This window comes from Schistocerca piceifrons, chromosome 8 (genome assembly GCF_021461385.2).
Source record: "Schistocerca piceifrons isolate TAMUIC-IGC-003096 chromosome 8, iqSchPice1.1, whole genome shotgun sequence".
NCBI classification, from domain to species: Eukaryota; Metazoa; Arthropoda; class Insecta; order Orthoptera; family Acrididae; genus Schistocerca; species Schistocerca piceifrons.
In genome coordinates, this window is record NC_060145.1 from 400,643,381 (window position 1) to 400,715,469 (window position 72,089).

Genomic DNA, 72,089 nt, shown 5'->3' on the forward strand with positions numbered 1-72,089 from the left:
CGTCGACATTAACAAACGCTATGTCACTGTGTCTTCTCAAGAGTTGTCGAATGCAGTAAAAAAAAAGTATGTGACTCCACTTAAAAAAATGTACTTCCTTCAATATCTCAGAAGCGCTAAAATATCAACAAAACAAAAAATATATGCCCCCCAACGCTCTAACATTTGCCGTGTTTCGATTTGTGTAACAGCTCATGAAATAAAAGTGGTGTTACATCTTTCGTGACTCAAGTTGTCTGTATTTTGATCCTGCAGCCTTTACCAAACAAGACACAAATTAATGACGACATGTAGAAGCTAGCGGGCATTGATTAACATTAATCGAAGACGAAGAGGTTGGCAACGTTAAATTCAGTTGGGAAGGACATACCACGGAATTGCTGAAGAGCCTAAAAAAGGTCTATATTTGAAGTGTGAATAATGTCAGGTGTAGGAGACATTAGGACAGAAATTACTTGCGTTCTCTGCTGATTTTCATTCTATAATGTCATATGGGATCATATTTTGGGGTAACTCTGCAAACCGAGCAAAAGTTTTTAGAATGCAAAGGCTTGTAATAAGACTCATTTGTGATGTAAGATTATCATGTAGAAACCTGTTCAAGGAACTCTGTATTCTAACCATTGCTTCTCTGTACATTAATTCCTTAATGAAATTTGTTGCAAGTAATATATCTCTATTTACAGCCGATAGCTCAACGTATAGTATCAATATTAGAAATAAGAACAATGTAGTTAATGGCCTGAAATCACTTACAAAAAGGGGTCCAATGTTCGGGAACACACATTTCCAATAAACTGCCAGCAACCATTAAAAACGGTTTCAGATAAAACACAGTTTAAACAGAGGCTGAAAGACTTTTTGACAGGCAGCTCATTTGGACTGTTGGATAAGCTTAAATAAAAATATCTGTTGGATTTCAGTTTTGGCAGCACTTGGTCACAACATTCAACATTATGATAAACTTATTGGAAGTGCATAACCATGTTTAATTCTGACAGTGTATTAATTCTGTAAATATTATAAGTTCCAATTTACTGTAATTGATTCGCATATTTTGACAAATGATAAGAAAGTGGATATCATATTTAAATGTCTTGTGTTTTTTATGTTATACTTTGTGACATGTTCCACGCCCATAAGAATCATTTCATTTTTGGATCTATGGGACGAAAACTGAATCTAATAGAATCTAATTCAATGGGGAAAGCCGAAAATTTGTGCTGGATCGGTATTCGCACCCGAGTCTCTTGCTTACTAGGCAGATGCTCTGACCACTGTACCATTCAGAGGCAGTAGCCATCGCAACTGCATTGAGTACTCAAGCGCGCCTCCCGTCAGACACAAGTTCTCAACCTATCTGCGCACTACTGACGTATTGCCCTTGACCATTATCCTCATTACTCGCGGCGTTTCTCCGAATCCTGTTGCAAAACTCTGGAAGTCTTTTAAGAAAATTTGAAATCATTCGCCCTTTCTCGATTTCAGAATATTCGAGAATTTTGCTCAGAAGTTTACAAAATATTTGGTGCAGGAGATTATAAGAACCACACGCACATACTCTCACGCGGGCACACACACACACACACACACACACACACACACACACACACACACACACACACCTGGAAAAAGAGAGAGAGAGAGAGAGAGAGAGAGAGAGAGAGAGAGGAGGGAGGGTGGGAGGGAGGGAGGGAGAGAGAGATGATTGGTAGTGGTTGGGAGCAACGAAATTCCTCTTATTTAGTAAGGGATACACAAGTAACCTGTAGGGGGAGAAGGAATCTGGAAAAGATATCATTCCCTAACAGTAAGATGAGTTAGGCAAGTGATACGCGATTGTTGAAACGCTCAAGTACCGGTATGTTTGTGGAAGAATGCGTCTACAACCGCTAGGAGAAATTATATGACAATGAAACGCCCCATCCTTAGAAAAAAATTATGAATTACTCTGCTGGTAAACCTCTTACGTTATTTTATTTACAAAAAGCTGAACAAAACTGAACGTACTCAGACAGTTCTCTCTTTACTTATTCTGATCATCACTAAACTGACACACACTATTTTTTTAGCGCAACGCAATCTGACTTTCAATAATCCCCACAAAAGAATGGCCCTGACTAACAATAACCTATACCTTTCATGAATCACTTACCTCACAAAAGTCTTCGTTACTCGAACTACTGCAATACAGCGAGTGCCAATACTGCCAGTAAAATAAAATATTCCAACTACCGAAGGCAGTAACTACTGATAAGCATAGTTAGCAAATGAAAGATTTTGATAGAGAACAAACAATGTATTTACCTTAATAATGTTCAAAAGTCATCATATATATATATGACATCCATCTTTAGAAATTTCCTTTTTCTGGCGGACACACGTCCAGATCGTCCGTTTATAGTGACCTCTCAAAACTCTGGCATCTCTCTTTCTACATCCATTACTGCTGGCGGGTCACCTCCAACTGCCCAACGCTACGCGCTGTTCACACCCAACTGCCCAACACTACATACGCGAATATTCCAACAATGAGCCCAACCAGCCATAGACTGCACAGAGCACAGTCAGCGATTTTCATACAGAGAGCTACGTGGCGTTACCAACATAAAAACCTAAACAGCCTACTTACAACAGAATCTGATTTATCTACTTACACACTGAATATTCCGCCTACAAGGCCTCAGGATAAAACTGCCATCGATTCGTTGCTTTTTCAGTACGCCTGAAACACAGAAATGTTTCCGTTAGCAATCAGCACAGCTAAACTGAAACACGTTTTGAAATATATTTGTGTACTTTGACAAGACACATAGAAAAATGTAATATTGTGTCAACTTTACAAAACGAAAGCTCTGCATGGAATCTGTAGACTCACTTGGGAGGCACACTAGTGCGACTTGTACGACAGAACTATGGTGTACAGAAGTGATATGTTGCACTGAACACACCGATTTCTTTAAGTCGACAGCATAAGACTGGCCCAGGAAGTGCTGTGTTAATGACTTCGATACCTCTGGTGCACATAGTATCTCCACTGCGTTTGTACACATCAACAACACTTTTATTTATTTCTTTACTGCAATATCCATAATTAAATAAATAAAATTAGTTTTTGGATTGGATTGTTTGGGGGAAGAGATCAAACAGCGAGGTCATCGGTCTCATTGGATTAGGGGAAGATGGGGAAGGAAATCGGCCGTATCCTTTCAAAGGAACCATCCCAGCATTTGCCTGGAGCAATTTACGGAAATCACCGAAAACCTAAATCAGGTTGGTTGGACACGGGATTGAACCGTCGTCCTCCCGAATGCGAGTCCAGTGTGCTACCACTGTAAAATTAGTTGTTGACTGCAATAACTGGACTCACTTTAGCGTTTATAATGAAGAAATGTGAATAAAATGCTTGAGATTTCCAAGCTGAGTCATGATATTAATCAGTTTCCCAAAGTGTGATTCCATAATGTAACGTTACATAATTGCTACTAGTGGTTTCACCAACCTTAACCACTTTCCACAGGTTATGGCGACACTAGTACGTTAATATCGACCAGCTTCGCCGTTTTCGACATGTCACGATATTAATCAGTTTCCCGAAGAGTGATTACACAGTGTAACGTTACGTAATTGCTACTAGTGGTTTCACCAACCTTAACCGCTTTCCACAGGTTATGACACTTGCACGTTAACAGTCGACCAGCTTCGCCGTTTTCGACGTTATAATTCTAGGAAATTGGTCGTAACAATCTTTTATATAAGAAAAGTAATGCCTGAGAATTATTGATCTGAAAAACCTTTGAAGATATTTAAGTAAGACAAATGTTATTATCACATTTCTTCTTTATTCTCCATATCTACATATTTATTTCTCAACATAGTCGCCCTGGCGATGAACGCATTTCTCCCATCAAGAGATCGGTTTGTCGATAGCATCACTGTAGAATATTTGACTTCTTTCTCGGAGCGTCAATCTCATCTCTGCTTGCACCACTTCATCACTAGCAAGGTGAAGTTCTCTAAGGCGTCCTTTAAGTTTTGGAAACAGATAAATTGAATTTGGCCCATTCGGGTCTGTATGGAGGATGATTGATGACGGTGAACGCAAGGATGGGACTGCTGCAGTTGTCACAGTGCACGTGTTGGACTGGCACTGTCGTGTTGAAGGATAGGGGGCGCCATGTGTGAACGAATTCTTAAAATAAACTCTATTGCAGCACCTTGTATTTCATGCACCGACATAGTTCCGTTACACACCACTACAATTCGGAGCACTCAAGAGGCACAGGGCTGCGAATATGTAGACGTGAAGAATTAAAGGACAGGTTAAATCTGTGTGCCGGACCAAGACTCGAACTCGGGAACTTTGTTGACTTTGTAACACGTCCGAAAGGTGTTCCACTGGATACAAGCAGAGACTCTGGGGAGGACGCAGTATTCCTGGAATGTTATGGTCTACAAACCATTGCCTCACTGAGGCATTGTCGTGCTGATACAATCAACCACCGTTCGCAAAGTGTTCGTCTAGTGGATGTAGTATTAATATTCCTCTGCATTTAGTATTTTCGTAAGCGCCATAAGAGGAAAACGCCGTAAACACGAAAATCCCTACCATATATTAGCACCACCTGATCCGTGCTTCGCTGTTGACGCTACAAATAAACGAAGGTAACTGTGATGATACAGTGTTAGGAGAACTGCACCATCGATTTGTTCCCGCCACGTGACACACAGAATGTAAGTAGCTGTAAGTTTGTTATACTGTTTAGATATGCTAAAATGAATTTTATATTTTTTTTGCCACAACTGTAATACTGGAAGAAATGTCTGTGTTTTTTTCTGTTTCATGATACGAGCGGGGGTGTGGCTGTGGCGGAAGGAAAGATTTTCCCGTCGTCACATAGTCAGAGTTACCGGCCATGAGAAGCGTGACGACGACGATAGAGTGCCAAAGCAGACGTCCCGAAGCAACTCGACCAACCTCTCCGTAATAATGGAAAAAAATAAGAAGGTTAAAAACTGAAAAAGATTTTGTATGGAATTGATACTGTAAAGATCGAGAGAGTTCATGTTCAGCTTTAGTCACGAATGGGTGCAAACTCACTCATCCACGTTGTTAATGTTTGGTAGGTGGCTATTTATAACTGTATGATTTCACTGTAATAAAGTGGATAAAAAGTGAAGTTAATTTTGAAGTGTTCAGTCGAAAAGTTTATATGAACATAATTGTTACGAATTGAGTCTGAGCGGAGTATATTGTGGATTAAGTGAAGTCGATTTTTTAGACTTTAAGATCAAATTAAACGTGATAATGCTATCTTTGGAATACTGGATAGACGTAAGTGATATTTTATGGGCTATACCTCATGGCGAAAAGGATGCTGAGATTTTCTTTAGTAGGCATACGGAAGATAAATCTAAATTCATAACATTGCAGAAACGAAGGCTTATCAAACTACGGGCGAAATAAGTTTTCAAGTGACTGTTATAAATCAACAGACAAAAATAACCTTTGTACTTGAAGCGCGGCTGTGGCGGATCACTATACTCAAGTCGCTAGGTATTGTAAGTTACGTTTAATGCGGATGCCCGATTAGCCGTGCGGTCTAACGCACTGCTTCCTCGGCGGGAAGGCGTGCCGGACTCCGGCACGAATCCGCCCCGCGGATTAGTGTCGAGGTCCGGTGTGGCGGCCTGTCTGTGGATGGTTTTTAAGGCGGTTTTCCATCTGCCTCTGCGAATGCGGGTTGGTTCCCCTTATTCCGTAAACACTATCTCCATGTACACGTACACCATAATTACTCTGCCACGCAAACATTGAGGTTACACTCGTCCGATGTGAGACGTTCCCGATGGGTTTCACTGGGGGCCGAACCGCACAATAACCCCGGGTCCGGTGTGGGGAGGCGGTGGGGTGAGTGGACTGCTGTAACCTGTTGTTGGGTTGTGGACCACTGAGGGCTAAGGCGAGGACGAAGCCTCTCCGTCATTTCTAGGTTGTATGGATACAATACAAAACAATACAGTAACAAAGCTGGCTGTAATGTAACATAGTAAGACACTTTCGGACACTGCATAAAATTATTCTAATTTAAATGTCCCTTTCCATATAGATCTTTCTAATGCTGTTCGCTTTGTCAGCTTTCTTCGTATACAGAATGAGATTTTCACTCTGCAGCGGAGTGTGCGCTGATATGAAACTTCCTGGCAGATTAAAACCGTGTGCCGGGCCGAGACTCAAACTCGGGACCCTTGCCTTTCGCGGGCAAGTGTTCTACCAACTGAGCTACCCAAGCACAACTCACGCCCCGTCCTCACAGCTTTACTTCTGCCAGTACCTCGTCTCCTACCTTCCAAACTTAACAGAAGCTCTCCTGCGAACCTTGCAAAACTAACACTCCTGAAAGGAAGGATATTGCGGAGGCATAGCTTAGCCACAACCTGGGGGATGTTTCCAGAATGAGATTTTCACTTTGCAGCGGAGTGTGCGCTGATATGGTAGAAGTAAAGCTGTGAGGACGGAGCGTGAGTCGAGCTTGGGTAGCTCAGTTGGTAGAGCACTTTCCCGCGAAAGACAAAGGCCCCGAGTTCGAGTCTCGGTCCGGCACACAGTTTTAATCTGCCAGGAAGTTTCATTTCAGCGCACACTCCGCTGCAGAGTGAAAATCTCATTCTGGAAACATCCCCCAGGCTGTGGCTAAGCCATATCTCCGCAGAATCCTTTCTTCCAGAAGTGCTAGTTCTGCTAGGTTCCCAGAGGAGCTTTTGTGAAGTTTGGAAGGTAGGAGACGAGGTACTGGCATAAGTAAAGCTGTGAGGACGGGGCGTGAGTCGTGCTTAGGTTACTCAGTTGGTAGAGCACTTGCCCACGAAAGGCAAAGGTCCCGAGTTCGAGTCTCTGTCTGGCAGACAGTTTTAATCTGGCAGGAAGTTTCTTCGTATAGTTCAAAATTTCGTACTTGGTAAGTAAAGCTGTGAGGACGGGGCGTGAGTCGTGCTTAGGTTACTCAGTTGGTAGAGCACTTGCCCACGAAAGGCAAAGGTCCCGAGTTCGAGTCTCGGTCCGGCAGACAGTTTTAATCTGGCAGGAAGTTTCTTCGTATAGTTCAAAATTTCGTACTTGGTTTGTTTTAGAAACGAACCTCTGCAAGAAGTGTATATAACCGATCCTCCCGACAGCCTCAGCCGGACATTAGTGGACCGTATTCGTAGAGTATTAGCACGGTCTAGCAGAGAGTACTACGAGGTTAGCCACATATTGCTTGTTTGGACATTGTCTATAGCGGAGAGCATATCTGTTTGCAAGACCCCACAATGGTCATCTAGCTATTATGGTATGGAGAGGCATAGTGATGACTGGGTGCACCGAACTCCATATGCTTGAACAATTCACACTCCCCAGTCAACGCTGTTGTGACAATGTACTTCTACCACATGCGTACCTTTACAGCGGTGCATTCGCCCCTGCCTTCATTTCCGTGTATGACGATGCGTAACCTCATCGAACAGAGCAGGTGGACAGTTCTTGGAATGGACTGGCAGCTCCGTTCCATCGGCTTAAATATCATCAACCACGTGCAGGGCGCATTGGGGAGACGCATTGCAGCATACACACGTGCAACAACCACCATCAAATAGCAGGCAACCATACTGGTGCATGGAATAGAACGCTTTTCTACAAGAACTCGTTACCAATACGGTATTTTGGTCAGCGTGGAAGCACGTAGCAAAGCAAGCATAGCTCTACGTACTGATCATCCTATTAAGAACCATGCCCCACCTTTTGTAATGACTAGAGGACCATCAGAAATCGCGGTGACTGCAGTGTAATTATTGTCTTTGAATAAAAGTGTCATTTCTGTTCGTCTCATTGCGTATTTCTTTCTTTTATCTTCTGTACTACACTCTACTGTACTGTACTGTACTGTATTGTACTACACCATAATCTACTGCACTGTTGTGGTTCTTTCTGTGTACAGGCGAAGGTCCTTCGAGGTATGCTACTTGGCGGTGGCTTCAGCCTGGAACCGCGCGACCGCTACGGTCGCAGGTTCGAATCCTGCCTCGGGCATGGATGTATGTGATGTCCTTAGGTTAGCTATGTTTAAGTAGTTCTAAGTTCTAGGGGACTGGTGACCTCAGATGTTAAGTCCTATAGCGCTGAAGCTATTTGAACCAATTGAACTTGGCGGTGATACATCAGGTGGAAGCTACTTTCATCTTTATTGCACACCACTACAAACATCTTTCAGCGCACAGTCATAAAAAGTAGTGACATTTTGGTATTGCAGACCACTTAAAACACTAACACAGCCATGAAAAGTAGTGACAGTTTGGATAAGCCGCGATTGTAAAGGTGCTGAAATACCACCCACTCGCCTCTTTCCACCGTAATTTTACGGATTATGTCATGCTGTGCTGTGTACAGGCTGGAACAAGGTGGCGAGACGCCCCCAACAAAGGCCGCTGTTCGCCTTTGCTTTGAGGCAGCCGCGACCGCCGTGTCGTGCTTACGTTATTAAAACATCAGAGGCCCTGTTAGCAGCGTCCCGCGAGCTCCTGTGAATGCCACGGACCCTCTCTGTTGTGCGTCCCGGCGCCAGCTCTCGGTTTACTCGGAAGTCCGCCTAAAACTGTTTACGGCGCAGAGCATTCCGGCAGCGTGGCGTGGCGTGGCCGCTGCCTCTTCCACGTGCTTTCTCTAATTCCTCGGAAAACTTGCTGTAGGCAGATTACGGCCGACAGATTCCGTCTGGTGCACTAGTCAGCATCTGCCGGTGTTGCCGCGGTGTGTGCATTAATGATTCAGAGGGGAGCTAAAGCTTCAGGGAGGTATCTGTGCCACTTCATTCGGGTGAAGCACCTTTGAAGGTGATTCTTAAAGAAACCGAGGAAAAAGGGGGCTGACAGTCTTGAATATTTTAGTCGGCTTCTTAACTTGCATGCAAAGGCAACCGTGTCGGAACGAGTAGCTTCAAATGGACTGAGCATATCACATTTCAGCCGAAGCTCAAATTCAAATGCGGTCGAGGTAATCTACGTTTGCGCAGCTTACCAAATGATACTTATTTACGTCATCACTGTCCTCTAGCATTTTCTATTTCGTGCTTATTTTCGCATCTCTACGATATTACACTCAACATAATCTATAGGTTTGTGTCTTCCAGAATTGGAAACTGTGACTTATCATAGAATATAGGTTGAAAAACTCAAACCTATGTTTATAGAATTTGTAAATCTAGATAAACGTTTCACACTGATGGCCCAACTTCTTTTTGAAAGTTTGAAGATAGCAGAGATGAAACACAAGGAGAGATGAAACACAAGGAGAGATGGGTTCAGATTGAACAGAATCCAGACTGAAATTTAAGGGTCAGAGATCATTTATTATTTATTTATTTATTGTATGGTGGCGACAGCAAATATTAAGAAACACATAATTTGCTATTTCACATCTAAGGATTTAGGCACAAGGTAAAACTCACTCGCACAAAAACTACATACCACGAAAGAATCATCCGAATAAGACGGAAATCGGTAGTTCTGATATACTTGTACAGGCAAACAAATGATTAAAGTTTCAGGAAAACTTATTCAAGAGAAACTGCATCACAAACTGAGTATGTCAGTTACTCGTTGGTCAGCCCCTGCCCCTTACGCAAGCAGTGTTGATAGTTTTGACTGATAGGTTTGATTGAAAGTGTTGTTGGATGTCCTCCTGAGGGATATTGTGCCACATTCTCTCCAATTGGTGCTTTAGATCGTCAAAATCCCGAGCTGGTTGGAGGCCCTGCCCATATTGCTCCAAATGTTCTCAGTTGCGGAAAGATATGGCTACCTTGCTGGCCAAGGCAGGGTTTGGCAAGCAACTCTCGCCGTGGAGGGCGGGTATAATCTTGCTGAAATTTAAGCCCAAGATGGCTTGCGATGATGGGAGAGAAAATGGGTCATGAAGTATCATCGGTGTACGGCTATGGTGGAAGGATGCCGCGTATGACAGCCAAAGGGTTCGTCCTATGAATGAAAATGGCAGCTCAGGCCATGACTCTTGGTTGAAGGACCGTATGGTGGGTGACAGTTAATCTGGTATCCCACTAGGGCGTTCCAGACTAGTATTCGGCCTGGAATCTCACTGACGTAAACATTGTTTTCACTGATGAGTCCCACTTCGAATGGGCCACTATGGCCATTCAAGACATGTCTGGAGGTGAGGTAGCAACTTAACTGTCTTCACCTCAAAGCCTGACATCCAGAGGTGACAGTCTGATTTCGTTTCGTAGCAATACCCCTTCGGTTCCCAGTTTTTTTGTCTTTCATGGTAAGCCACTCTGGGCTCACATTTCAGCAAGATAATGACCGTCTGCACACGGCGAGAGTTCCTGCTGCTTGTCTTCCTGCTTGCCAAACCCTACCTTGGCCAGCACGGTGGCCGGATCCCTCCCCAACTGAGAACATTTGGAGGAATATGGGCCAGGTCCTTAATTTTGAGATTTTACTATCTACACCGACAGTTGAACAAAATTTAGCACGATAACCCTCAGGAGGACAACCAATCAGTGCCAAGCAGTATAAGTGTTTGCACAAGGGCCAGTGGCAGACAAAGGCCTTACTGACTTGCTCAATTTGTGCTCTTTCTCTTGAACGAATCATTCAATTTTTATGAAATTGTAATGATTTGTTTTTCTGCACATGTACATATATAAAGTATTGGATAATTCCGTCATAGCGCGTCGTTCTCTCATCTTTTTCGTCTTTAAATACTGAAAATTAATGTGCTATACCAGATGCGTAATACCGAAAAGGAGACCATTTAAACTATAAAATTAGGATTGTTAATTAAAACAGATACGTTCAATCAGAGTTCATCATCTGGTGAATGAAGACAGCTGGTAGCAAAGGGAGCAGCATTAACGAACTCACTGAATGGTTTTGGATTCTTTCTTACAGGGTAGTCTCCGACACAATATACTGAACGGTTTGTTCTTGGGTCCCATAGCCGCAGGTTGCAGAATTTCGGAGTCTCCACCTCTACACTCCCTACCTTTACATCGTAGCACTGCCTCTCGTGTGGCCTGAAGCGATTTGGGGAAAATAATGGAAAACCCAGCTCAGGATTGCGGTCATGAGTTTGAACCGTCGTTCTCCAGAATGCGATTCCAGTGTGCTAACGGCTGAGCCACCTCACTCGACGATGCTGAAACTACTGTTTGAGATTTTTCTCTGTAGTCATGTTTTCCCGTAAAGACTTCACAGAGGAACGCGTCAGGTACAGAATCATAAATAAGGGCATAGATTAGAAGAGGAATATTTGAAAGTATGAGAAGCAACAGGAGATACAGAAATGCTACCACTTAGTGACTGTGTATGTACCTTTGATAAAGTCTCCTGCGACGTGTAAATATTTAACATTGCATAAAAGTCCTCATTCTATGAATGCTGTAGTAGTTGTTTTCTTATGCTCATGGATTATGAAATGTTGATGCATAATCGTAATATAATATTGGCTAAAAGATTATTAAAAAATAGGATTACATGAAAACCGAAATTACTTAGTGTAAACCTTAGTCAAACAAAGAGCAAACTGAAAGGGGGAAAAAGGTTTACCTTACGAAGGACGGTCGAAAATGAATTCTCCCTTCATCGTATGAAACCTGTTGGAAACTCGTGCAAACTTTTGACCGGACAAACTTAGTCATTTTATTGGATGATTGAAAGTTTGAAATAAACTGTACGCAGTGCCAATCGTAGCTCAGTTGTGCCCCGAGACTATGGGCTTTCGTTAAGGTCTCGGCAGACTCGCTCGCCAGTTTCTGCCCCTATGTTTTCACGCGACAAACTCTGTCGCCGGTCCCACGCATAGGAAACAAGGTTGGTTCTGATTACAGCGGCCGTCGTCACTGCCGTATTCAGGAGCGACGGCATCTGGCCTAACGCAATTACCTCCACTGGCGGACGGGGAGCGCAGAGTTGCCTGACGAAGAGCGTACATCCGAAAAGCTCCTCATGTATAACGAGGACGTATCGTGGTGTAGCATGCATTGTATCTAGGCGATACCAGCCAGTCCGTCTAAAACAACGCATTCCTTCCGTTTCAACGACATCCGTTTCTACTAATTACGTTGGGGTGCTGATCACTTCGTCCTTGAGCGCCACACACACACACACACACACACACACACACGCAATAAACAACGTTATCAAAAAATGGCTCTGAGCAGTATGGGACTTAACTTCTGAGGTCATCAGTCCCCTAGAACTTAGTATTTAAACCTAACTAACCTAAGGACATCACACACATCCATGCCCGAGGCAGGATTCGAACCTGCGACAGTAGCAGTCGCGCGGTTCCAGACTGAAGCGCCTAGAACCGCTCGGCCACACAGGCCGGCGACGTTATCAACAGGCTGTTATCACGAATGTACCTTGAAACCTATGGCCATTTTTATGGCCACAGATGAATTAAATTTCTTCGGACTATCTTCATTGAACATCTACATCAATACTCAGCAAGCCACCAGACGGTGAGTGGCTGGAGTGTGCAGCTGAAGGTACGCGCTCTACTCTACTAACCATGGTACCAGCAATGCATTAACGTATGATTTATCACCTATCATCCAGGCGCAACTAACTGCTGTAAATGCAGTTTTCTGTGATCCTTCAACGAGAGAGCTTTCATAAAATTCATGTAATTTGTGAAAACTATGTAAATTATTTTATGACTTTCAAAATAAATGATTAGCATATTAAAACAGCTGCCTATGGCTTAAGACGTTCACACCGGCGATGAGAATTTTGCTTCTCACTATGGGGCGGCGAGCAAATTCATGCTTTCGCCGGTGGCGAACAGGAAAAGTTGCGCCGTGAGTTGCAGGAAAGCATGAATTTGCTCGCCGCCCCATAGTGAGAAGCAAAATTCTCATCGCCGGTGTGAACGTCTTAAGCTGTAATACAGTGATGTGTCCAGTATCGTAATCCGCTTAGGAATAAAAGTAATGCATGTGTTGTAATTGGCGGTCGTAACTTTCAACAGATGATACGAGCTGACGTTGTTACTTCGAATTTATTTATCATCATCTGACCATTAATATTTATCCGTTCTTTACACCTACATAGTATCACATTTATCACAAATATTTTCTTCAATTTTACTGGATGCTCGGACCAAAGACGAGAATGGATCTCGACGATGCCGATTCACAAGAATATTTAGACATTCGCCTGCAGTTATTTAAGGAATCGACTGAAAAGTTGCATCTGGAATTTAAAACACGATCGTCTCAGGCGCACGTTCTCCTACTATTTAGATACTCGGAATCATCGCACAGATCCTTCTTAAGGTTGGCTTTTTTAGAGTGTATTTGGAGAATTTATTAAAAATGAGTGCCTTGACGCTGACGGTGGCATGGAACGTAGTCTTGGGTTTAAAGTAGTATAAACACACTTCACTGTCTAAGTCAAATGACAGGTTTCAAACCTCGGCAGTTACGCACCTCTCTTTCATATGTGAGGACGATTTATTAATGCGAAAAATGCCAAGTCGCCTCGTGTCTTGGCGTTTATGTAAACTATGTATGGCTGGATGGATAAATTAATTGCACGGTCGTATCACCTCCAGTATCAGCACACTCAAAAGAGTCCTGTGGTGTTCAGAGTAACACTCAGGTTGAGGATAAATGGTTCAAATGGCTCTGAGCACTATGGCACGTAACTTGTAAGGTCATCAGTCCCCTAGAACTTAGAACTACTTAAACCTAGCTAACCTAAGGACATCACATACATCCATGCCCGAGGCAGGATTCGAACCTACGACAGTAGCTGTCGCGCGGTTCCAGACTGTAGCGCCTAGAACCGCTCGGCCAACCCGGCCGGCAGGCTGAGGATACATTACAGATATTAACAACCTGTGAGGTTGCTCTTGCTCGAAATACTGCCGATGGAAACGTGAATAATGATAGGACATAAATCAGTACTGGATATGCTAAAAGTGTAGTTATCTCTTTTGTCAGTGAGTCTCATTAGTGCATCACCTAAAGAACGGGTAGACCACAGGAAGTTGGGGAACTAAATAAGAAAAGATGGAGGATGAAGACCCCCAATAAAAACAATCGCGCTTAATGAAATACTGAAACACTTCGTCTGTTTTATGCCATGTAAATTATGAAATTGTCAAAGTTGTGAGAGTTTGTTTCGTATTAAGATTATTATATCAACTGCACGACAGATACTACTCAAATTTTCGGAAGAATATACACGGTGAGTGAGGAGGAAATGTACGCGCTTTGAGACGCGATAGTATTAGTGATTCTGAACAAAAAAAAAAAAAAAAAAACTTCATATGAACATATCCCTATTGCGAATGGTTTCCGAGATAGAACACGTTTAATATCACTTCTGTACATTTTTCTTCAGTAACTCGAAAACCGCACACTCCAACGAAAACGTGTCTCAGTACACAATTAAAGTAAATTAAATTTGCAACAAAAAGAGGTCCTATTTATTTTTTGTCTAGGACTAACAGTCTGCGAGAAGAGATCGCAAGAATATTGGAATCCTCGCACGACGCGCGCGCGCTGTAGCTTAAGTAAATTTTTTGGGCCAGTTTGAGGTAGTTTTCCGACTTGACAGACCACAAGCGTCCTGTATCAAAATGTTAGTCTCAACTTCCTACTACTGTGGTACGCTTAAACAATGAAAATGAATAATATAGAAAATAAATAGAAATGAACATCAAAAGTGTTTTACCTCGGAAACCATTCGTAATAGCGCATATGTGCACATCAAGTTTTTTGTTCAGAATCACTAATTGTATCATCTGTAAAACACGTACCTCTCCTCCTCACTCACCTTGTATTTCAAGTTATATATTTTTCTGAATTACGATTTCTAGAACACCGTGCTAAAGCAGTACACTAAGTAATGATGTAACCAGAATATTATTATTATTATCATTATTAATTATTATCAGTAGTGTGTACGCAGAAAATGAGCTCACGATACTGATTTTTTTTGTTTTATTGCTGGTCATATCCCGAGTGTCTACGGGCTGTATCGGCATATAATTCGTACAGATCTCCATAAAGTGGCTCTTTGTCGTTAGCAGATGTTTACTTTATAAATGGTGGTGATTTTCAAATGTCCACTAAAGTCTTTTACAATAGCTCCCAGTGTGCCGAGAAACCTAGAACTATTTTCGTCGGTTTGTGCCACAGTCGTCGCAGTTCAATTTTCATATTTCCATACACGTTAGTTTTGCAAGTTGTACCATACCATGAGGTATGCAACGTCATTGATCCACACTTTTTTTTTCTCCACAATTCTGATGCCTGTTGTATTGTGTACTACCATTCGATCGGTCTGAAGTCATAAGTCCCACATCAATCTGAGGTGTTCGATTTCGTCATTATTACTATTATGTTAAGGCACTAGCTGAGTACCCGTCGTTGCTGCATTACGCCGTCTGCTCTTCCCCCTGTGTACATCTCCTCCTCTTTTCTTTGTCTCTCTGTCTCCTCCTCTCCCCTGTGTCGATCTCCTTCTCTTTCGTTTTTATGTGTATTTCGTATTCCCTTTCTCTGCCCATTTCCTCTTCCCCCTCTCTGCATATACGCTCCTACTCCTCTCCCTCTCTATCCATCTCTTCCTCCTCCTCCCCTCTCCCCCTTCCCCCCCTCCCTCTCTCCCCCCCTCCCCCCTGTCTGACCATTTCGTCCTCTGTCCGTTTCCCGTCTCTCGCTCTGTCCATCCGTTCTCCTCCTTCCAGTCCCTGTATATGTACTTCTTCCCACATTTTACTCCACTATTACCTCTATCCCAGTAGGAGCTTTTTACCCGTGGCTTTACCCACGTAAGCAAATTTCACATGTATTTGACATGCACTGAATATATTTTACACATATTTGTACACATATTTCACCAGCATCTGTAGCGAATTTCACCCTGCAGTTTTGTTTTCACACAGTTCAATATTCATGACATAATATCTCTAGAAGCTTGCGTCGTACGATGGTATAATGTTTCAAAGACATTGAGCAGCATATGTGTCTGCGAAATATGATGCGTACAGAGTAAGTAGCAAAGAAGTGAGAAATTTAAACGTCTTGCATAATGCAGCATTTTTTTACGAAGCTCAGCATTTATGACGTCATACCTGGTGAACTAAGTGATATAATTTGCAGGCACATTCAGTATTGTATTTGAGTACTGCCTGCAAAGTGCGTCGAGCATACAAGTAATAGTAAAGAACTAATAAATTAAAACGTCGTGTATCAAGCGTCAATTTAACTCACGAACAGCTAAAAAGTAGTATGCGATAAAGTGGTTTGGTTTCATCGTTTAGTGGGGGTTGGCAATGAGAAAAAGTTTAGTAAAGCGTTGAAATTAGGTCTAAAGTTTGTTGCGAGTTACTGTGTTCTCCCACTGTCCAATACAGCATGAATAGAGTCTGAATATTCGCGCATCCTGGGCTACATTCCTTTTCACCCCCAGCCCCGGCCTTTTGATAGGTATGTGATTCATACCCCCCCACAGACAGTATTTCCAGACAGTAAGTTATAAGTGTACCAAATATGGTTGAAATCGATCGAGTAGTTACGAGATGTGCAACATACATACATACATACATACATACATACATACACACATAAATATATTTAAAAAAATCATCAGATTTGGCAGCCGGAGACCTCCAGCATAAGAAGTCACCCTCATTCTGCCATTGGCCATGTAAAAAGGGAGGAGGAGCGGAGAGAGATTCAGGGCCCAGAGGTTGAGGAGTCGGCAATGATCAACGGCATGAGCATGAAGAAGGCAATGGAAACCGCTGCATTAAAGACACAAGGTGTGTCCACAGCACATGTGATCTGCAGTTGTAAAAGTGTTATGGTGAACTCTACATTGGCAAAAATTCCGTAATAGTTTCCTATTCGGATCTCCGGGAAGGGACTGCCAAGGGGGAGGAGACAGCGAGAAAAAGATTTAATAATCAACAAAACGATAAGGATCTGCTAGTCGCGGCGTGGTTTGTCAAAATAATAGAGAGAAGACAAGGATTTCTGGTCATATGAGTAGGGGGTAATACCAACAACAACAGAAAATGTGATAGTGGGAGTTGGATTCGTTATAAATATAAAGGTAGGACAAAGAGTGAGTTACTGTGAACAGTTCAGTGACTGAGCTGTTCACATCCCAGTCGACAGCAAACCAACACCGGCAACGATACTTCAGGCATACATTCCGACGTCAGAAGCTGACGATGACGAGACAGAGAAAGTATATCACGATACTGAATGGGTGATATAGTACACAAAGAGAGATGAAAATCTAATAGCCATGGGTAACTGGAATGCGATTGCAGGGGAAGGAGTAGAACAAAGGATTACGGGGGAATATGGACTTGGTGCTAGGTATGAGAGAGGAGAAAGACTAACTGAGTTCTGTAATAAAATTCAGTTAGTAACACCAAATATTCTGTTAAAGGACCACAAGAGGAGAAGACATACTTGGAAGAGGCCTGGAGGTACAGAAAGATTTCAGCTAGATTACATCATAGGCAGGCAGAGATTTCGAAATCAGATACTAGATTGTAAGGTGTACGCAGATCACAATTTAGCAATGATGAAGAGTAGGCTCAAGTTTAAGACAACAGTCAAGAAGAATGAATGCGCAAAGAAGTGGAATACGGAAGTCCTAAGGAATGAAGAGAGATGCTTGAAGTTCCTGAAGACTACAGATTCTGCGATAAGGAATAGCTCGGAAGCAGTTCAAGTGAAGAGGAATGGAAATCACAGAAGTTGTAAAGAGAACAGTCTGTGCAAAGAAGATATATGCGAAGAAACGATGTGGAGCAGAAGAAGTACGTCAGTAGAGCGATGAAATAAGAAAGTACAAAAATGTTTCGCGAAGTCAGAAATACAGAGATACAAGTCACTTAGGAATGAAGTAAATATAAAGTGTGGGGAAGCTAAGACGAAATGGTGGCAGGAAAAATGTGAAGAAATCGAAAAACAAATGATTGTCGGAAGAGCGGACTCAGCACATAGGAAGGTCAGATCAACTGTCGATGAAATTAAAGGAAGGGTGGCGTCATTTAGAGTGCAAAGTGAATTCCACTGTTAAACGCAGAGAATAGAGCGAATAGGTGGAATGAGTACATTGAAGGCCTCTATGAGGCGCGGGACAGGGGGGGGGGGGGGGGAAGACTTCTCTGATAACGTGATGGAAGAAGAAACAGGAGTCAGTTTAGAAGAGATAGGTGATTCAGTATTAGAATCAGAATTTAAAAGAGCTTTGAAAGACTTAAGATCGAAGAGGAGTCAAGGGATAGATAACATTCCATCAGAATAGAAAAGGAAATACAATCAGTTTGGATTTACGAAAGGTAAAGGGACAAGGGAGGCACTTCTCACGTTGAGGCTAATAATAGAAGTAACAATAAAGAAAAATCAAGACAAGTTCATAGGATTTAACGACCTGGAAAAAGCGTTCGATAATGAAAAATGGGGAAAGGTATTACGAATTCTGAGAAAAATAGACGTAAGCTGTAGGGATAGACGCGTAATATACAATATGTACAAGAGCCAAGAGGGAAGATAAGAGTGGACAACGAAGAACAAAGTGCTCGGATTAAAACGGTAAGACAGAGACGTAGTCTTTCGTCCCTAGTGTTTATGGAAGAAGCAATGATGGAAATAAAAGAAAGGTTCAGGAGTGGGATTACAATTCAAGGTGAAAGGATATCAATGATAAGATTCACTGATGATATTGCTATCTTTTGTGTAATTGAAGAAGAATTATGTGATGCGCTGAATGGAATGATCAGTTTAATGAGTACAGAATATGGACTGCGAGCAAACTGAATAAAGACGAAAGTAATGAGAAGTAGCAGAAATCAGAACAACGAGAAACTTAACATTGGAATTCATGGCTACGAAGTAGATGAAGTCAATAAATTATGCCGTCTACGCAGCAAAATAACAAATGACGGACGGAGCAAGGAGGACATCAGAAGGAGAGCAGCACTGGCAAAAAGGGCAGTCCTTGCCAAGAGGAAGCTACTGTATCAAACATAGCGTTAAATTGAGGAAGAAATTACTGAGAATGTACGTTTTGAGCACGAGATTGTATGGCAGTGAAACATGGACCGTTGGGAAACAGGAGTAGAAGAGAATCGAAGCATTTGAGATGTGGTGCTACAGCCAAATTATGAAAAGTAAGTGTTCTGATAAGATAAGGAATGAGGAGGTCCTGCGCAGAATAGGAGAGGAAAGGAAGAAGTGGAAAACACTAACAAGAAGAAGGAGTAGGATGATAGGACATCTTTAAAATATCAGGGAATAACTTCCATGGTACTAGAGGGAGCTGTAGAGAGTGAAAGCTGTAGAGGAAGACAGAGATTGGAATACATCCAGCAAACAAATAATTGCGGACGTAGACTGCGTTTTATTGGCAGGACACTTAGAATACTGCTGCGCGCTGTGGGATCCTTACCAGATAGGACTGACGGAGCACATCGAAAAAGTTCAAAGAAAGGCAGCACGTTTTGTATTATCGCGAAATTTGGGAGAGAGTGTGACAGAAATGATGCAGGATTTAAGCTGGGCGTTATTAAAAGAAAGGCGTTTTTCGTTGCCAAGAATCTTCTCACGAAATTCCGATTACCAACTTTCTCCCCCGAATGCGAAAATATTTTGTTGACACCGATCTACGAAGATAAAATAAGGGTAATCAGAGCTCGTACGGAAAGCTACAGGTGTTTATTCTTTCCGCGCGCTATATCGAAAATTGTTAAGGTGGTTCGATGAACCCTCTGCCAGGCACTTAAATGTGATTTGCAGAGTATCGATGTAGATGTAGATGTAGGTTAGAATGGCTACTCTGAGAGAATGAGGCTGGCACAGGAGAGTAATTCGTATTGTTATTATTGATAATTATTACAATCGACGCAACTGTTGTGAACTAATTGTACGGGGAGCGATATGGGGAGAGATGAGGAGACACTCGTTGATTGGCCACCCCTACCCCAAGGAACAGAATCCTAGGTACCTGCCTCGCCAAATATGTATCCAGATGCATATGAATGACGGTGTAAATCACGAAACTAAACGGGTCAACTTATGTCTAACGTGCGGGAAGTTTAGTACGACAGTCATAGGGTGAACGGGAATGAATTGTGTGGGACAGAGTGAGTGAGTGTGTGTTTGTGTGTGTGTGTGTGTGTGTGTGTGTGTGTGTGTGTGTGTGTGTGTGAGAGGGGGGTGGCAGGGGGGGGGGGTGCTACAACACAGGGAGATTGCAAGTTTTGCAACTCATTCCTGCTCTGGAACACGTGTCTCCTTTTCTGAATACGATTGTACTGACCAGTTTTGTACCTGCAAGCCGCTGAAAGACATCCACTCTGTGGAACAAAAACGCGCCCGCCCGGCTGCGAGCCCCGTGTTTTATTCATCGGCCAGCAGGCGAGCGGGCGTCGCGCAGCGCTACACCGCCGACTTTCCGATGCGCACTGCTTCCGCACCACAGCACAGGCCGGTCCATTATTTAAAAGCCCACTCCGTCCTTCCGCAACACTTGACGGAGAAGAAGAAGCAGCAGCAGTGGGCGGGTTTTCATTGCGAGCTGCAGAACGGCAAAAAAGTATCTGAATCGGTTACGTGGCTTCTTTGTACAGATGCGGTACTCCATCCGACGAACGGAGGCCTGTTGCTCCTGGTTTTCTCATCGGAAGTCGCGGTGGGAGGGCGGAGAATATAGGGAAAGTGGGTGGAGCTGTGGGGGGGGGGGGGGTGGAGAGGGGGTCAGGGGGAGGGGGGTGTTCGGGATGAAGTGAGAGGAGCGGCGGTCAGCCAGCAGCCCGTGCAGCGGCAGTATCGGGCACCGCTATTCGTGACCTCCCCTCCCCAGAGCGGAGGCAGCTTCTGGTATTGCCGCTACCGGGCGCCGGCTGTACAGCTCGACTGGGATTTACGACCTCCAGTTACCCCCACCACCGCGCCAAGAAGGCACTCAGAGGTCGCGCGCAGTTTTACGCCCCTCGAAATCCTCCTGGTGACTGTTGACTGTTCTCCCTCAGGACGAAATAAAACACTGCTGTGTCATATTCCAGCCTCCTTCGTAGCCTAGGTCAGTAACACACAGTAAAGCAATCTCGCTGTACCTTGCACTCACTCTGAGCTCGATTTTTGGTGTGCGATGAATTTTCTATTTTTCATGCTTTTTCTATTAACCCGCTTTCTTATCTGTGTGTTCTGTGTAAAATTCGAAATTAATTTCAAACCATCTTCCGGATGACATAGAAACCTCAAATTTTAAACGGCTCAGAACGATATGACACGGCAACATCATTAGCATTCTTCGATTTTATCCATACTGTATGAGAGGTCGTGGTTGTGAATGTCAATGTTAAAAAATATTTCGGCTCAACCACTTGTTTATAGTGTAAAGCACTAATATTGACGCGTTTCGGAAGTCAAGCTTCCATCATCAGAATAATAAAAAGTAAAAGAACCTGTTAAAACTCGCTAAAATGGAACGTGCACCAGGCACAATAAAACTGATAATAAAATTAAAACATCGTGGCTACTTCCCTCGTTGCAGCGATGTCTTCCAAGGTGCATCTCCACATAGTCGTCAAAATACAAAAAACTCTAAAATGGCGATGCCTATGGTGTTCAATATCTAACCACATGGCTCTCGTTACGAAGAACATAGCGGTGTTTTCCGGCTTAATAATTTCGAAGTCAGCTGTAGCCACGCATATTTGTGAAACAGGACAACCCATGTTGGGAATAGATCAGAATCTTGTTATTTTACATACAGGACAAACGCAAAAAGCTGGATCTACTACAACAGTTGGAAATTACGATACATAGCGTGGATAATCAGAACACACTGAATGAACAGCTAACTGGTGATACAAATAACTTTTTCAAACATTTGACTGGTTTCTTTTAGAAACTACATTTTTAGCAATTGGCTGGATACCATCATTTCATGAGGTCCTTGGAACATGTATAAGTTATCTGTTTGTATAGACATCTCTGTGACTTCCTTGTTTACTTGCGCGTGAGCTCACTCGCGTTTCCGTATGGTGTTTGGTTACGTGGTGTGTTGGTAACAACGGGCGGCTTACGATAGAGGAGAGAGCCATGTGGTTAGATGTTGAACACCATAGGCGACACCATTTCAGAGCTTTTTGTATTTTGACGACTATGTGGAGAAGCACCTTGGAAGACACGGCTGCAACAAAGGAAGTAGCCACTATGTTTTAATTTTATTATCAATTTTATTGTGCCTGGTGCATGTTCAATTTTAGCGAGTTTTAACAGGTTCTTTATTTTTTATTATTCTCATGATGGAAGCTTGACTTCCGAAACGCGTCAGTCTTAGTGTTTTACACTATAAACAAGCGATTGAGCAGATATATATTTTTAACATTCGCTTTCTTGTCTGTATGGCTAACCCTCTATGGGTGCAGGCGGGTGTGCTAGCGCCCTACGTTTCGGCTGCCTTGCAGAACTAGCTTATTGTACATGGTGTACATAAAGCTCAGGTTGACTTTCAATTATTTGCTGCACAAGAACGAAACATTATACAGATATCATACATACGTCATTTTGAAGAGAAACCCAGATTTTTTTTTTTTTTTCATGTATACCGCCACAGTGTATGAGCCATGCTGCGGCTCGTGTTGGTGCTGTTTGTAGCTTTCTGTCCTCTGTTGGAGGCCAGACTGTATCATTTAGTTGACATGATTGCGGTTGTTTGTCTCTTCTGGTGTTGGCTGCCGCCACTTGGTTTTGCAAGCATTGCCTGTCCGTTAGTGGCAGCAGTGTCGGTTATCGATATGGAGCAACTGTTGCCCTATCTTTGGGGCGACTTTGCGGTTCTTCCGGGTCGCGTCAGTGTGCAGTTCGGTTGGGGTCTCAGGAGGAGCCAGGTCCGCGCAGTACGAGAACACACCACGACAGCTGGCAGCGCGCATGGACTGCCCGATCGAAGGCCTGTGGTCACGAGGGTGCACGACCTCGTCGTAAACTGGAACCTGCAAATTTTAAGTTGAGTGCATTTGTATTCAAGTCGAGAAACCTTCACCATTGTGAGATCTTGCGGTTCTCCAGTGACTTCGTGTTGCTGCTTGTACTGTTGAGGCGAAGAGCAGCGAGTGGAGTGCTTGGGGAAGGGGGATCTGATTATCTTTCCTGGACTTCTAATTACTATTTATCGCGTTCCGTTTGTTGCTATTTGTTAAATTCAACCAACGGTATTTTTCCTGCGTCGTGGCCGCTAACGCCCCAGTTACCTGCCCTGGGGGTTAGTGTATGTAACGGCAGTGTACGTTTCCTCGCCTTGCCGCTGCTGTCATGTGAGGCGTGTAGTTTCGACAGCATTCTTGATTGTAGGTTGGTTGGCGATTTTTCTACTCTAGTGGTAGTGATTCCTTCCTCGTTCCACACGCTGTAAGCACAGTATTCTGCGGGCAGAGTCCACACCGCCCGTTCCGGCTTTGGCGAATTGTTCCATCTTTGTATTTGGTTTATCGGACTCAGGTAGCCTCAGCAAGATTATCATTAGTCATTCGTTAGACTGTCACTAGTCTAAGTTACCATCTTGAGGAGTGAATACAACTGTTGGCTGACTATCTCATCGCTCGCGAGAGTGTTTTTGCCAGACCTACTCAGAGGTCAATTTCTGGTGCACCGTCTGTGCCAGGCCCTTGTATTTCATTACTGTATTTGATGTTTTATTGGATGGTTCTAAATTTTTTATATAATTGCCAGTTTTGGAGTTATAGCAGGTTGAAATGGTTGTGCTGCCAAGTTTCCCATCATTTTGTCTCACTCGTTTGGTGATCAGTTGCCTGTTTTTTTTTTTTTTTTTTAAATTAACCTTGCTATTGCATTGCTGTTTTACAATTTGTTTGTTAAATCTTTTTATAATTGCCGTTCTTGTCGTTAATGGCCTTCAGCTGTAACTGTAGATACTTGCCTTAAAATTCTAATTGGGATCTCATTGGTTTGTTTTTAAAACATTATTTGCTGTGTCTGTATTTTATGCTGATCTGGTAAATTGTAACATACTGAAAGCACTATTAATTACACAGACGTTTATTCCTTCATCAATAACGTGTGATATCTTTATTTATTTCTGAGCCTGGAATTACCGTTTTAAAATAAATGTTTGTAATTCTGAAAGGCAACCAACAGTCACTGATTACGGCCCCGTCCACAATCGTAACCGAATCCTGCCTTCCTTGACTACCAGGTTCGGTCATCTGCCGATAGGCAGCGCTACTCGCAAGCACGGAGCTGCCGTATCGATGGATCAGCAGTGCTACAGAGGAGGACAGCTGTTTCATGTAATGGTCTCCCCAATCACCAGATCTCACTCCCTGTGACTTTTTTCTGTGGGGACACATTAAAGATCTGGTGTATGTACCACCTCTACCACGTGATGTAGCGGAGCTCCGGGAGAGAATACTGGAAGAAACTGCTACAGTCGACGATGCCATGCTGGGACGGATATGGAAAGAAATCAATAACCGTATTGAGGTCTGCCGGGTCCCTCATGGTTTGCATATCAAATGTTCGTAAGAAAAACTTTCAGAGTTTCTCGTCAAAATGCAATATGTATGAAATCTGTACAATGTTTAATTCTTGTGCAATAAATAATTGAAAGTGTTCCCGAACTTCCTCGCAGTACGCACGGAGCTCCGTGACAGCCACTAGACAGCACTGCCTCCTCTTCGAGCACTGCCATAGCCTCTGCAGCAATTCACAGGGCCACGACCATCTTGCCAGTCAATTCCTGCTCTTGGCCACACAACAGAGGTATAGCTCTGCCTACATTTACATATTCGCAGTGTTCTCATATCGTTCTCATAACACCCCATTGGTTTATCATCACAATTTTCGACATTGCCATCAAATGTAAGTTCGTTATCAATGTATTGGCAACCGGTTTCGACGATACACTTAGTCATCATCGGGCTTTTTAAATACATAGTGACTGAATTTTCCAGAAAAAAACATCAATCGGAAAGTCCCACTTGACAAGAATGGACAGGCCGACACCATTGGTTTGGTCTGAAATATCCCTGCATCTTAGGCTTTTGCTTTTGGATTGCTCATTTGAACTTTATTATTATTCTGGGCCATCTCTGGTGATCGTTCTTCTCTTGCTGTTGGAAGGCCTATTCCAGGTTAGACATCCTGTGCCGCTTCTTGCGGTCATTCGAAATCCTTGTCCTATTCCGGCCATGGTACTTTGCAGCAGTAATAATCATTTTAATAGAAATAAATATTTAATATAACATTTTTTTATATCAAACTACAAACTATAAAATAATTTCTCGTAGTATCGTACAGATCCCTAATCCTACCCAAATAGTTCAAAAAATTTCTGACTTTGAATTTTTAATAGGTTTGAAAATACTTCTAAGATTTGTAACGAGAAATTTAGGATGCATACAATACGTAATTGATGCACGAGCAGTTTACTTCCTAACTATGATCTATTTCAGGCACCCCAAGCTTTACGTTCTAAAATTAGTAGTATCTTCATAGCTGCTAAAAATTCACAATCACAAATTTTCAGAACCATCCATATCAGGAATAGAAATCTGCATGGCGTCAAGAGAATTGCTTATAATTTTTAGTCTGATTTAAAAATGTGGTACATTAAAAATTACTTTTCACATAAATAATTATTTTTATTTAATTACCCTTCAGGTTCCCTGGGGCCACACAAGCCAAACATAGTTGGTCACTGAATCGGTCACTACATGCTTTATAGAATGCTCATTAGAAAAATCGTAACTGGAAAAATTAAAGAATTGCAACACGATAAAATCGTGAGAGTGTTACACGTAACAGAGAAACTGAAGTAAGAATAAATGGTGTTTGAGGTTTGCAGACAATACAGTACTTCTAGCATCAGAAGGAAAAGCATTACAAAATATAGCAGGCAACACTCAAGCGAAAATAATGGGTCAAGAAATGAAAACAAAGGTATTGACGCTAGGAGGAAATAAAAGGGTAAGGAACATGTTGAATGGAGAAACATTAGAACATGTGCAAAGCCTTAAATATCTTGGAAGTAGGATAGAAACCGACTGGAAGAGCAGCAAAGAAATTAAAGCCGGGGCAGCAATGGAGAAAGAGACATTTTGTAGTAAAAAGGGAATTTTCTGCATCAATAAGGACGAAGATTTGAGGAAAAATGTAATAAAATATTTTGTATGAAATATGGTCATGCATGGTGATGAGACGTGGACACATGGGGAAGAAAGAGAAAGTCTGCGGTATTTTGTGATGTGGATATGGTATATAATGGAAAGAATAAATTGGGTGAATAGAGTAAGAAGTGAGGAGGTACTGAAATGAGCTGGAGATCAGACACTGAATGTAAATAGGAAGAGGAAAAGGAAATGGCCAGGATATACATTCGGAAAGGAAGAGGGGTACATGGGAAGGGAAGAGGAGGCAAAGGAGGAAGAGGTTTCTGATCCTGGATGATGTGACCGACGGCAGCACATGCAGCAACGTAAGGGCGGAAGCAACAGATCGCAGGAAGTGGTGACACGAAAGACCTACCTATACAGCAGAAAACTGGTGATTACAAAAGTTGTCACCTACCGCGATGAATACCTGCACAGAATAGGAACGTGCAACAAGGAAATCCCTCAAACTGCATTTGAAAGCTTGGGGTTTATCACTCAGTTTTTGATTTCTGCTGGACACCTACAGAAAATTAAACTTGCACCATTTTCTGTGCAAAACATGCACTTTTTTTGTCTAGCGCTCAAAGAGTGAATGTTGCAACTACGTACTCCGTCTGAGTCGGACACGAACAGTTTGTGGAGAAGATAATATGCGAGTAACGAAATGTTTCAACACAAAGGATAAGAACTTTCAATTCTGTTGGAACATTACTTGCACTACTGGCCACTAAAATTGCTACACCACGGAGATGACGTGCTACAGACGCGAAATTTAAGCGACAGGACGAAGATGCTGTGATATGCAAATGATTAGCTTTTCAGAGCATTCACACAAGGTTGGCGTCGGGGGTGACACCTACAACGTGCTGACATGAGAAAAGTTTCCAACCGATTTCTCATACAAAAACAGCAGTTGACCGGCGTTGCCTGATGAAACGTTGTTGTGATGCCTCGTGTAAGGAGAAGAAAACGTACCATCACGTTTCCGACTTTGATAAAGGTCGGATTGTAGCCTATCGCTATTGCGGCTTATCGTATCGTGACACGCGATCCCTGAGTCCATTTTCCAGCATCATGGTCTATCCATCAGCTCGGAGACCACGGCTGCGGTTACCCTTGACGCTGCATCACAAACAGGAGCGCCTGCGATGGTGTACGCAGCGACGAACCTGGGTGCACGAATGGAAAAACGTCATTTTTTCGGAAGAATCCAGGTTCTGTTTACAGCATCATGATGGTCGCATCCGTATTTGGCGACATCGCGGTGAACGCACATTGGAAGCGTGTATTCGTCATCGCCATACTGGCGTATCACGCGGCGTGATGGTATAGGGTGCCATTGGTTACACGTCTCGGTCGCCTCTTGTTCGCATTTACGGAACTTTGAACAGTGGACGTTACATTTCAGATATGGCTCTACCCTTCATTCGATCCCTGCAAAGCCCTACATTTCAGTAGGATAGTGCACGACCGCATGTTGCAGGTCCTGTACGGGCCTTTCTGGATACAGAAAATGTTCGACTGCTGCCCTGGCCAGCACATTCTGCAGATCTCTCACCAATTGGTAACGTCTGGTCAATGGTGGCCGAGCAACTGGCTCGTCACAAAACGCCAGTCACTACTCTTGATGAACTGTGGTATCTTGTTGAAGCTGCATGGGCAACTGTACATGTACATGCCATCCAAGCTCTGTTTGACTCAATGCCCAAGCGTATCAAGGCCGTTATTACGGCCAGAGGTCGTTTTTCTGGGTAGTGATTTCTCAGGATCTATGCACCCAAATTGCGTGAAAATGTTGTCACACACCAGTTCTAGTATTATATATATTTGTCCAATGAATACTCGCTTATCATCTGCAATTCTTCTTGGTGTAGCAATTTTAATGGCCGGTAGTGTAATAAAGGATAATGTAAATGAAGGTAATAACGCCATGCGTTCACTTAATTGTCTCTAACGTTGTATAGATTTATGCTAAATGCCCAATTTTTCATGAGTCCTGTTCTAGTACCTCCCTTACGGTTTCCTTTAAACATAGCTGCCATATGTTCAGTATTTTCCAGGTATAATTTTTATGTAGGACAGGGAAAACTAGTTTTTCTAAGGAGCATTGAAGGTGATAAGGCCACTTTGTTCTCTCACATTTATGATACCCATCGTAAAATGCAATAGTCAAAAATGAAAATCATGCATATATGTAACCAATAATTTAAGTGATACACTCTACAGTTACGAAAAGAACGCAAAATTTCAGCATGCTACGTACTTCTGATTCAGTCAATTTCAGTTTCAGCACAGCCATCTTCCTGATTTTTTTTACAGCTTCATTATCACATGCTTCATGACACCACGGGCGGAATCCGCGTACCGGTAGCACTAAAACATGCAATTGCTTCTCCTTGGTGTCCATGTGTTGTCACATGCCGTCTTTTAATGCCCTTTCGAGGGGGAACTTTGTTGCCAGCACTGAAAATTAACTGAAGCCCAGTACCGTCCAAATTATAAATTTGATGGGACAACAGTTCTGATTGGTCAAACGTAGAAAAACAGACATGAAGAAGTCCTTCACTGTGCGCATACTGAATCGCATAAGCCTATCGTAAATTTTCACCCTTCCTAAGACTAACGTGCGGATTACGCCTTAGAAATCCTTCAAACCAACGTCTACCTGCTCGAAGTTTGTTGGTGACACCAAAACCAACTTGCTGCTACCCAACAACTCTTTTTTTAAGTTCGCAACATTGCATGTTGCGATTCGGCACAGGATTACGGGCAAGTTTCCTAGTTCGCGTCTTCCCTTCATCCTTGATCAGCCAGTGTCGAAGAGTACTTCATGGGATGTTAAATATCCTTGAAGAATCTGAACCATTAATTCCATATCTGTTTCAATGGCCTTCCGCATTAGTTCACTTTCCACGAAGATTTTGACAGGGCTTACCCATATCGTCACCCACTTGAAAAAAATATAGAAATTTCGTTACTATCTGCAGATGTTTTATCACAGTTTTTAACAAATGTATTGAAAAATATTTAAGCATTCAAAAATCATTTTATATGCTTTAATACACGAAAGAATGCATTTTAATCACACATTAATAGAAAATTAAATGAGAATTACGTTAGACATTTGTATGTGCCTCCTTTAACTCACGGAAAATATTCCGCGTCAATAGAACGCAACCTTCACCACGGGACCTCTTTCGTATGGCTATCCGACTCCGAGGTTTGTGTTGGTGCAAAGACGCTACAAGCATACAGAGGAAACTCACATCTTATGTCATTCGCTACGTACGCAGTACTGCCACCATCAGAATATTTCCAGTCTAGCCACTGAACTGCACATGGCGTTAAGAACTGCACATGGCGTTAAGAACTGCACTGTGAAATTACCTTTAATTACCCTACACAACATGGCCAATTTTGCTTCTTTCATGGTGCTTTAGAAAGACCTTTGGTTTAGAGACACGTGTGAATAGTAATAGAAAAAAATCCTAGATTTCGGCTTCGAAGAGAGAACTGTTTAAATTTTGAATAAAAATAAACAGCAACTGATAGACGAGGACGTCCGATGTAAGGACTGACCCTTGTTCTGCCAACGGCTTGACAAAGTTGCCCAAAGTTTCACGAAAATCTCTTGCGCTTTGGATGGGAAATTTTTCTTAAAAATCGGGAAAATCAGCAATCAACGGAATGAGGATGCAGAAGGCAACGGAAACAACTGCATTAAAGACACGTGGTATGTGGCTTGTAATTGAAATAGTATCATGAGATCTCTCCATCAGCAAAATATTCTGGCTTAGACCCCAGTAAGATCTTCGGAAAAGGACTAAAATATTGAATAATCAGCGAAAGGGTTGCATTCACCGAGTGGAGACGTGGAATATCAGAAGTATGTATATGTGTAGGGAAGCTAGAAAATCCGAAACCGAAACTACAAAGACTCAGTCTGGACACAGTGACAGTGAAGTGAAATGGAAACCGGACTTTTGGTGAGACGAATACAGGATAATATTAAAATTAGTAGAATACGGGATGGGTGGATGGAGCAGAGAGTTTGTTACTGTGAACACTTCAGTAATAGAATTATTCTCATCCTAGTTGACAACAAATTAACTCCAAAAACAATAGCTCTGGTAATAATTCTACAGTCACAAGCACAAAATGAAGAGATAGACGAAGTATGAAGCTATTTAATGGATAATTAAGTACGTAGAATGAGATGTTAATCTGCTTTTCAGGGGGGGGGGGGAAGAGGGGTGGTTCGGGACAGCACAAGAAAGAATAGAAGAAAGAACGGCAAAATGTGGGCATGGTTGTAGCAAGGACTAATTGAGTTTGCAATAAATTTCAGCTGGTAATAGTGAATAAGCTGTTCAGAAATCAGAAGAGGAGGAATTACATTTGGGAAAGTCCTGCAGTCAGGAGACGATTCCATTTGAATTTTATCATGGACTGACAGAGTTTCTGAAATCCGATTCTGGATTCTAAGTTTTAGGCAATTGATTATATAGACTTGGGTCACAATTTATATTCATCATTAATTGACTGAAATTTAAGAGAATGGCCCAGAAGTATCAATGTGAAAGAACTGGGATACAGAAGTACTGAGGAATGATGAGGTGCATCTGAAGTTCTCTAAAGCTGCATGTACTTTAGCAATGAATACCACCATAACCAGGTCAGTTGAAGAGGGATGGACATGAAAAAACAAGGCAATCACAGAAGTTGAACAGATAAATATAGGTACAACGGAACTGACAACGAAGATACTGATAACAAAAGAACACTCCAGCTGATCGACGAAAGACGAAAGTACAGAAATACACAGGAATGCGTCAGCATCAGGTACATACTAACTAAATAAATAGGATGTGCAAGAAGACCATGACGAAATGGCTACCGGAAAAATGTGAAGGAACTGAAAATGAGATGGTCGTCGTAACGACTGATTCAGCGTAACAATTGCGATCGAGGAGGTCAGAGGGGATAGATACCATTGCATCGCAATTTCTAAAATTTTTCGGGAAGTGGCAACCAATCAGTTATTGAAGTTGATATGTAGAATCCATATATATCTGGTGACATATCATCGTCCACACAATCACAAAGATAGTAACAGCAGAGAGAAGCGAATACTATCGCTCAGTCAGCTTCGCAGCACATGCATTAAATTTGCTGAAAATGATAATATACAGAAGAATGAAATGGAAAAAGAGGATCTCTTAGATGACGATCAGTTTGACTTTACCAAAGGTAAAGGAACTAGATAGCAGATCTCAAATCCCAGAGTGAGATTTTCACTCTGCAGACGAGTGTGCGCTGATTAAAACTGTGTGCCGGACCGAGACTTTTGCCTTTCGCGGGCAAATACTCTACCATCTGAGCTAGCCAAGCACGACTCACGACCCGTCCTCACAGCTTCAGTTCTGCCAGTATCTCGTCTCCTACCTTCCAAACTTCACAGAAGTTCTTCTGCGAGTTCGAGTCTCGGTCCAGTACACAGTTTTAATCTACCAGAAAGTTTCATATCAGAGCACACTCCTCTGCAGAGTGAAAATCTCATGCTGGAAACATTCCCTGTCTCCACAATTTCCTCTCTTCCAGGAGTGCTAGTTCTGCTAGGTTCGCAGAAGAGCTTCTGTAAAGTTTGGAAGGTGGGAGACGAGATACTGGCAGAACTGAAGGTGTGAGGACGGGTCGTGAGTCGTGCTTGGGTAGTTTAGATGGTAGAGCACTTGCCCGCGAAGACAAAGGCCACTGGTTGGAGTCTCGGTCAGGTACACAGATTTAATCTTCCAAGAAGTTCATAGAAAAAAGACTTACAGAAAATCAAGACATTTTTATTGAATTTGTCGACTTGCACAAAGCAAGATCTTTGAAAATTCTGAATGAAACAGTAAACCACAGGGGAAAATGTGTAACATACGATATGCACAAGAAGCAAGAGAAAACAAGAACAATAAATCATCTGAAATCTGAAGAACAAGAACGAAGTGCTCGGATTAAAAGGGTATAAAGCAGGGATACAGTCTTTCGATCCTACTGTTCAGTCCACACATCAGGATGAAAGGATATCGATGATGAGATTTGCTGATGACATTGTTGTCCACAGCGAAGAAGAATTACAGGAACTATTGACTGGAGCGAGCAAGCTAATCACTAGAGAATATGGATTGAGAGTAAACTGAAAATAGACGAAAGTATAAAACAGTAGCGGACTTCAGATTAGGGTTAAACTTAACACAAATACTGGGGATTGCAAAGTAGTCAATATGAGGAAATTCTGGTGCCACGGAAGCAAAATAACACGGGACACACGAAACAAGGGGAACAAGAAAGTAGAACACCAGAGCAAAGAGGGCATCATTGGCCGAAAGAAATTTAATTATATGAAACATACATTTTAATTTCAAAAATAAATGTCTGAGATTTTCACGTTTCCACTACAAAAGTGTATGGTAGTGAAACACAGACTGTTTGAACAACGGGAAAGAAGACAGTGGAAGTATTTGACTTATGCTGTAGAAATATATTGTCAATTAGGTGGACTACGGCTCAAATGGTTCAAATGGCTCTGAGCACTATGGGACTTAACATCTGAGGTCATCAGTCCCCCAGAACTTAGAACTACTTAAACCTAACTAACATAAGGACATCACACACATCCATGCCCGAGGCGGGATTTGAACCTGCGACTGTAGTAGTCGAGCAGTTTCGGACTGAAGCGAATAGAACCGCTCGGTCACCGCGGTCCGCTTGGCCTAAGGAATGAGGAAGTTCTTCCAAGAAAAGAACTTATGGAAAATAGCGACAAGAAGGAGGTACAAGATGATAGGACGTGTGGGACCATGTAGCAGCCGGCCGGAGTGGCCGTGCGGTTCTAGGCGCTACGGTCTGGAACCGAGCGACCGCTACCGTCGCAGGTTCGAATCCTGCCTAGGGCATGGATGTGTGTGATGTCCTTAGGTTAGTTAGGTTTAATTAGTTCTAAGTTCTAGGCGACTGATGAGCTCAGAAGTTAAGTCGCATAGTGCTCAGAGCCATTTGAACATGTAGCAATAATTTTCATGGTACCAGAGGGAGGGTAAAATCTGTGTGGGAAGACAGACCGGAATACTTCCAACAAATAACAGAGTACGTGGGATTCAAGAGCTACTCCGAGGTGAAGACGTTGACACAGGTGAGGAATTCGCGGCGGACCAAAAAGTTTTAATGGTTGCATGATTACATCATCAGGCACCTGGCAGAGATGCATAATCTAATCAAAAGCTAGGTTGCAGTATTTTGTGGAAGTTTATCAGACTATTTCTGTCAAATTCCTGATGATGGTATGTTACGACCGCGAAATCTGTATCACTAGGAAATGAACAGGAGATTAAAGAATATCACTGTAAGGAAATTTATAGGCACTCTGAAATGACGAGCAGCTGTTAACCTCCTACTCTGTCTCTTTCTATAATGGAACTTATCAGGACTACACTACATCGTATGAGAAATCATACTGATCTAGTGAATCACACAACGTCACACGACCAAAGAAATCAGGAGGGATATATGTCTTTTGAATATTAATGAAATCTATCAAATGTTCTGGTTCATAGTTTCAATTACAATGGTGTATGCGTATTACTTCACTGTCATTCCCATTATCAGTGATGAATTATTCAACACTTAGGTTATAACCATTGAGATTTTCTATAAGCAAGGAATATTTTCTGTGACTCTAGAGGACTAGATTTCTGTACGAAGCACTTGAAACATCCTTAAGCCAGTAATCATGTGCGTCGGCATTTCCAGCCCGATTTACAGTTGGCAACAGCCGCTTAATCCCTTCCCTACAAGGTAATCCACTTAAGCACAGGGGATGTGCTGAGAATACCCGCGTCCGGCGTGGGACAACCACTATGCTAGGTTAGTCTTGTGTCGAGCTCTTATAGCGTTACAGACTGATTTCCACTGCTGACGTAGGGAATAATTTTACAACGTCTTTTCAGTTCTATCTTTCCCGACCAATCTTGATTACGACTTCACTTCGCACTACCAAAATATTATATACAATGTGTGCGCGATAGGAGACCAAATGTCGTACGTAATAGTAGACTACTCTGCAAGTAACAGCTCAATGTTTAGGAGTACCTACAGTCACTTTGTAACTTATGTTTGCGAATCGTTATTGATAGTCTGATGCAGGAAACTGTGAGCGTGGGAAGTGGATAGGGGATGACTCGTTTTATATACACTTATTAATAAACGCAACACACGCGACCGCGCGCAGAGGAGAATCTTAAGCAGAAATCCAGCGCTCAGTCTACAAAAACGAACTTTGTACCAAGTGCACCGTGTTCTTCCACTCAGAATATCTTCAGCTTTAAAATAAGAGGGCATAAAACAATACACTATACATAATAGAGGTACTGTAAAACGACGACAAGAACAGCTCCAGAAATCTAATCTTAATTCCGTGCACAATATCTCCGAAATACACTGTCGAAAAAAAAATTTAGTACACCTGGAAAGACGGCGTCGATTTTGATCCGATGACGGCATATGCCACCTCAAAGATGTAGATGTAGAGATAGGTGTGTAAATGTGGAAACCCAGTTTGTTTTTGCTGTAAAAAGGAAATGTTTACTTCTCTTTCAGCTTCAAAAATTAGCCAAAGCTAATTCATAATATTTTAGCAACGAAACACAAAAACTAAATATGTTAAAAATTAAAAAGCATTTTCTGCTTGCACAACAACTCACCAATTTTTCAAGAAGTGCGGGTAATGTAGAAACGCCTTAAAATTGTGGGAAACTGGCTACTTCAAACGAAAACTATTGAAAATATTAGAAACTATTTTATTTTATATGAAATTTAAATTATACAAAAATATTTTTAAACGCAACTGTAGTAGAAAAAAGTTTCATAAGCAAAGTTCACTTGCAAAATCGCTTATGTAAATATCTCCTTCATTTCCGGCACCCAAAGAGTGACTCTACTCCTCAAAAAAATGGTTCAAATGGCTCTGAGCACTATGGAACTCAACTGCTGAGGTCATTAGTCCCCTAGAACTTAGAACTAGTTAAACCTAACTAACCTGAGGACATCACAAACATCCATGCCCGAGGCAGGATTCGAACCTGCGACCGTAGCGGTCTTGCGGTTCCAGACTGCAGCGCCTTTGACCGCACGGCCACTTCGGCCGGCGACTCTACTCCTCACACACTACACACTTAATCCATAATTCTCCCCGAGTCTTTGGAAAATGCGCCTTCACAAAAAATACAAATTTAATCTTCTTCAGTAGGTTTTTCTTCCCCAACTGTGAGATCCAAATGTCACTCGCCTGAAGAGACAGTTGGTGCATTGGGCTCTTCATCCGAATCCTCATAACTTGAGCCGTTTTTGCACGGTTTTCTAGGAGGAGCTTCACGTTTTCTCTTGCTTTTGGCAGGTGACTTAGGAAGCTTCTGTTTACCCTTCAGTAAGGAGACTTCAAGGCGTGTTTTATAAGGCCAAGATGTCAAAACAGCTGATGAACCTGGCTTAAGACCTATGTTGGAAACCGTCCTCTTTAGAGGAGGGACTGGCATGATATCTTGTGGAGACACGCACGTATTTGATGAGGTATTTGACAACGATGTTGACTTTCTGTTTTATCCATTTCAATGAGATACGGCACCAACAGCTTACGTCCAAGTCTCGAAGAAACACATTCTTCAGGTGACATATCACTATGCATAAACCTTTTAAAGTGTCGTCTGAGGTACACGGAAAGCTTTTATGGCTCTTCTTAACCCCACCTGCTTTCCCTTGAGGCTATTATAGCCTTAATCATGTTTTCAGCATCCCACCTCTTCACAATAGCTCTTGGTTTCCGATCAGCTAGCTATCGTGGCATTTAGAAACAGACGCAAAACGTATTGGAAGTAATATGCTGGTATTTAGGAAACGTTTCCACAATGCCATCGTATATATGCTCCACATTACCTACACAATGGCCATTTTAAATTTCGGTAGATTACATTAAGCAAATATCCATTTAAGGTTGACAAAGGACTACTAAAACCTTCTATCCACCTCCCTTTATGAGCTATCACACGTAAAGAAAGATAACTGTGAAGTATATAGATAAATATAATAGCACAACTTACCTCGAAAAAGGTTAAGTAAATGCGCGAACGTAAATTGCATCACTGCCACGGTGTCTGTTGCTCAACTGACTTCTAACCCTCTACCGTGACAAACAAGAACTATTGCAATAATTTATGGCTATCCCACTACAGTGCAGCACTCTGCAGGCCAGATACAAGACGTTCCCACATTACCCACACGCTTCCACATTTACACCCCTACCTCTACTGATAATAGTTTCAACGTCGTCCACCAGTAGATAGTGTAGTGGTTCACAATGGCTCTGAGCACTATGGGACTTAACATCTGATGCCATCAGTCACCTAGAGCTTAGAACTACTTAAACCTAACTAACCTAAGGACGTCACACACATCCATGCCCGAGGTAGGATTGGAACCTGTTACCACAGCAGTCGCGCGGTTCCAGACTGAAGCACCTAGAACCGCTCGGCCACATCTGCCGGCGATAGTTTAGTGGCATAGCTACCAGAGCGCCATCTGTTTTCGCCCTTTAATAGAGAATGCTGGTAACAAGAAGGTTTAGTGTAGTTCAGATGTTTGGAGCAAGCAGGCAGGCATGCCAAGGAGACGCACTCGTTCTTCCTACCCAACTGAGCGAGTTTGAAGAGGGTCAAATTGTGGCCTTCAGAATGGCGGGATGGTCCTTCCAGAGACTTTCCACGTAGATTGGACGTTCTGCGTTAGTTATGCAACGATACTGGTATCAGTAGTCACATGAAAACTCTCACACCAGTAGACAAGGTGCTGGCCGTTCATGCAGCACAAACGCGTCCGCCAGAATCGTCGTGTTGTAAAAGCAGCAGTGGCAGATTGTACAGCTGCCACAGCACAGATAAGAGGGCTTGTTAGCCCAGATAGTAAACACGAAGTGTTACGAACCGGTCATGAGCAGTGGACACACACACACACACCTCTAGACCGTCTTACACTCACGCCACAGCATCGGCTCGATTAGTGCCGTTAGGGGATCAATTGGAATGCTGTGCCGTTGTCTTCAGCGATGAAAGCAGAGTGTGTCTGCACGCAAGTAATGGTCGTTCGCGCACGACTTAGTCCTGGTGCGCTCTGTCTCGTGTAAGTGCATCCGTTCAAAGCAGACAGACCCAGACAAGCTGCAGCTCTCATTCACCTTCAGTGTTTCTGAAGGAACGCTACCCGGCGCTCGGTAACTGCAGAATGTTGTTAGACGCATTCTTTTGGCGTTGTCGCAAAGGCAAAATGGTTCAAATGGCTCTGAGCACTATGGGACTTAACTTCTGAGGTCATCAGTCCCCTAGAACATAGAACTACTTAAACCTAGCTAACCTAAGGACATCACACACATCCATGCCCGACACAGGATTCGACCTGCGACCGTAGCAGTCGCGCGGTTCCGGACTGAGCGCCTGAACCGCTAGACCACCGCGGCCGGCTCTGCAACTAGAATGAGATTTTCACTCTGCAGCGGAGTGTGCGCTGATATGAAACTTCCTGGCAGATTAAAACTGTGTACCGGACCAGACTCGAAGCCGGGACCTTTGCCTTTCGCGGGCAAGTGCTCTACCAACTGAGCTACCCAAGCATGACTCACGCCCCGTCCTCACAGCTTCTGTAAGGTTTGGAAGGTACGAGGTACTGGCGGAAGTAAAGCTGTGAGGACGGGGTGTCAGTCGTGCTTGGGTAGCTCAGTTGGTGAAGCACTTGCCCGCGAAAGGCAAAGTCCCGACTTCGAGTCTCGGTCCGGCACACAGTTTTAATCTGCCAGGGTTTCATCTCTGCAACTACCTCGCGCCGACTTAACGATCTCATCACAAACGCGCCGTTCATCTTTGGAAATTCTCTCTCTCCTGCATCATTCCTACCTGGTAAGAGTTTCAGGTTCATGAACAATCCTCAATAATCGGTCGAATAAGCGCCTTTTAAGCCGCTTCCTTCGTAGATGAGTTACATTTCCTTTGGGATTCTTCCTATGTATCTGAGTCTTGCGTCTGCTTTACGAACAATTTTTTTCATCTCGTCATTCCACTTCTGGTTCTGAATACACTATGTGATCAAAAGTATCCGGACACCCCCAAAAACATACTTTTTTCATATTAGTCGCATTGTGCTGCCATCTACTGCCAGGTACTCCATATTAGCGACATCAGTAGGCATTAGACATCGTGAGAGGAAAGAATGGGGCGCTCCGCGGAACTCATGGACTTCGAAAGTGGTCAGGCGATTGGGTGTCACTTGTGTCGTACGCCTGTAAGCAAAATTTCCACACTTCTAAACATCCATAGGTCCACTGTTTCCGACGTGATAGGAAGTGGAAACGTAGACACGTACAACACAAGAGCGTACAGGCCGAACTCTTCTGCTGACTGACAGAGAACGCTGACAGTTGAAGAGGCACGTAATGTGTAATAGGCAGACATCTATCCAGACCATCACGCAGGAATTCTAAACTGCATCAGGATCCACTGCAAGTAGTATGACAGACGGGAGGTGAAAAAACTGGGATTTCATGATCGAGCGGCTGCTCGTAAGCCACACATCACGCCGGTAAATGCCAAACGACGCCAGGCTTGGTGTAAGGAGCGTAAACTGAACAGCGGAAAAACGTTGTGTGGAGTGACGAATCACGGTATACAATATGGCGAATCGATTGCACGGTGTGGGTATGGCGAATGACAGGTGAATGTCATCTGCCAGCGTGTGTAGTGCCAACAGTAAAATTCGGAGGCGGTGGTGTTATGGTGTGGTCGTGTTTTTCAGCGAACGAGCTTGCATCCCTTGTAGTTTAGTGTGATACTATCGCAGCACAGGCCTAGATTAATGTTTTACGCACCTTCTCGCTTCCCACTGTTGAAGGGCTATTCGGGAATGGGGATTGCACCTTTCAACACGATCGAGCACCTGTTCATAACGCACGGCCTGTGGCGTAATGGTTACACTGCAATAACATATCTGTAATGGACTGGCCTGCACAAGGTTCTGACCTGAGTCCTATAGAACACCTTTTCGATGTTTTGAAGCGCCGACTTCGTGCCAGGCCTCACCGGCCGACATCGATGCCTCTCCTCAGCGCAGCACCCCGTGAAGAACGGGCTGCCATTCCCCAAGAAACCTTGCAGCACCTGACTGAACGTATGCCTGCTAGAGCGGAAGCTGTCATCAAGGCTAAGGGTGGGCCAACATCATATTTAATACCAGCAATACGGATGGAGGGCGCCACGAATTTGTAGGTCATTTTCAGCCAGATGTCCGGATACTTCTGATCACATAGTGCAGTTAGTCCTAGATATCTTACGGTAGATACCGTTTCCACCAATTTTTCATCAGTAGTGGTATGCGTAATATATTAAAACTGCTTGTATTCAGGGTCAACTGCCAGAGACTAGACCCTTTTGCAAACCGATACTATCTTCTGACTTTGCTACTTTCTTACAGACAACCACATCATCTGCGAACAGTTTTGAAGAGCTTCCGACGCCTTCTACTAGTTCATTTATATACATTGAAAATAATAATGGATCTCTCACACTTCCTTGGTGTACTCCGGAAATTACCTTTACTTCTGTCGTCTATCTCCAAAGAAGTCTTGAATTCAGTCACCAAACTGATCTGACATTCGGGAAGGTCGTACTTTTTATATTGCATTGTGTAACTGTGTCAAACACCACCCTAAAATCAGGGACCATGGCGTCGTTCTAAGCACCGTTGTCCACATCGCTACGGACCTCATGGAGCAGCAGAGAGCTGTTTCGTAATGTTTACGGAATCGATGTTGATTTTTATATAGGAAAGATTTTCTCTCTCCAGAAACGTCATAAATCTTGAGCGTAATACCTGTTCCATAATTCTACAAAAAGGTTGACGTCAACGGTATAGCTCTATAGGTATGAGCACCTGTACTACGACCCTCCTTGAAAACGGGAACGATCTCAGTCTTTTTCGAATCAATTACTTTTGAATACATTATGGGAGTGACAGTGATCAATGTGTTAGAAATATTTACTATTAAAAACAGTCTTGATCACGATTTATTTATTAAGGTGACCGGTTTCGAAAACTACTGTGGTCATCTTCAGTCGTATACAAAGCTTTAATTAGAGGGCTACATACATTAAATAAAATATATAAAGTTATGAAGCTATAAAACGATGAATTACCATTGAGTAGAAACCTCTTTCTGCTGGAGAAACACTACTGGAGAAACCTGTGCACGTCTTACTATATGTAATGGAGGCTCCGCCCACTTCTGACGGCATGATGTCATTACTAACCAATGAGGTATAAGTCGAACAATAATGTAAAATTTCTTAGTTAAATCAACATTGTCAAGAAATAAAAATAAACACACACTAAACTTAGCTCATTAAACAGCTATTGTCAATTAAGAAGCGTTAAAAATGCTTAAATATGTAGGATAAATGAACTTCGGTTTGACAGTATATGGGCTGCCCTCTCAAGGCCTGTTAGTGAACCATTTGGAACCACTGGTTGCCATGGTGAAGTTGGACGCCGTTCGAAAGATGAGGCAGCAGGCTTCTTTCCACTGAAGTTGTAAAGTCGATAGGCAAACTAGTGGCTGCATGTTTAAACGCCAGTGCAAAGATGTGGCAGCATTCAAACGAAGTTGTTGCGAAAGTGGAATGGCGAAGACTGTCACGTCAGACGATGTATTATTGAGCAGCAACATGTCTTTATTGAAACAATTTTTAATGAGTAGGCTGCAATAATCTTTAGCTGAGATGTATACTACATGCTGCACAGACACTATACGAAGTAGTCGTCCATATTTTTCGAATCGCTGGTTACCATTCGTTGCTCCAGAGAACTACGTAAGCAGCTGCTAGAGATACTTTTCTACTCCACGATCAGTTATCTCAATATCTTCCATTCTGGTTCAAATGGCTCTATGCACTATAGAGCTTAACATCTGAGGTCGTCAGTCCCCTAGACTTAGAACTACTTAAACCTAAATAACCTAAAGACATCACAAACATCCAAGCCCGAGGCAGGATTCGAACTTGCGACCGTAGCAGCAGCGCGGTTCCGGATTCAAGCGCGTAGAAGCGCTCGGCGACAGCTGCCGGCTAGGAGGATCGTGTTAAGAGCTTCAGCGCTGAAACAATTTCGGAAGACGGAATTGAGTATTTCGGCCTTCAATCTGCTATCATTCGTTTGGGTGCCCGCATGGTCACTAAGCGACTGAAGAGATTCTGAAAGTACAGTTTACGTACTTCGCGCGCGCCGGTTATTTGCCACTCGCCCCGCTCCACTGCAGCTGTTTAATATCCGAGTGCGAAGTACTCTATAACGAAGTGAGCAAGAATTTGAATAATAATAACTGAAACCAACAGCTGTGTTGTTATACAACGTCGTTTACTCAAAACGTGCTACCAGCTTCGACGCCGAAAAGCGTCATCTACAGGTTCCAAATGTAATCTGCCATCTACGTACGAACCACAGTGACGAAGACCAGGTTCCGCCTTTTGTTACCCAAGCACGTTTCGACACCTCTGTGCCGTCGTCAGTGGGTTCTGTTCATTTAAAAGCTGTTAGAAGTGAACATATTTTAGGTTGTGACTGATCTAACAAAATAAGGCATAAAGGCAGGTTTCTTTTCGTTTTTGTTCTTATTACATTATATGATTTTGCAGGACCATCTGTATGGTGTCCTGCACTGACAGTTTGTCATCTACAAACGAAACGATGTAAATGTGAATTTTATCAATTAGTTAACACATCCGTTGAATTTTGATAATGTTTGGTGTGGTAAACACGTAATTCAGATTCGATGCCAAGCACACTTAGGAATAAATGAACGCCGACCGGGTTAGGGCACTCAACAACATTGTGCACGTAGCGTTTTTTCAGAGTAAATAAGGGTCTGTAAAACTGAAATTACACTAAGTACATTTAATATTTATGTGTAGTGCCCTCAGAACGCGAAAGAAGAAAGGTCATTCACAACAAAACGTGTGTAGTAAAAAGTATATACGCAAAACATTGTACCACATCAGATTCACGTTTTTAAAAACCAAGGGACGTGTTAACACGTTGATAGAATTCACATTTACATCTTCTTGCTTGCAGACGACAAGCTATCAGTGTAGGACACCATACAGATGATCCTGCGAAATCATCCAGTGCAAAACCAAGATAAGAACAAAAACGAGCGAAAATTGTCTGTAGGCCTCATTTTGTTAGATCAGTTACAACCTAAAATGTTGTCACTTCTGACAGTTTTTCAACAAGGGAAATCCACTGATGGCACAGAATTGCCGAAACGCGCTTGGGTAAGAAGTAAAAACAGTTTTACATAGGCGCATCTACATCCAATCATTTTAACTGAAACACGGAAAAGTGCAAGAGCTGTAATACGAAATATGAGTAAATAGTATATATTATGAAGCATGTTTCACCAAAATGTGCAGAGTGCAGTGGGACCAAAATCAACTGGATTCCGCAACTTTCAGTAACAAGCGCATCAATGGTCAGACTAAAACTCAGCCTCGACTTTGTTGGTTGCATTTGCTGGCGTGACATGCTTAATAAATTGTAATGTTTTCACTTGTTGTATCCCTTTCTGTGCTAACTAATCAGTCATCCCTATTCGAAGATTCTAATCATTAATATTTTATGAGCGTTTGTGACCTATGCTAGCTTTCGTGTCGTTTCTTACCAGTTAATGAACAACTTTGGAATATTTTTTCTAACGACGGTTTGCTTGGCGTCTCACGAGGGGGCAGCCTTACAGGTCTTTGGAGGGATTTAACTGCATGCGTGAATCTCTCAGAGCACTTGTCTTGCTGTGTTATATATGATGACAGGGTAGCCCGCCACACATCGGTGTGCTAAATAGTTGATTATAATTATTTCCTTTTACTGAAGTTACGTTATAGTCCAGATATGTTACTTCACACCAAAGCAAAATCAATATACGAACATGATCTATTTTGGTCTCATGAGGTGAAACTTTAGGGTTTGTATGAGTGCATATTTATTGATAGCACACTGGTTTGTTAATTTTGATTGCATGAAGCATATTTAGTTGTAGCTTTCTCTTTAATGGTGCCTGCGAGAAAAATAACGAATTCGACTTTAGTGGCCAGTGCGACAAGATTTGCATCAGAAAATGAATATGTTGACTAAGAAACATTCTCGGTTGCATGAACGCATAAACTAAGTACGTTAATTCAATGATATCTGGGCTAGAAGAGTCATAATTACCAAAAATAGTTGTACCGACCGCAATTGCGGACAAAAATAGGGTAAGATAATAACTAATAAGACTTTTAATAACTGCAGGATAGAGCACAATTCTCGTATAAATAGTTTCAACGGTAAGAAATAAAATTTTGTATTCTGAAAACGACTTAGATATATAACAGTTATCACACTTATTACAGACCACTCAATACAAAACGTGATGAGAGTGCGTCTTGCTAGGTTAGCGGTACTACTCGAAAAGGTACTTTCTCTTTTATCAGACAAATGAAAATGAGCAGTATATATATATATTGCTATCGTTAATCATTATCATCGAAGATAATAAATCCTGATTATTGTCTTTGTCCATTTCAATAGATGCACTTCACATGAAAAAATGTTAATGTTTTTCACATATTACAGAAAGAATATTAAACCATTTGTTTCAGTATGTTCACAGGGAAAATACGCCAGGGGACGACACAACCACCGCAACGTTCAGTAGTTTCCAGCTAAGTGCTTTCATAATCTTGGTAAACTTAGTCACTTATTTCTTTCGCAAAGGATAGAAACTATGAAGTCACCTTATAAGACAAAAACCTGTGCACAGCTGCAGTGGTTCACTAATTAGAACGGAAAGTTCCTCTCCCTAAAAAATAATGTTAACATTACGAACCGCTAGAAAAACATACCAGATTATTAAATACATTACGAAAATTTATGAAATTGACACCGCGCTGTTGTTGGTTATCTTTCACTATGAAGAACATGCCGATACCAGCGAAGAATTACTCCCTGACTGCGTGGCTACAGGTTGCATCGTCTCCGTCTGTGTAGCTTCCATTTCTGCTGCCTTAGTTATTGGATGTACTCCTGCCATCTTTCGTTATTTCAACATTGTTTTCGTAGAAATAAATGGTGAGCATCTACAACTATATCTGCATCTACATGACTACTATGCGATTCACGTCAAATTCGTGGCAAAGCGTTCACCGAACTATTTCTCTACGGTCCCAATACCGAACAATGTGAAAAAAAAATTAACACTTAAATCTGTAAGAGATCTGATTACTTTTACTTTACTATGATGATCATTCATTAATTGGCATCAATAAAATATTTTTTTTTTTCAACACTGAATGCCTTTGTTTCAGTAATTGCCATCGTAACTCATCACATTTGAGACACTCTCCCCCCTATTTCGCGATAATATAAAACGAGCTGCCCTTCTTTGGACTTTTGAATGTCCTCTGTAAATCCTATCCGATAAGGATCCCGTACCACGCACAAATACACGAGCAAAGGACGAATAAATGTAGTGTAGGAAGCCTCTTTCGTAGATCTGTTGCAACTTTTAAGTTTTTGCCGGCCGGAGTGGCCGTGCGGTTCTAGGCGCTACAATCTGGAACCGAGCGACCGCTACGGTCGCAGGTTCGAATCCTGCCTCGGGCATGGATGTGTGTGATGTCCTTAGGTTAGTTAGGTTTAATTAGTTCTAAGCTCTAAGCGGCTGATGACCTCAGAAGTTAAGTCGCATAGTGCTCAGAGCCATTTTTCTAAGTTTTTAGCCAATAACGCAGTATTTGGTTTGCCTTTCTCTCAACGTTATCTGTTAGTGCTATTTAGCTTGTTCGTAACTGTAATTCCTAGGTATTTAGTTGAACTGACAGCCTTCATGTTGTTGTTGTTGTTGTCTTCAGTCCTGAGACTGGTTTGATGCAGCTCTCCATGCTACTCTATCCTGTGCAAGCTTCTTCATCTCCCAGTACTTACTTCAACCTAAATCCTTCTGAATCTGCTTAGTGTATTCATATCTTGGCCTCCCTCTACGATTTTTACCCTCCACGCTGCCCTCCAATGCTAAATTTGTGACCCCTTGATGCCTCAGAACATGTCCTACTAACCAGTCCCTTCTTTTTGTCAAGTTGTGCCACAAACCCCTCCCCAATTCTACTCAACACCTCCTCATTAGTTATGTGATCCACCCATCTAATGTTCAGCATTCTTCTGCAGCACCACATTTCGAAAGCTTCTATTCTCTTCTTGTCCAAACTATTTATCGTCCATGTTTCACTTCAATACACGGCGACACTCCATACAAATACTTTCAGAAACGACTTCCTGACACTTAAATCTATACTCGATGTTAACAAATTTCTCTTCTTCAGAAACGTTTTCCTTGCCATTGCCAGTCTACCTTTTATATCCTCTCTACTTCGACCATCATCAGTTATTTTGCTCCCCAAATAGCAAAACTCCTTTACATTTCCTAATCTAATTCCCTCAGCATCTCCCCGACTTAATTCGACTACATTCCATTATCCTCGTTTTGTGTGATTTATCGTATGACCAGAGATTTAACGGTTTCCTTTTGGTGTTCGTGTGGAAGACCTCGCACGTTTCCCTACTTAGAGTCAACTGACACTTTTTGCATTATACAGATATAGTGTGTAAGTGATTTTATACTTGGTTTTGACTTTGTAATGGCTTAACTATACGGTAAATGACATCCTCACCTGTAAACAATCTAATAGGGATTCTCAGATTGTCTTCTAAAACCTTTAAATAGATTATCAACAGCAAAAGTACTTTAACACTTCCTTGGGGAACGCCATGTTTCCCTTCTGTTTAACTCGATGACTTTCCATCAGTTACTGCGAGGTGTGATCTTCCTGACAGGAAATCGCAAATCCAGTGGCGCAGCTGTGACGATGTTTGATTAGAAGTCTCTTGTGAGGAATGGTGTCAAAAGCCTTTTGGATTATGGAATCAATCTGGGATGACCTGTCGACAGGAATAATTCCTCCTTGCGAATAAACAACTCATTGTGCTTCACAAGAACGATTTTTTCTGAATTCGTGCTATGTGTTAAAATATTTTTGTGAATAAATAGTTCTGAGTTCATTTAGTTTATTAAAATTCTGTATAAATTAGTTGTGTTTTATTATACACATTATTTATAGCGGCTGAGGCAAAATAAACGAGTAAAATGTTCGTATTTGTTAAACTCAGCGTCTTACTGCTCAAAGATCCATGCTCCCTGCCATTTCCGTTTTCTCTGCATTTTTGGGCCGTACTCTAAAATTTTATACCACTACTCGTATATTTTTATAGTACCTCACATATTCCTGTTTTCATTTCTGTTTTTATCACCAAGTGCTTAATAACTAAGCCTTCTGCTGTGGTGTTTCAAAATAAAATTTTCATAAATAAATGACTTTGACTGTAGGTTACAAGATTGTCCACAATGACGTAGTTACAAAGATTGAAAAACTATGTTGCGGATTTTTTGACAACAGTTTCGTCCGCTCTCGTTAGTTCCGTTACGATGGTATGAAGCTATATGTTTACTCTAAATTGGTGCACTTACACTTAATTTCCCTTTGCGCCTTGAGACTCTGCGTAAAGTGCCGTAATAATCCGCTGGAAGTCAGAAATAATTTGCCTAATGCAGATCCCAATAACTGATACGTTAATTAAATGGTGAACTTCCTTGTGATTCGATACCCTGCAATTAACTAGTATGCTTCGATGTGTATGTAATTAAACTGTGTATCGATAATCACCCTGGCACTCGATCACTGTAAGATACGAAGGGGATGATTAAGATAATGGAGGTGCTGGGACCTCTTAAGCCTTACTATCAACCGGCAATGGCCTTGCCAAGGGTTTCCGATCCGGTTCATACGATCTACATAGCGAAGTTACAGCACGAAATGAAGCTCTTAACGTAGGCATTTGCTCGTAATTTGCCACTAGATATGGCACTGAAACAGTCAAAGGACTTGTCCCGCCTATATACATTTATCCAAGTGCGCATCGAGTTCGGGAACCAATGTCGCTGTTTGCAGTACACGGAATGAATTTCAGCTCCTCCGAATGTTGGAGCTGTATAGTACCACGTACAGCTTTAGCTAATGCTAGCGATTTCCTGCCATCTGAGACTGCATGAATTTCAAACCTGACTGCACCTACCTTTTCCTCGAAAGTTCTGTTTTTTGTTTTCAAGTAGAAAGAGATCAATGTTATTTCTTCCTCCCATTCGTCAATTTTTGATGTTCATACTTTTGAATAAAATCGTCAGTCTTCACCCACTGTATTTATAGATTTATTATGTACCTGTCCAGGATTATTTCAGTAAATCGGCCCAAAATAGCAAAATTTTCAACATAAACAGCGAAAACGCGCTGCAGACTATTTACAGGTTACATTCGCGAGAAACCTAAGCAAGTTCGCAAAATTACTGTAGATTGTCTAAGTTTTTGAAATTAGACACTTCTAGTTCGTGTACTATGAGACCAGCAACTGCAAGTTCTGAACTAACACACAAGCGAGAAACGTCGTTTATATCCTCAGATGGAAAATAACAATGTGAGAAGATACGGCTTTATAAGGTATTTGGAAATGAAGTATCAAAGCAGTTTCTGGTAGTTCTTATGTTCTGAAGTAGAACATAGTTTGTCTATGATCACTACTTTTAAATCTTTAATCCTTGAATAGAGAATAAGGATTTCAATTTCGTGGTTTATTCATTTAGTAGGCTTTGCTTTCAGCTGCTTGCCTGGTCCATAACTTCCCTGATATCTAGACAATTCGTACGTGTTGATAATTATGTTCTTAACTTTCCAAGAGTTCTAGTGCCCGTCTAAAATCACTTGTCTACCATGTGTGTCTGTTTAGAGCTAGATAGATTATACGGGTAATTAATCCGACATTTAACATTTTACCTCACATTATTTCCTTCACCATACGCCAGTCATTCATGGTTTGTTTCCTTTCTGATTTTGTCTAATTGTATCCAATGATGATGTCAGGTTGCAGCTTGCCAGATTAGCAATGGAACTTCTGTTTCCTAAAAAAATCCATGATCAGCCACAGACCCTCAAATAGAATTGATTCATTTCTTTGGGTCACCTCTCTTATAATGGTTTTGATGCACGTCACCAGGAATTCCTCTCCTCTTCTCAGTGCTGCACTCATCACACTTAATCTGTCAGCTGTTGGCAGTATTACATTCTCTCTTCACCCCTGCGGATTTTATCCTCTACATGCTCCAAAAGTATCAAGTACCAAATTTATTCCTTTACGTCTTAACACGTGCCCAACCATCCTGTCACCTTTTCTTGTCAATGTTTTCCAGATGTTATTCTTCCTTGTATACTCTGCGGGCAACAAAAAAATGGCTCTCAGCACTATGGGACTATGGTCATCAGTTCCCTAGAACCTAGAACTACTTAAACCTAACTAACCTAAGGACATCACAAACATCCATGCCCGAGGCAAGATTCGAACCTGCTACCGTAGCGGTCGCGCAGTTCCAAACTGAAGCGCCTAGAACCGCTCGGCCACAGCGGCCTGCTGCGGACAACAACCTCGTTTAATACCTTATCGGTCCACCTAATTTCGGCTTCCTATTACAGCGCTTGTCAAATGCTTTGATTGTCTTCTTTTCCGCTTTTACTATAGCATATGATTCACTTCCATACAATGCTGAGTTTCAGACAAACGCTATCAGAAATTTCTTCCTCAATTTAAGGCCTTTGTTTGATACTACTGGACTTATTTTGGCCTAGGATGTCCTCTTAGTGTATGGTAGCTTGCTATCTATGTGCTGCTTGCTTTGTACGTCATGTGTTATTTTGGTTCCAAGGAAGCATAGATCCTCAGTTTCGTCCACTTCGTGGTCACTAATTTTAGTGTTAACTTTGTTGCTAATCTCATTTCTCTTACTCCTCATTACATTCGTTTCTCTTCCGTACCCTTAGCATTTTATTCGAAATGTCTCGTAATCGTTCTTGAATTTCACTAAGGATAGCAATGTCATCAGGGGATCCTATCTTCTACAATTTTAATCCCACGCGTGAACCTTGCTTCTTCGATGTATACACTGAATATTAGCGACCAACAAGGATTTATGTCTTCCGTTTTAGTATAAATATTTCTTTCTTGGTCTTCCATTCCTATTGTTCCCTTTCGGTTCTCGTACGTATTGTTTACTATGCGTCATTACCTATATATTATACCTATTTTTCGAATAACTTGCACCATTTCACATTGTCGAACGTTCTTTGTAGCTCTTATCTTGATATTTGTTATGTCCTACTTCCATTATCAAAAACAACGACAGAATTCTCTCTCTGGTGACCTCATCTTTCCTAAAGGCAAACTGTTTGTCATGTAACAGACCTTGAATTTTATTTTATATCCTTCTGTATATTATTGTTCTCAACAACTTGGATGCAAAAGCTTGTCAGCTGATTGTTTGATAGTTCTTACACTTACTCACCCTAGTTACCTTCGGCACTGATGATATTTTTTCGAAAGTCTGGTGATATGTATCGAGACACAGATTATATAAACCACTTGCATAGTCGTTTGGGTGCCACGCCCCCACTCACTGTAGAAACCCCAATTAATATCTAGGCAATTCGCTTTATTTGATCGCAAATCTATTGGGCACGCGGTTAGAGGCAACATGTCACTAAATGGGCGCCGCCCCCCACTACACATCCCCCCCCCCCTCTTTCGCCGGAGATCGGAGATTCGAGTCCTCCCTCGGGGATACGTGTGTGTGTTGTTCTTAGCATAAGTTAGTTTAAGTTGGCTAGGGACAGATGACCTCAGCAGTCTGCTGCATTAGGAATTCACACACATTAGAACTCTATTGCAAACTATCTCTAACACTGGATTCGCTGTTTCTTCTTCCGTCACGTCGTCAGAAAGTACCTCCCTTTAGACACCTTCAGTGCACTTTTTTCACTACTAGCTGGGCCTTTATTAAGTAATTTTCGAAAATGAAATTTCGCGTTTTAAAAACTAGTTTCATTCTCCCTTTATTGCTTTCTTCCTGCCGATTCGTTCCAGATTCTAAAACGAGTGCTAAAATTCACCTGAATTGTAACTCACGAGGTTTCACGTTCATTTCTAAATCACATTGTGGCTGTAGCCCGCACGCTTTGAACCTACCGCTGTTACTGCGCTATCTACACTGAGGTGACAACAGTCATAGGGATAGCTCTTAATATCGTGTCGGACCTCCTTTTACCCGGCGTAGTGCAGCATGGATTACATCAGTTGTTGGAAGTCTGAAGAAGTATTGAGCCATGCTGGCTCTACAGCCATCGATCATGGAGAAAGTGTTGCCGGTGCTGGATACTGTGCACGATATGAACTCTGAATTATATCCCACGTCGGGCGATCCAGCTGGCCAGATCATTCGCTCCAATTGTCCAACATGTTCTTCAAACCAATGGCGAACAATTATTGCAAGGTGACAAAGCGCATCGTCGTCCATAAAAAGTTCATCTTTTATTTGGGAACATGAATTTCTGCAAAAGATTTCCAAGTAGCCGAAAATAACCATCTGCAGCCAACGATAGGATCAGTTAGACCAGAGGACCCAGTCAAGTCCTTGCACTGTCCGCACCACTATGGAGTCACAACAGGCTTACACAGTGCCTTGTTGACAACTTGGGTCCATGGCCTCGTGTAGTCTACGGTACACACGAACCCCACCATCATCTCTTACCAACTGGTATCGAGTCTCCTCTGACCAGGCCAAGGGTTTTCCAGTCGTCTAGGGTCCAGGCGACAAGGTCAAAGGCCCACAAAGGCAGTTCACCCATTAACGCCATATTTCGCCGCAATCTTTTAATGGATACGTCCATCGTGCTTCCCACATTTATTTCTCCAGTTATGTCGCGCAGTGTCGCTTGTCTGTTATCCCTGGCAACTACACGCAACGCTGTTGCTCTCCTTCGTTGCCGGCCGGAGTGGCCGTGCGGTTCTAGGCGTTACAGTTTGGAGCCGAGCGACCGCTACGGTCGCAGGTTCAAATCCTGCCTCGGGCATGTATGTGTGTGATGTCCTTAGGTTCGTTAGGTTTAATTAGTTCTGAGTTCTAGGCGACTGATGACCTCAGAAGTTAAGTCGCATAGTGCTCAGAGCCATTTGAACCATTTTCTCCTTCGTTAAGTGAAGGCCGTCGGGCACTGCGTTGTCCGTGGTGAGAGGTAACGCCTGAAATTGGGTCTTCTTGGTGCACTCTTGACACTAAGGATCTCGAAATATTGAATTCCTTAACGAAATTTGAAATGGAATGTCCCATGCGTCTAGCTCCAACTACCATTCCTCGTTAATTCCCGTCGTCCGGTCACAATCCCGTCGGACACTTTCTCACATTAATCACCTCAGTACAAATGACAGCCCCGCCAATGAGCTGCCCTTTCGCACCTTGTGTATGCGGTTCTACGGCCATTTGTGTACGTGCATATCGCTATCCCATGACCTCCTCCATCTCAGTGTATACAAGCAGGCCGCGTAGAGGAGCCGCGCGCATAGACTCGCCGTAAGCAGACCGCATAGGCTATACGAGTCGCGAGCGTAGACTCGCGGTGATATATATATATATATATATATATATATATATATATGTGTGTGTGTGTGTGTGTGTGTGTGTGTGTGTCTAGCGGGGCTGGTTGACTGTACTGTAGACTCGAGACAGTGGACGTATTGCCCTGTCAGCGAAGACCAAAAAATGTCGACTGGGAGCAAAAAAATCGTGTAGTCGCAAAGAGGTGAGAGTGTCATGAACAACGTACTATAAATCCTGACCGGTATTCAAAATGGTTGGCTCAAATGGCTCTGAGCACTATGCGACTTCACTTCTGAGGTCATCAGTCACCCAGAACTTAGAACTAATTAAACCTAACTAACCTAAGGACATCACACACATCCATGACCGAGGCAGGATTCCAACCTGCGACCGTATCAGTCTCGCGGTTCCGGACTGAAGCGCCTAGAACCGCACGGCCACCGCGGCTGGCCCTGACCGGTGTGAAGTGGTCATGAGGGTGAGGTCATTTAAAGGTAACTTTTAATGTTTGTCTCGGAAACCGCGGCTTCTAGCTTATATGTTTCCAGTACAAAATTAAACTACACTAAATTTCATACAAAAAGTCCTATTTATTTCTTCAGGACAAATAGTTTCCGCGTTCCAGGGGATGGAAGAATCGTAGATTATTTAAAACAGTATTTCCATTGTATGAAAATGATGTATGTAGAATAACGCAGGTTAAGAACAGATATTAACTGTGGGTCCTACATCTATGTACAGTAGAACAGTACTGAGGTATATCCATTCTTTTGAGAGCGTAACAGGGTGGAAAGGTTGGGGTGGAGGTCATAATCCTTAAGAAGGTAGGTCGCCAGTTTGTGCTCATGCACTTCCTTCCTTAATGGGTCAATAAAACGAAGGGCAAGCAGGCAATTCTCCTTTCTCTCTACTACATTACTTCACAAAATGCAGCTACTGGGTGTTTCATAGAGTTATACCAACTCTCCCGTATCTCACCTTCTTAATAATTGGCAAAGCAGTGGTGTTTGCCACTAAACGCGTTAGTACTATATGAACTACAAATATGAAGTACTAATAATCCTAATGCAAGAAAAGCGCGTGGTCAGAATCTACTAAATCTATGCACTCCGTTTGATGGTGCTACAGAGGAAGTTGACTCTTGCACGTCCCGCACGTCGGTTGCAGTGTTCTTCCGGAAAAGTGACTTTTTTCACACAGAGAGCTGCTCCGTTTTCAGTTTGTGTACACACTATATTTGTCCAGCGTTTCCTGTCCAGTTTTCTTATGTAAGCAGGCAAAATAACTTCACTGAGTTCCTTTTTATACAGTTACACAGCTGTCCGCTGTGCCATACAGTTCTTTATACCATGAGCTTCAAGACTTAACCACAATTTTATTTGAAGTGTTTACCGCTTGGGCTACCTTACGCTGGTAACATACGTCGCTGGTATTTTTCTCTATGAATACTATTTGTCTTGCCTCTATGCAACTGATTTTGATATTCAGATTTAATTTTACTGTTTGCTCTCTTAAGTGATGCCTTGAGGGTTTTCTATTTATTAATACATTCTTTACAAAAGGGGTAGCTTCAATAACACCAATTTAAAGCCAGGTACCTGGCCTTCAGATACACATCTCTTGTTGGTGTTGATGCCTGATGCTGTCTCCATAGAGTGACCTTCTTACTAAAAACTCTGCAGGACTGTCCCCATTACCTGATAGGGTACATCAAGTTTGCTTTTCTTTGTCAATCCTTAAAATGAAACACCCGTTATATCTATTAGTAAGAAGATCAAGCTAGTGAAGATAGCATCAGCAAACAACTTTAACAAGAAACGTGCCTCTGACGGGGTCACTCCCAAAAACCCCCAAGTGAGAATAAGAGCAGACAACACTGTCGGACAGACAGTAGAGCCGACTAATGATATAATACTGTCCTTGATTTTTATTCTGTTTTTAATCTGTCTTTGTATTTGCATGGTTACTAAGTTAATGAATCTATAATTCTTTATTTGTGGTAAGGTCTTATGGGACCAAACTGCTGAGGTCATCGGTTCCTAAGCTTACACACTACTTAATCTAACTTAAACTATCTTACGCTAAAGACGACACACACACACACCGATGCCCGAGGGTCCGAGGGAGGACTCGAATTTCAGACCAGGAAAACTGCTCGGACCGTGAAAGACGCCTAGACCGCTCGGCTACCCTGCGCGGCATGCTATCGTCACTGTTTATGCATACAGATTTGAAGATGGTATACTGAGTCACCGAAAATGATTGTAGTATAACAGAATAACACCAAACCGATGCCTTCAGGTAACATAAGTGAACGACCAAAGTCCCACAGACAATCACTGAGAAGCATACAAACAGAATTTATTGGTCATTCCTTGAATTTTATGAGTTTGTTATTTTCGCATATTAAATGAAATTTAGAACATTTGAGGAATGTCTATTTAACAAACTTTTCTGGGTCAAATGCTGCGTTTTTTACAGCTTGGTACTTTACCACTCCCAGCTCCTCGTTTGCAATTACTTCGACGTGTTGGAGCGTTTAATAATTTGAATAACGATGTACAGGTTGGCTACAATTAAAGTTTTGCTATTTGAGGCAGTGCAAAGGCAAAACTATTTGCTGTATAGGTACTTAGTTTTATAGGAATGATGTTCAGACTGCGCTCTGTGGAATTTACGTTGTTAGTTGAGTTAGTGTCATGATTCAAAAATGGCTCTAAGCACTATGGGACTTAATATCTGAGGTCATCAGTCCCCTAGTCTTAGAACTACTTAAACCTAACTAACCTAATGACATCACACACATCCATGCCTGAGGCAGGACTGGAACTTGGGACCGCAGCAGCAGCGCGGTTCAGGACTAAAGCTCCTAGAACCGCTCGGCCATAGCAGCCGCCAGTTCGTGTCATGACATGATGTTATGCGGCGATACAGGTATGGCGACCTATGACTGAAACACAACCATCAGTGTGCATTAATTTGCAGACAGTCAATATGAGTCTGGACGAGGTGAGCAGGGCTTTATTCGATAATCTGTTTTACCAGAACAGCAGCAATAGTGCTGCTGCTCTTTGCGATTATCGGTGCATTAAAGGAGTAAAGACGTAGATTTTCCATCATCGGAAATGGTTAAGACCCAACTGTCATTGCACACGGAGATGCTGACAGTTTTAAAGGTTTCTAAATGAGTTTAAGACGAACGTTAGGTATATTACGCATGTTATTCTGTTGACAGAGATATACGAGCATTCAATAGGGATTTTTGTAAATTCTTTAAGCCGTAAGCCAATACACAACACGTACGTTTTATTTACGGTCACCATTAAAAGCTAATAGCTTATGATGAATTCCCATACTCGGTAACAGAGCTTGAGGGACGATGGGGGGGACCAGCACTGCCGTACTAGGCAAGGTCCTAGCGGAGATGGTTTGCCATTGCCTTCCTTCGACTGTAATGGTGATGAATGATGATGATGAAAACGACACAACAACACCCAGTCATCTCGAGGCAGGTGAAAATCCCTGACCCCGTCGGGAATCGAACCTGTGACCCAGTGTTCTAAAAGCGAGAACGATACCGCGAGACTACGAGCTGCGGTCGGTTAATAGTGAAGTGTTGGCAGAAGAGCCAACACTGTGTTTCTAGAGAAGGCCGAAATGCACGCGTTTAAATACACGCAGACCGGTGTGAGGTCTGGAACAGGACAGTGTCTTGAGAATTGCAATAAAGTACGAAATTCTTGTAATAAACTTTAATCCACATTTGTAGAACATCGCTCTTGATGATACATGCTTCACAATATTAATTATCAACTGCTATGGCGCCTTGCTAGGTCGTAGCAAATGTAGCTGAAGGCTATGCTAACTATCGTCTCGGCAAATGAGAGCGTATTTGTCGGTGAACCATTGCTATGAACGTCGGCTGTACAACTGGGGCGAGTGCCAGGACGTCTCTCTAGACCTGACGTGTGGTGGCGCTCGGTCTGCAATTACTGCCAGTGGCGACACGCGAGTCCGACGTATACTAATGGACCACGGCCGATTTAAAGGCTACCACTTAGCTAGTGTGGTGTCTGGCGGTGACACCACAAATGGATAGTACTGAATAATAATCGACTGAACAATTGATTTACATGTGATAAATTAAGTGAGCCAATGTTGCAGTTACGGAGTTTCAAGGTTAATTAGAAGTATCTAAAGCACTACGTGATTCTTCTAGCGCGACAGGAATAATTTAAATTTAGCAAGCACAGGTTAAGCCACTACCCCAAAGTGTAGTGCACATTCGAATACTGGTTCTTTGAGCATATGTAAAGTTGAGCGTTACTCATTAGTCAAACAACCATCTGTTCCTACACTGAAGCGACAAAGAAACTGGTATAGGCATGCGTATTCAAATACAGAGATATGTAAACAGGTAAAATGCGGCACTGCTGCCTGCAACCCCTATATAAGACAACTGTCTGCGCAGTTTTTAGATCGGTTACTACTGCCCCAATGGCAGATTATCAAGCTTTAAGTCAGTTTTAACGTGGTATTATAATCGGCGCACGAACGATGGGACACAGCATCTCCGAGGTAGCAATTTTCTCTACGATCATTTGACGAGTGTATCGTGAATATCAGGGATCCGGTAAAACACCAAATCTCCATCACTGTGGCCGGAAAAAGATCCTGCAAGAACGTGACCAACGACGACTAAAATCGTTCAATCTGACAGAAGTGAAACCCTTCCGCAAATTGCTGCAGATTTCAGTTCTGGGCCATCAGCAAGTGTCAGCGTGCGAACCATTTAGCGAAACATTATTGTTTTCTTCTTTCGCAGCCGGTCCACCCGTGTACCCTCGATGACTCCACGAAACAAAGTTTTACGCCGACATTGGACTGTCGATCGGATGGGCGTGTACGGATGTGAAGATAAGCTCATGAATCCGTGGACCATACATGTCAGCAGGAGACAGTTCAAGCCGGTGTAGACTCTGTAATGGCGTGGGTTGTGTGCAGTTGTAGTCATATGTGACCCCTGATACGTCTAGATACGACTCCGACAGGTGAAACGTACATAAGCATCCTGTGTGATCACCTGAATCTATTCAAGTCCATTGTGCATTCCGACTGACTTCTGCAATTCCAGCAGGACAGTGCGACAAACCCACGTCAAAAACTGCTACAGAGTGGCTTCAGGAACACTCTTCTTGGTTTAAACACTTCCACTGGCCACCGAGCACCCCAGACATTAACATTATTGAGCATACACATGTTATCAAAAGTATCCTGACACCCAAACAACATACTTTTTCATTTTGCGTTCATTGTGCTGCCACTATTGCCAGGTACTCCATATCAGAGACCTCAGCAGTCATTAGACATCGTGAGAGCAGAATGGGGCGCTCAGTGAAACTCACGGACCTCGAACGTGGTTAGGTGATTGGGTGTCACTCGTGTCATACATCTATACGCGACATTTCTACACTCTTAAACATTCCTAGGTCCACTGTTTCCGATGTGACAGTGAAGTGGAAACGTGAATGTACACGTGAAGAACAAAAGCGTACAGGTCGACCTCGTCTATTGACTGACAGAGACCGCCGACAGTTGAAGATGGTCCAATATGCTACTCCAGGCAGGTGTAAAAGTAAATGTGAGCAACGGAAAATAATAAACGCTAAAATGAAGATTTGGTACTATCTGACTACCCCCTGAAGCAGATCTAACCATAAATGAATGATTAAGGCAACAGATACTACTAAAGGATAAACGTTGTTCCTACTTATGTTTTTATTGTAGATTAAAAAAAAACCTTTATATTTCAAAGTTTACGTTTCCTCAGTAAAATTACTAATCAATTGCCCAACTCCACCCCTTATTAAGACTGCGTGATCAAATTTCAATAACGCGAAATGACTGACATCATCTACGTACCAAACACTAGAAGACATTACTTTCAAAGATGGTCTACGGTGGTGTGGAATCTCAGTAGAAATAAACATGATGACAACTGTTTAACTTTTATAGCCCTAATAAACCGAAGCAATTTGCAATATCACTGTGTGTACTGCGTCAAGTACGTCGAAGCGATGGTTCTCGTACTCGTCTGCGACGATGGAAGAACCCCAGCCACAAATAAACTCTTTCGAACACTAGGACGGCGGAAGGCGTTCCTCTGACTAATACACTCTAATACTGTATTCTCCTCTCTGTGTTCTACAGACGAGAAATGCGAACTGTCAACCACAAGGACGGAGCTCAGATAACGTCTCAACGTAAGTATAGGCAGAGGAAGTGCTCTCAACATACACTGCGTACTCAAGGACGACTTCCAAACCGGAGGTGAAGTCCAGGATTGTATAGGTTTGCAACAGTGCAGTGCCTAACTGTACCAACTCCTGAGAGCAAAGCCAGCAAGTCCGTCTGTATCACCAAAGCTGATATCGAGCGACCGTCACACACGGGCGCTCACAACAGAAGACCTCGTCTCTCCATCGCTGGCTTCCCAGCAAGGCTCGGCTCCCCACCATCGTAATTCCGAAAACGAATCATATTCCCGAAGCCACGGAATATTCTCCCTCTCTACAGATTCTTCCGAACTCCGACCAACCATATTTTAGTCTTTTGTCGTCCAGCGCGGAAAGTTTGCAAGGAAAAAGCTTTACTCGTACAATGGTACGCTTCTGAGTAAAAATATTTGGAAATAACCCAGCCTGCGTGGTTTCCGAGGCGCCGCTTCTTCGTTCCTCTCACCTGCGTCCAAAATTTGCAGAGTTCGGAAGTATTATCCGGTTATCCTACCAGCCCTACTACAATAGCGGCCGCCTGTCGCCCTATTGTGCTCCAGAACTCAGCTGCCACGACGTCCGTCTAGCTAATTCCTGTGTTTCAGCAGGACCAACACCTGTGCGGGCCTTCCACCCAGAGCTTTAGTTCCGCCTGCTGTTTCATCGCCATTGGCGATCCAACCTCTACTAGTATAGGCAGCCATTCATTACACTTTTCATGCAATAAACATTAACAATTATTTACAAGGCGTACGTGACAATGTCAGTCTCATTTAATTATTCATATATACGATGTACAACTTATCAAATGATAAGTGGTTCTAGTTCACGGCAAAGTACGTGAATGAGTGCTTGTAAGGTGCAAATTATAGCCACCTTACAGGGGTCGTATTGTGTACTGGGCAGACATCTATCCAGACCATCTCACAGGAATTCGAAACTGCATTAGGATCCACTACATGTTAGGCAAGAGGTCAGAAAACTTCATGGTCGAGCGGCTGTTCATAAGCCACACATAACGCCGGTAAATGCCAAACGACGCCTCGCTTGGTGTAAGGAGCGTAAACATTGAACAGTGGAAAAAACGTTGTGTTGAGTGACGAATCACTGTATACAATGTGGCGATCCGATGGCAGCGTGTGAGTGTGGCGAATGTCCGGTGAACGTCCTCTACCAGCGTGTATAGTGCCTACAGTAAAATTCGGAGGCGGTGTAGTTATGGTGTGGTGGTGTTTTTCATGGAGGGGGCTTGCACCCATTGTTGTTTTGCGTAACACTATCACAGAATCGGCCGACACTGATGTTTTAAGCACCTTCTTGCTTCCCACTGTTGAACAGCAATTCGGTGATGGTGATTGCATCTTTCAACTCGATCGAGCACCTGTTCATAATTCGCGGCCTATGGTGGAATGGTTACACCACAATAATATCCCTGTAATGGACTGGCCTGCACAGAGTCCTCACCTGAATCCTATAGAAAACCTGTTTTGGAACGCCGACCTCGTGCCAGGCCTCACCGACCGACATCGATACGTCTCCTCAGCGCAGGCTTCCATGAAGAATGGGCTGCCATTCCTCAAGAAATCTTCCAGCACGCGATTGAATATATGACTGCGAGAATGGAAGCTGTCATAAAGGCTAAGAGTGGGCCAACCCCATACTGAATTCCAGCATTACCGATGGAAGGCGTCACGAACTTGTAAGTTATTTTCAGCCAGGTGTTCCGATACTTTTGATCACCTAGTGTATCTTGGATGTCTTGCAACGTGCTGTACACAAGAGATCTCCACCCCTCGTAATCTTACGGATTTATGGACAGCCCTGCAGGATTCATGCTGTCAATTACCTCCGGCACTACTTCAGACATTACTTGAGTCCATGCCACATCATATTGCGGCACTTCTGCTCACTCGCGGGGCTCTACGAGGTATTGAGCAGGAGTACCAATCTTCAGCGTACATTGAGCAGTTCATATAGTGAATATTTACTTAACAGGAAAATAAAGGAATGGGTCATTGCACAAGAGAACAATGTTGTACGATGCAGCCTATTAAACAGAGATTATGAACTGTGGGATAACAGTAACAGTGAAATTGAATTCAAACTTCGAATAAACATTTATTTTATGCTAACAATAGGAACAACATTTACATAATGATACTATGGCTGCTGGTGTCTGCTTTAGATAACCAAATACCTTTCCTGGTGGGCTTATAAATCACTGAATACTCGTAAAACACGAATAATGTTATGCTCACCAAATTCACGCTAACACCACGAAGAAGGAGCAAAAGGAACTGGAACGTTTACAATACGTACTACGAACAAATAAAAGACGGCAAAGGATGCTCCATCGGCCTAACTAAAGCACAGAAACCTCACGCCGTGGAATTGAAAAAGAATTAAGCTGTCAAATACATTCAGATCGAAAATATTGTTTCACTAACCCACAAGATTACTGAATCACATAACTTGGACTGAAATAACCACATGACGGAAAAAATTACACGAACAGCCAGACATCGATGTAAGAAACTACTCACCTGAGGGCAACGTAATTTAAGCCCTACCGGTACAAAACAAGAACTGAAAATCGATCAGCTTGAAGCTCGTTCGTTTTTCGAATGCAAAGTCCAAACCACACAGTCAGGCCTAAAAAACAACATGAAAATTCCGAGAAATTGCATAAGAGTGCAAAAGATTACTGAAACTATGGGGAAACAGATGAGAGTGGAATGATATTCTGAGAACTTAAGGCTCTCTAAATCATATACTAGTACGTTCTACAGAAGAAACAAAGGCACACCTGTATATTTGAGAGTGGTGTCTGTTTCATAGGACGTGATTGCCAAGTGGATCATATCCTGGACAGCCAAAATGGAGATTTCTACAACCAAGTTATCCTCAACCCATCCATCGTTGAGAAGACCACGGCGCATTGAAGGGCGAATATGTAGAGAAAGTCGGAGGTTGACTTTTTGGAAGTAATCATTGAAATTTTACAGCTCCTTGTAAAAACGTCCTGAAAAAAGTCACAAACAGTATTCGTATCTCCTAATAACTCTAACGTTTCGGCGACAATATGTCGCCTTTTGGGCGCCAGACACACAGTCAAACACACAGTCAAACTTTTGGCGCTTGGACTGTGTGACTCCATGGCCTCAGAGCATATGGCATGAATATTATATTTCCGAACGGGTTTACATCAGGTCGAAAGCTTGTGCCTTGTGAGATTCTCTTCTTAGTGGCCATATCCAACGAAACATGCGCCTTAATTTGAGGAAGAAATTTCTTAGAATGTACGTTTGGAGCACAGTCTTGTATGGTAGTGAAACATGGTGCGGGGAAACAGGAACACAATCCAAGAAGTTGAGGTGTGGTGCTACAGACGAATGATGAAATTTAGGTGGACTGATGTAAGGAATGAGGAGGTCCTGCGCAGAATCGGGGAGGAAAGAAATATGTGGGAAACACTGATAAGGAGATAACTTGTGGTAAGCTCCTATGGGACCAAACTGCTGAGGTCATCGGTCCCTAGGTTTACACACTACTTAATCTAACTTAAACTAACTTACGCGAAGGGCAACACCTATGCCCGAGGGAGGACTCGAACCTCCGACAGGAGAAGCCGAGCGAATCACGACAAAGCGCCCTAGACCACGCGGCTTGACAAGGAAAAGGGACAGGATGGTATGACATCTGTTAAGACATTGGGGAATGACTTCCAAAGCACTAGAGGGAGCTGTAGAGGGGAAAAACTGTAGGGGAATACAGATATTGGAATACATCTAGCAAATAATTGAAGACGTAGATTGCAAGTGCTACTCTGTGATGAAGAGGTTGGCACAGGAAAGAAATTCTTGGCGGGCGGCATCAAACCAGTCAGAAGACTGATGACCGAATATAAAAAAAAGTCCCACGAAAACTATACGACAAGGAATAAAGGGAAAGAAAGGAATGAATACATAATGAAGAGAAAGTAAGCTACTCAGACGTCATCAAGACGAGCGGCCGTTTATCTACACCTAGACAACAATACCGTGAACCATTCGGCAGAAGAGAATTTGTGGAAAATATAAAGGAGGAAATACAGCTTGCTATAAATACAGAACAGAATCGCCTCTCTTGTCTCTTTAGTTGCTCCGACGTATAGAGTGGCCGTTATAAATAGATAACGTCTCATCAGATTAACCACAAGTGCATCGTTGGGCGAGCTGTAAACTGTCGAAAATACTTCTTCGATATCAAAGGACGCCGTGTAAGCAGCTTACAGGTTGTGAAAGAGGACAGTTTATAGGCTTGTGGGAAGACGCACCTTAGTCTCACATCCTTCAGTGTCTTGTAGACTAGAAGCAGGTCACTGAACTACTACTTCGAACAAGAAAACATATACATTGGTCTTTTTTGAGTGGGCAGAGGAGCTGCTAAGCGGAACGGGTCGCTGGAGTAACGAAGGGCACTTACGAACTGGGAAAGCTCAGGCCGCTATAGTTTTCAAGAAGGACTGTAGGACGGATGCACTTAGTTAAAGGCCATAATAATAATAATAATAATAATGATTTTACTGTCGTTCAGCTGATTACAGCAATAGACAAAGTCAAGAGCATATATTTCTACATAAACTACTATATCGAAGTGAATTGGTTTATATAAAATAGGTACACGTTAGAATACAGTATTTTCATCTTCAAAGAATTCATCAATGGAGTAAAACGGATTGTTCACTAGTAGCTTGTACAATTTAGCTTTAAAGATATTTACAGGCAGTTCTTTAAAGTCAGCACTTAGTCTATTAAACATCCTTAGTCCAAGAACTAGGTAAGAGTTATGCGATTTTGATAATCTATGATATGGCACGTCTACAGATGTTCTGTTTCTAGTATTATGGCTATGAATATCACTTCTTAACACAAAATTAGACACATTGTTTCTAATGTACATTAAAACATTGTAGATGAATATGTTTTCTACTGTAAGACACTGCAATTTAATAAACAGAGGTTTACAATGATCTGTTTTATCAGAATCTGTTATTATTCTTATTACTTTCTTCTGTAAAAGTAAAATGTGACTTACATGACAGCTGCTACCCCACAGTAAAATTCCATAAGACATGATGCTTTGAAAGAAGGCAAAATATGCTGATCTCACATAGTCATTGGGAACATGTCTTTTTAAATTTCTAATTAGATAAATCACTCTTGAAAGCCTAGCCAATATATTTTTAATGTGTGGTTCCCACGTCAGTTTATTGTCAATAGTAACACCTAAAAATTTAACAGTTTCTAATTCCTGGTAGTTAGGAATCTCTCTGAGGCTAAAGTAAAGTGTCTGGGTTTTGTTTTCATTTAGCAAGAAGCCGTTAGCTTTGAACCATAATGAGGACTGAGCAAGGTTATTTTCGGTCAGTGTTTTCAGTGTACCTAGATCAGAGCTTTTATGTAGAAAAGTTGTGTCATCAGCATACAATATTGTATGAGATTTAATGAATAAGGGCAGGTCATTAATCATTAGTATAAACAGTAAAGGTCCAAGCACCGACCCTTGAGGCACTCTGTACTTAACATTAACCAAATTTGATTTCTCCCTACCAATGCACACAACTTGTTGACGGTTCTTTAGAAAAGACTGAACATATTTACACTGTTGTCATCAAAACCATAGTAAACTAGCTTATTCAGCACAGTGTCATGCTCTACACAGTCAAAGGCTCTGCTCAGGTCACAAAATGTAGCCTGGGCATAGTCCCTAGCCTCGAACACATCTAGGACTAATTTTACGAGGGAGTCCATTGCATCTGTTGTGGATTTACCTTTCCTAAATCCAAACTGTTTATCACTAATTATGTTTAGTTTACCCAAGTAGGCACTAACTTGCTCATACATAATCGTTTCTAAAATTTTTGAAAAAACTGGGGTCATGGATATCACTGACGTCACTCTGTTGTAGAACCATGGAACATTGGAAGAATCCTCACTTGGACTAAACCCCCAGAAAAGTTTCAGTTTAACCAGTGAGTCCGTAGACGATGATGTAAGAGGCGTACACTACGAATGGCCATGCTTTTCCATCCTTGGAAAATCGTAGTGAGTCGTCGAGTACGATTCTTCCTACCTGTTTTGCCGTGATCCTCTTGACTTTTATGTCCCTGGCAGAAGCAATATCAGCGCCGACGGATTCTTTGCATAGTGTAGTTCTACTTCCTGTGATTCTAAGTGATGAAGCGGGAAGCTTGCATTATTCTGAATAACGTTCAAATGAGCTCCCATTATGATGCATTTATTTACTTAACACCATAAACTAATAATATCGACACAATCAATAATGATTAACTTGAAACTAACGATTTTCTGACAGTATCGTCTTACGACAGAACTTGATAGGAAGGATCCTATTGGCGACTGACTAATATAGCTTCGTACACTTTCGTTAGCTTAGACATTATTCATTTATTTGTTAAGACGACAGATCTATGGCGTTGCAATATTGTTCTAAGAAAGTACTTACAATCTGTGGGTCTGTATTGGAAAATGTTTACAAATATTTAATAAGCAAGATTCCCGCCAGAGCAAGTGTGCTTTACCTACGTACCTCGCTCCTGGCGTAAAAGGCGTTACTTGATGTCTAGCCACACCGCCTCACACCACCGTATACTGGCAACGTCGTACGATTCATCGGCTCCTTCACCTATCGTGTGAACTCCAATCTCACACTCTACTGTGTGCGTTCTGCGCTACCGCTTTAATCACTGAATGTTACATGGAATATGCAGACACGATACAAAATTGTAAAACTGTAACACAAGGAAATGAAATGTGGCTTTAATAGAGGGAGTACTTTGCAACTTGTTTCATGATCACATATAATAATGTATTCGGAGAACGAAAATCTCCTCTATAAAAATCAAAATCGATTCCACAAATAAGGACCTCTTTGTTGGTCCCTATTGATCCATGAGAGTCAGCACTGTCGTTCAGGAAAACATAAAAAATGGTGCAGAACTTATCACGTTACTATTAACAGAAAAAAGGAAGTGTGATAGGATCGTTATTGCTTACAACATACATAAATGATGTGATGAAAAAAAGTCGGATGCTGCATGAGACTGTTAATACACGATGCCGTTGTGCATAAAAAATAGCAACATCAGAAGACAGTAACGCATTACAGGAAGACCTACAAAGAATTTATGTGAAGGGACTGACAGTTCATACGGAACGTAAATGAATGTAACGTATTGGACGTAACGGACGAAGAAATTCACTAACGCACGATTACAGAATTGGCGGCAATCCAATCTAGGTTACGCTGAGGTTAGTGAAATTCTCACGTAAAACAAACTGTAGCAAAAGCCGGCGTCTGGAAGAAATTAATTGGAAGAATAAAAAAAAATATAGTTCATCCACAAAAGAAGTGTTTCGAGCGATGCTTGAGTACTGTTCATCACTCTGGGACTCTGGGTAGAGAAGTTGCATAATAGAGTGGCGCGTTTCGCTACGCGAGCCGGTGCGTAAGTCTTAGCGATGTACTCAATGAAGTCCAATGGCAAAGGCTACAAGGGTGGCATTGTGCATCATAGATGGGTTTAGTACTTTCTCCAAGAGATTACGTTCTGAAAAGGGTTGAACAACGTATTACTTCGTCCCGCAAAAATGACCACAACGAGAAAATTCGAGAAATTAAAGCTAATATTGAGAGATACCAACAATAACACTTCATATGTGCAGTTTGGGCTTGAATAGGGAATGGGGATGGGGAGGGGTGTTGGGGATATCGTTAGTAGCCACCGCCACACGCCGTAAGATTTTGTTGTTGTTGTTGATGATGATGATGATGATGATGATGATGATGATGATGACAGTGTGGGAAAAGTGTTTTACTACGTTATTTGTGAAAAATATAGTTATAGTTACGTATGCATCACAACACCTCAGCATTATGCGGAGAATGCAAGTACTTGCCACACGAAAGCATGACAAGCTGCCTGTAGTAATTAACAGACAAGTGATCCAGAAAATTCATGCACACTAAATGTAAAGAATAAATAAAAACGAAAACCCACTGCCGAAACATGTTTGGGTACTGAGAAAAACGGTGTTTTGCATAACTGGCGGACCTCACATCCAACAATTTTAACTGCAAACACGGCCAATACAATGAGCTGCAAATCAAAATGATGCATAAACTTTGCAACATTCTTGACAGTAATGATGCCGCCTTTCGTTATCAAATTTTAAAACAAATCTTTCTCAAAACCTCGGGAACCAAACTTGAAAAGAGATGTAAGAAGCAAAGTACAGACTTTACAAACGAATCGTATTTATATATTCCGTTCGCGAAGAACAGAAGCAACATGAATAAGACGCCGTACCTCATTATTTATAAAGTGAGTTAGTTTTCTTTTATCTATGTTACTAAACGGAACGATTAACCATTTCCACTTGCCTGTCTATCACTGTACAAGGGCAACAAAAATTTGATTTTCAGTATTTCATACAAGTATTGAATGAATTTAATACGTTAAAATGCTGTCACAATCTACTCGTTAAGAGGTAATCATACGTTAAGGGTTCAACACAAGAAGTCAAGTATGAGAGCTAGAAGCAATATATACGTCTTGAAGCATTTACTGCCCACAGACTACATTCAAAAATGGTTCAAATGGCTCTGAGCATTATGAGACTTAACATCTGAGGTCATCAGTCGCCTAGAACTTAGAACTACTTAAACCTAACTAACCTAGGGACATCACACACATCCATGCCCGAGGCAGGATTCGAACCTGCGACCGCAGCAGTCTCGCGGTTCCGGACTGAAGCGCCTATAACCGCACGGCCACCGCGGCTGGCAGACTACATTCATTCAGTGTTTCAACAAACTTCAAAAATAATTTCAAAGTTTTTTCTAAACTTAGTTTCACTTACAATCCTACAGAATAATGAATGAAAAACAGTTTGTCGCTTACTAGCTGATCATTGCTCATGCAGTAAAACATCAGCATCAAGCATTAAGTCTTAATTTATTATTTCTTTCTACTGACTTAGCTCCGTACCTAGTTTTGTAATAGTATCCACATGTACCACTGAAGACACCCGTAAAATTACATCACATTACAAAAGAGGAAAACCATTTCTTCACTAAAATGTAAACAGTTCTCAACATACATGGGAGTTCGATACTTTACGGAATCCAGGGTAAGCGTACTGGTTGTGATAAAATTTTCTCGAGCTTCCAGTTGAGTCAAGTAGTTAAATCACCACGAGACTTCAACCGAGTGCTCTTCGGCCATTGTCAAGTTGTAACCATGCATCCATACATTTCACGTAACTGCATTTTATATAAATTTGTGAAATAAAAATTTTATTAGCTAAAAGGAAAGTGGTCAACTGCCAAGCTTCAAGCTTCAAATAAAAATGTTTAGATTTCAATAGCAGGTTGGTTGACAATGGATGGTGCTTGTAATTTACTAAAGAGAACTTTACGTTATCAACTAGTAGTGTGTACATTACAATTTTTGTTTCATTAGCCCACATCTCGTGGTCGTGCGGTAGCGTTCTCGCTTCCCACGCCCGGGTTCCCGGGTTCGATTCCCGGCAGGGTCAGGGATTTTCTCTGCCTCGTGATGGCTGGGTGTTGTGTGCTGTCCTTAGGTTAGTTAGGTTTAAGTAGTTCTAAGTTCTAGGGGACTTATGACCACAGCAGTTGAGTCCCATAGTGCTCAGAGCCATTTTTGTTTCATTATTTTCAGTTGTTGAACTCTTGTACTCTCGGAAGTTAACCTGCCAGTATTTCATTGCATTTTGTTCAACTTCGCTTTGTTATGATAAATTGTATTCTGTAATTGTACATACAAGTTCATCCTCTACCTGATGCAAGTTTGTTTTTACTTTAAATAGCAGGATCAGTAAGCACGCAGCACTTTTGATGATTCAATACCTGATTTTACAACATGTGACATGTTACATTCTATACCGATATTTTATGGTGTGTTCGGGGGTAACTTTCTGGTCTTATTCATGTTGTACATATTGTAAGTAGGTAGAAGTTTTTATGAACAACATTTTTCTCTGGGATCTTGAGCCGTCAGGTATTTTGCTGGATACCAGTAACATCCATACATAACAACAGTCTCAGGTAGCACCAGATGAAGACAACGACTCACGTTATCAAAGTATTGTGCATGGACGATACTGATATCCGGCAGAACACACGACGCCTCAGGATGTAAACAGGTCGCCGGGAAAGCCTGAAGAATTACATTAATGTTTTCTCTTTTTATTTTAGATGCGACCTAGGCAAGTGAAATGTAACAAGGAAGGACCCTTCACTAAGAAAAATGCGACAAAAAGGCTGAATCCCCAACATTGCCGGAAACAACTGAAAGAAACATCATTGCTCTCATTTGCCCGCTCGTATGGCCCCATTCCTTCAGAATAGTACCTCCAAGTTGTATACGGATAACTGTGAGGACACACCACGATTTTGTATTGTGTAAGCCGTTACGTTGTCAAAGTCTGAGAAATTTGTTGCTACAGGAGTCGTAAATCACATGATTGTCACAGGTACTTACATTTTCGGAAGAATCCTCTTCAGGTGCTGTATTTCTCTGAATTGTATGATTTTTGGAGTCATGTTACAGTGATGTACTGAGCACTGACGTAAACACATTCTTCGTGCCGTTAAAACAATTTATGTAGTTTATTACAATTAAAAATGTACTATTATTATTATTATTATTTGTTATTATTCAATCATTACCAGAAGCAAGGTGGCGTAAAGGTAGTAGACAGAACCTGTGATATGCCCCAGTAGAACAAAACCACGGATCAGTGCTTGTTGAGGCCGCATGATGTCAGAGGCAACCCACCCACACAGCTGCGCACCCAACCAATGCTAGAACAGCTGTGATATTGGCGTCCACTGCAATACGCTTGGGTGTATCTGCTACCACGGTTCAATGGCGCCTTCTGTTCAGAGGACTTCATTCAAACCTCAGGTTACACAGACGCTTCAGTTATACACACGGAGCACCGCATACACATGCTGTGACATGTAGCTTAATTAGAGGCAGGAGGGACGGTTGGAGTTCAACGTCCTGTCCACAACGGGGTCATTAGAGACGCCTTCATTAGCGGTCGTCACTATACGAGCTGCAATTCACCTCGGAGTTTAAAAAGGGTTTAAAGACTTCAAAAGAGAAAGAAGTAAACAATATAATACAACGTATGTTTGAGACTTCATGTTAATCTCTCATTAGGTCATGTGGGAATTCTTTGCATATTATCGTGAGTACATTTCCTCTGTATAATACTGACAGCACTTCGTACTTCAACAAGACAGCCGGCCAGAGTGGCCGAGAGGTTCTAGAAGCTTCAGTCTGGAACCGCGCGACCGCTACTGTCGCAGGTTCGAATCCTGCCTCGTGCATGGATGTGTGTGATGTCCTTAGGTTAGTTAGGTTTAAGTAGTTCTAAGTTCTAGGGGACTGATGACCATAGATGTTAAGTCCCATAGTGCTCAGAACCATTTGAACCATTTTTTTTTAACAAGACAATGCCTGAGCGGTCTGTTATACCGACTGCTCAAGGCTTCTATGCGGTATAGTTGAAATAGTTTTCGATGCATAAGCAAAATGATCTCTAGATGAGTAACCTTTCGATATACTTGTCTGGGAATGGAAACATTGCTTTGCAAACAAGTTAACAATATTGACGACACCCAGTCTAGAAACGATCGAAATTCGACGAAAAGCAACGTAGCATATTTGAAAGAAAGATAAATTATTGAGCCAGCCAAAGAAACTGGTGTCTGTAAGGGTAGCTTCAAATACGAATTATATTGGGTGTCAAAAAAACTACGTCTATGAACTTTTAATGTTCCGAAATGTAAAAAGCAACATCTTTTTATATGACGACAACAACGTTTGATATGTTCGGAGGCGGTGTTCAAACATCCGTTTGGTATTGTTCCAGAGATTCTGCTGACATCCCGCGGATTTCTTTTTCTGTGGGTATGCAAGACAGGAGGGAGGGTGAGGTGAAAAGTTTTATTTACGACGTCGACGGACACTCCAGAAGAGCTGGTTGCTCGTTTCGCAGGAGCTGTGGCCATTATAGTTATTTGTAAAACAGCCGTTTCTTACAAACATGTTAGAGAAAGCATGTAGAGGCCAGTTGCCGTGAATATAAACACACTATCATTTTGCATACGTGTTTTTATACACCTTATATAATCTAAATAATAAAGCAGACATTGCCATTTGCACTAAGATAAAAAAAGGTGGTTTGGTCAGGAATGTACTCAACACAGTGCTTCAATGAACCAGGAGGAAGGAGTCAGATAGGATATAAGCAAGATTGGAATTTAGAACTTGAGAAGTTTGGCAATAAACAGGAAAGAATGGAATAACCTTTTACAGAAGTGTTGCTGTGCCTATGATGATGATGATGATGATGATGATGTTGATGATGATGATGTTGATGATGATGATGATGATGTTGGTGGTGGTGGTGGTGGTGGTGGTGATCTTGATCATGATCATGTGATGACATGCAGTATCTAGATGTATGAGCAATTAGTATCATCTGTCAGATCCTGTTTACATTGTTGCATATGCAACTCGCCGAAATCCAATCTGCAAACAAAGCATTCCAGTTAGAGCAATTTGCGCGGGGTAAAAATTAGCCGAAAAGGCCTTGCGTGTGCGGCCGTGATGAATTGTATATGCAACAATATATACTAGAGATGCTGATGGCCACAAATTATCGGAACACATCACTCATACGGTTATGGATTATGTCAGTTAAATAACTTGTTATAAAAATTCGAGTGCCAAAAATATAGCAGTAAAAAACATTACATCGAAATCTATTAAAAAGAATGTCTGTTCAAAGAAACAAACTGCAACCTTGTAAAAGAGGCAATGGTTTGGGGAAGCAACAAAGAATCTACATCAATAAGTCAGGATGTCTATGTAAAACCTACTGATTTGGTGTTTGACTCCAGCGTGTTAATGATCAATGTGCCATTTCGGGGATCCTTGGTGCGTGGTGTTCTGGATACATGTCCATTTATCTCCTATTCTACGAGATTTATGTCATGTGTAGCTATAAAACTGACCTTTTGTCGGTGAAGTGACTGAAAATGAATGTAGATACCTCTATGGTCTCATATGAAATGGCTGATGAGGAGCAATTTGGAGTGGCATTTGTTGGAGTAGTTTTTTTTTTTTGCTGTATCTGAAAATGCTACTCTCACAGAAAAATAAGCAAACTCTCCATTCTTCTGAACTTCAAGCAGACCTGGATCTAGACCCCTGTAGCTAATGTATGTAACCTGATTGAAGTTTATGTGCGATGACAATGGTCGGGTTTACCACCCTCCCAACGGTGATGAATAAACATGCTCTCACTTCAATCCTAAAACACTAAATTTTCAGAATTTTCTTCCTCAAAATTTATATCGGTAGAATTCTTTTGGCAAGAAATGCAGTCTTTTCCAATGCGTATGATTTCTGTGTTGTTCATCCTTCGTCCGTCATGGCACTTTGCTTCAAAAAACAGAATAACTACATAGTTTCAGAACAGCTAGCCAAAAGAAAGCCGTAGCCAACAAGGAAACTCGTCAGTAAATAAGGAGAATTGTTGGATGGACTGAACAGCCTAGTGAGCACAAAGTATAGACTGGGAGTTAACCAAAAAGAGACGAAAGTAGTGAGGAGAGCAGAACTGATATAACGATAAAATTAATATGAAAATTGGGGACGCAACTGAAATTATTCTATTTTTTGAAGCAAAGAGACATGACGGACGAAGCAAGAAGCACACAAAAAGCATTTGCACTGGAAAAATGGGAATTATTTGTCAAAAGAATTCTGTTGTGGTTGTGGTCTTCAGTCCTGAGATTTGTTTAA